The 72,089-nt window shown below is 38.2% G+C and overlaps 1 protein-coding gene across 1 annotated transcript; it reads left to right on the top strand.

The window, feature by feature from the left end:
- Positions 1 to 4,372: 4,372 nt before the first annotated feature.
- On the top strand, positions 4,373 to 14,083 carry PSMD4 (proteasome 26S subunit ubiquitin receptor, non-ATPase 4). The gene is made up of 10 exons (XM_053703759.1): positions 4,373 to 4,522; positions 5,591 to 5,731; positions 6,361 to 6,475; positions 6,613 to 6,699; positions 9,557 to 9,625; positions 9,981 to 10,196; positions 11,723 to 11,831; positions 11,914 to 12,045; positions 13,580 to 13,647; positions 13,789 to 14,083. The coding sequence occupies exons 1-10, from the start codon at positions 4,497 to 4,499 to the stop codon at positions 13,957 to 13,959; spliced, it is 1,134 nt and encodes a 377-aa protein (XP_053559734.1). The 5' UTR covers positions 4,373 to 4,496; the 3' UTR covers positions 13,960 to 14,083.
- The last annotated feature ends 58,006 nt before the right edge of the window (positions 14,084 to 72,089 follow it).

Here is a 72,089-nt window from a genome sequence, read left to right on the forward strand (position 1 = left end):
TATGTAGTGTCTGTGTATCTGCCTGTATAAGTGTATGCTATGTAGTGTGTGTATCTGCATGTGTAAGTGTATGCTATGTAGTGTGTGTGTATCTGCATGTATAAGTGTATGCTATGTAGTGTGTGTGTATCTGCATGTGTAAGTGTATGCTATGTAGTGTCTGTGTATCTGCATGTATAAGTGTATGCTATGTAGTGTGTGTGTGTATCTGCATGTATAAGTGTATGATATGTAGCGTGTGTATCTGCATGTATAAGTGTATGCTATGCAGTGTGTGTGTATCTGCATGTATAAGTGTATGCTATGTAGTGTGTGTGTATCTGCATGTATAAGTGTATGCTATGTAGTGTGTGTGTGTATCTGCATGTATAAGTGTATGTTATATAGCGTGTGTATCTGCATGTATAAGTGTATGCTATGTAGTGTGTGTGTATCTGCATGTGTAAAGTGTATGCTATGTAGCGTGCTACTGTGCATTTTTGCTGACTTTAAAGGCCAGAATCTAGAATATTAATGGGGAATGCAGAGAGCAGTTTTAAAGAATGTATTATTAAATGTCCAATTAAGATAAAAAATATTTAGCAATGTCTTTGCAAAGGCTAATTAAATACATAGCTCACATAGCCATACCAGAGGTTTGAGCTTGTGTTTGATTTGCTGCCTAAGTGTATTAAAATATATAACTTTATTTAGAATTTTATTTATATTACTTTGGTCTTATGATTTTTTTAAGCCCCACCCACCACATTTAAATTTTTTTGCCGCAGGGAGCTTGAAGGGTTCATTTTAGCTTTAGTGTAGAGATAAGCCTCCCACCTGACACATCCCACCCCTTGATCCCTCCCAAAAAGCTCTCATCCCTCCCCCACCCCAAAATTGCCCCCGCCATCTTAAGTACTGGCAGAAAGTCTGCCAGTACTAAAAGACTTTTTTAAAAAATGTTTTTAATAAAATATATATTGTGTAGGATTCCCCTTTAGCCCCAACCTCATTGATCCTCACCCCACTAACTATTTTCCACCATTTTGGGTACTGGCAGCTCTCTGCCAGTACCCACTTTGCATTTAAATGTGTTTTTTTCTAAAATTAACCACTATTTTTCTGTAGTGTAGCTGCCCCCCCCTCCAAACCCTACTCCCTCCCCCTCCCAGACCTTTTTTAAAAAATGATTTTCCCACTACACTCCCACCCACCACTTCAGAATTGAAAAATGGTAAGATCGCGGGTGCGCTCACTCCCCCCGCCCGCGCTCTTGCACGCATCCGACAATCATTTCCGACTGCTGGCCGGAAGATTGGCAGCGATGGGCCGCCCACCCGCCTCCCTACAGCTGCTCCCACCCACCAACGATCTGCACCATCGCTGGCCGATGCAGAGAGGGCCACAGAGTGGCTCTCTTTGTATTGGTGTGCCAAAAAAAGGTATTGTAGTGATGCCTCTATATCGAGGCATCACAGCAATACCTTAAAAGCTGCTGGAAGCACGTCCTTGGTCGTTAAGTGACCTTCTATGGAGGACGTGCCTGGCACGCCCTTGATCGTTAAGAGGTTACATTTGGCTGATAGATACTCCTCCCAAGAGGCAGATAACAATGCGTAAATATTGAATGGTGACATTCTTGTAGCCACTGGGCAGTAGTTGGGATGGCAGTGCTCTTCTAATTCTTAGCAATGAGGATTTTAAAACTGTTGCTTGTGATAGTAATAAGTTTGTGTTGTGTAAGAGAGAGTTTTTTTTGGCGTCTTATTAAATAGCCATAAACAGGATTCCAATGGGAGTGGGATCCCTATCAGTTTGGAAGTTTCCATTGAGATTGACCACATTGTTACAATTTTAGGACATTGCCACCATATGTGAGCCATGTGGGCTACCGGACCATTACATCTCTAGCAATTTACAGAGGGGAGCTTATATATTTTGCCGTATCTAGCTGGGGTCAGATACCATCCGTGAAGAATCTTCAGATTTAATTCTAAGTATTTACTAGAGATGGAGGATTTCTTCACAGATTGGAAAATCCAAGAGGCATCAACATGGGAAATGTTTACATTTAATTCATCATTCCATCTATCTATGTAATATGGTACTGAGCCGAGTGTGGGCTGTTTCAACAACGAGTAGATAAGGGAGAGAGTATGTCTTGAGGGTGTGGTTTTGTGGCATAAAGATTCATAGGGGGTCAATGGTCTAAGAATATTACGTTTCTGAGGGTGCGAGGATAGGTAAGTATAGCATTGGTGTTAAAAGAACCAGTTATTAAACATCAGAAAACCATCCTCCACCAGTGTGAGTCTTGCCCGTAACAAATTATCATTTCCTAGGTGGCAAATCATCAGTGTTCTATCTAACGCTTTTATCATTCTCTGTGATATGTGAAGTCCCGGTAGAAACTCTATGTTATTTATTAGTGATGTCAAAGGGGAGTATTTTGAGGAAATATTGGGATATTCAACCAGAACTTTTCCCCAAATTGAAAAGGTCTCCTGTATAGTGCGTGAGGTATGAATTGGTGGATTGGGCAGGGCCCTCGGTGTCCAACATTGGGCTCCTAGATGTATAGAATGTGCTATGTCATGTTTGAGTTTTACCCATAGTTTAGTGTCGTAATTTGTAAACCAGTCCACCACTCTCTGAAGGTGTGTAGCCTTCCTGCATGCTTCCAAGTCTGGTACTCCAAGACCACCATTATTCAGGGTCTGGCACATAATTTTCTTATTAATTCTAGCATGTCGTTTGTGCCACAAGAATTCAAATATTTTATTTTGTAGGGAAGATATGAAAGGTAAAGGATTTTCGGTAGGATAGTCATTTTAAAGGCGTTTATTCTTCCTATCCATGTCATCTGTTTGCGTCTCCATGAAGACAGAGTGGCAATAATAAAGGTCTGTAGGGCTGTATAATTAGCTTTAAACGTCTCATCTATAGTGGGAGCTAGAAAAACACCCAGATATTTTAACAAGCGGTTTTGCCAGTGGAATAGACAGAGGTTCCGAATCATTTGTACATCTTCGTTGGACAGTGTAATATTCAAAATCTCTGACTTATGTTTGTTTATAAGAAAGTTAGAGGTTTGACCAAACTCTTCGAGATGTCCTAATAAAATAGGAATAGATTTCTTTGGATTAGTTAAGTAGAATAGGACGTTGTCCGTGTAGAGGGAAAGTTTATGGTGAAAGTTATTGACTTGCAGGCCTGGTATCTCCTTAAGTGATTGAATTTTTAGAGCTAGGGTCTCTATGGTACACGCAAATAATAATGGGGACAAAGGGCACCACCTGTTTTTTTAATTTTTTTAAGAAAACGTTATTATTTTTTGGATTTAATTTCTCAGCGGAAATAGCTGTTTTTATTTTATACCTAGTGACTCATGGACTTCCACGTCTTGGGTATTATATCCCATACGTCACTAGCTCATGGACTCTTGCAACCTATTATGATTTTTTTTTTATATATATATATCAAGCACTTTATTTATCCTGTTCCTCTTTTTTATGATTTTACTCCTTTTACACCTCACTAACTTGGCAATTTTTCTTAGTTCTCTTGCTATCTTTATGTGAAAAGCAGGAATGTAAAGCTTAGGAGCCAGCCCATTTTTGGTTCAGAACCTGGGTAGTGCTTCCTGATTGGTGGCTAAATGTAGCCACCAATCAGCAAAAATGGGATGGCTGCTAAGCTTATATTCCTGGTTTTTAAATAAAGATAGCAAGAGAAAGGATGAAAACCTAATAGGAGTAAATTAGAAAGTTGCTTAAAATTGCATGCTCTATCTGAATCATGAAAGAATTTTTTTTAGTTTAGAATCCCTTAAAATTTTAGGACGGAATAGAATGTCCTAGCCGTTTGGCTATCCTAAAGTCAACGACGCCCCACTGACCCTATCCCATCATTGAAATTGCGAGATAGCATGCACAATCGCAGGATTTCAATTTGTTTACATTGGAACGTTGTTCTGATGTAGACAAATTAACCCTGTCATGAAAAGGATAAAATACCAATTATTTGTTATATTTGTTTTGTTTGTTAAACTGTTTACATAATGCTGTAATACAAAAGCCTCAATAAAAACGATTTTTAAAAAAAACCATTACATGACCTTGTTTTTTCTAATCAGATTTACATAATTGTATTATACACTTTTGGTGAATGTTCCTTAGTACGTCCTTTCAAAGTCTTCTGGGAAAAATTAATTAGAAAACAGACTGATCTCTACATCCAAAAGCGATTATAAGAACATAAATACAAGTGATTTGAATAACCCGCCGTGACGTTCTCCTTTAGCGTAAGCGTTGTGAAAAAGCGCAGTAGTCACGTCACGTGACTGGAGTGACGTGACGTCGCAAAAATAACTAAAAGCTAGGAGACGAATACATTGAGACTACATTACCCAAGGAGCCTCTTCGCTAGACAGGACGTTCACTGTGATTGGAAACTGTAGTTAGCCAATGACAGTACAGTTTGTTGGTATGCTAGAGCTACAGTGACAATACAGCAAAATGGTGCTGGAAAGTACTATGGTCTGGTAAGTGCCGGGTGCAGCGTTCTGTAATAGTGGGAGACACGGAGACTGAAACTGGGCATGGAAGACGTTCAGGGAGTGATGGTGTTTCAGCTTTAACGCAAATTGCAGCATTAGACAGATTTGGGATGGTCGTATATGGAATCCCTGAGTCATCATAGAAAGGGAGGAGATTGGGAGAGCAATAGGGGACATTAACTGTAATGAGAACCACAGGGATGGTGATATTATTTATTTATGTCCAATCTGAAGTTTTTTTTATATATATATAACTGTCAGTTGTTTCATGACCCTTGCTCGTTTTTTTAAGGGTGCCACAATTTAGGTCTATACAAAAAGTTTAATAGTGCATACCTACTATAATTATACATACAACTCAAACCATCCTCGACTATTAATTGTAAGAAAAATATTCAAAAATTGAACAGAAGGTTACTGATTTCCTGATTAGGCTTCATATAATTGTCAACTTGCAGCCAAAGACTGAAATAGTGAAACTAATGGACAAGAGGAGTTAGTGAGAAGTGACAGGTGATGACTGGACGAATGGGGAAGAAACTACACTAGGAAATGAAAAGTTGGCAAAGTGATAAATTGATTAATTGCACAGTGGAAACAAGCAACTGAAGGGACAGAGGATAGAGATGGGGTTTGAGGGGAGACCAGAAGCATAGACTAAAAGAAAATGAGACAGTAGAAGCTATCAAGAAAGAGGGAAAGGATAATGATGGAATGGAAAAATAGGACTATTGGGTAGATGGGTGAGAGATGAGTGTAAAGAGAAAAATTATGTTGGAGAGAGAAATGGGGTGTATAGAGAGTATATGAAAGGTATCAAAGCACTGAATGGGAAAAGCTGAATTGGGGAACAAAACGTTTGTCTGAAATAGAAAATAGGTTAGATTTCTTACATTTCTGAGATTCATTTATTGTCACAGATTTCAATTTCTCTTAGTGTAGATCATAATACCTTTGACAGCTGTTGAGGGGTGAAGTAGATATGCAAGTTATAATATTCATATAGATTATTATATTATAGATCTCTCATTTGTGTTTTTAATGCCTCAACAGTGTGGACAACAGTGAGTACATGAGAAATGGGGACTTCTTGCCAACCCGTCTACAAGCCCAGCAGGATGCTGTCAACATAGTGTGCCATTCAAAAACTCGTAGTAACCCTGAAAATAATGTGGGCCTCATTACCCTTGCAAAGTATGTGCTATGTACCTTTTAAAGAATGTCATTATAATCACATATGTAATGCTTTTAAGATATCTTGGTTAGTACCATAAATGCCTAAAAACAGATTGGGAATTGTACCCGACAAGCTCCCTTGTGTTTTTACCTTTCTTATATCTTTGTTATTTAAAAAAAAAATCACATGTAGCAGTATATGATATAACAGATAAGCAAACTTAGAGCCTTACAAACAACCATAGTCAGTAATAAAAATAACAGAGCTTACAATTTAATGTATTTTTTAACACTAGATACGCAAATACATAAAACTCTTAAGAAGTATCACAAGTACCAGCCTTGCCTTAGACAGGTTGGGTATTGTTTGTGACAAGTTCCTCTGTCTTTGGTGTATTTACATTATAAGAACATGCAGCACAAAATAGGAATAACTTAAAACAAATGCATTCCAATAATAATATATAAAAGGTGATGCTTTTTATAACAGACCTAACAAAAATGAGGTATAGATGTGTTCAGTTTATGGCAGTGGTGTAGTCAGGTCTGGTCTGGGAAATATTGGTCTCGTTTGAAAGAGTTACAGAGATGAATTATGAATTCTTGTTATAAAGTCTAGCCTAATGCTGTAATGTCCTCTATTGCAGTAATTGCGAGGTATTAACAACATTGACCCCAGATACTGGAAGAATCCTATCTAAACTCCACTCTGTGCAGCCCATTGGGAAGATCAGCTTCTGTACAGGAATCCGCATAGCACATGTAAGTATGGAGATGGGTGAGCCAATTAAAGATCAGCAGATGATTATATGAATGATTCTTTTCTAGAACCCTAGTAATCTGATGTGATTCCCAATATATGACCTATGTTTGTTTGTATTTTTTTTTTTTATTTTTAGCTAGCTTTAAAGCATCGTCAAGGAAAAAATCATAAGATGCGGATTATTGCCTTTGTGGGAAGTCCTGTGGAAGATCTTGAAAAAGATGTAAGTAAATGATCATGTTTTTAAGAAAATATGCAGACTGTGCTGTGATATTGGTGATGCTGCATGTTTATTAAACTTCCAGAACAGGCATTGTACACTTGATGTTTTTACTTGATTTCTAAATACGTTATTTTTGATGTTTAATAATTGATACACATTTAAGAAACCTAAACTATTATAGAGACGAAGTGAGAAACGCAATAAGATGAAGACGACGTGTACAGCCTGCCCCTTCCTATTTGAATTGTTTGCTACAATTGGCGTGCAGCGTTGAGGGACACCACTGTGCATGCACAGGAGGCCTCTTGACAGTAAGCCAGCCAGACTGATTCTGGAGCGTGCATAAGAAAAAGTGAAAAATCATTCCTTTTTGAAATTTTCCTGGTACAGTGTTACTTTCTAGCTATAATATATTTTAACCCCTTAACGACAAACACAGTACAGGGTACGGCACTGGTCATTTAGCGCTTAGGTCCAACGCTGTGTCCTGAGCTGTTAGCGTGCCATTCTTAGTGTTCTTAACACAACTGTGCTATGTCTGCATGCCCTGGGAGTGAGATATTGTACAAATAATGTAATGGAGGACACTCCAGGCCAGCAATCGCAGTGATAGGGTGTTCCTGTTAGTAGGGTGCCTCTATCATTAGATACACACTGCGATCAGCGTACATCTCATGCTGCTGTGGGAAGCCTGCATGTGAGGCTAGCCAGCAGCAGTAATGACCGTTACTGTGTATACAATAAGCCACAGTGTGGCCAAATGTCAAAAATGGCAAGCTGTTGTTTAACAATGGCTTGTCTTGGACCCTCCCCTTCTGTTCCAGTGAACGCGTACAGTGAAAAAGTTAAAATTAACTTTAATTTATTCTTCTGTGTAGCGGTTTTGATTTTGGTGACAGCTATTTAGCTTACAGTCTAATCAAAGCAAATTTTAGCTTGAAACCAATAATTCTATCTTTGCAGTATTTGGTCGATATTTGCTATAAATTACTTTGAAACATAGATGTATGGGGAATTGCTTAGATTTAGAACAACATAACGATATTTTTGGAGGTATGGTTCCTTACCTACAATAGTTTTATAGAAATGGTTATAAAGAAAACTGCAAAAATGCTTTTTTTTTTTTTTTTTTTCTTCACTTTTTCAGTATTAAATACCTATTTATTGTTATTTTATATATACCCATATAAGGTATCACTAGATAGGCCTGTTTGTCTGTTAAAGAACTGTGTAATTTTTAATATAAAACACGAAAATGTATTTCTTGTGATTCAGACAGAACATACAATTTTAAAAAGTTTTCAATTTGCTTCTTTCCCATGATATTCTGCGTTGAAGAGATACCTAGGTATGCATCTGAAGCACTACGGAAAATAGTGCTGCCTTCTAATGCTCTTGCAAATGGATAGCGTTCTTGTGAAATGGGCCGGCTCCTAAGCACATGTCCCTGCTTTTCAAGAAAGGTTACCAAGAGAATGAGGGAAAAAATAATAATGGAAGTAAATTAAAAAGTTGTTTAAATCGCATGCTGTATCTGAATAATGAAATAAATAATTTGGGTTTAAAGGAAAGTTGTTCTTATCCATAAATTATGTTGGGTTAGTTGGACAGTGAGTGATTTAAAGGGAACAATCTGAAGGTCGGAAGAGACCGGGCAGATTCTCCACCTAAGAGTTTGCTTAGATACAAATTACAATGCCTTAGGGTGAGATGTAAAACCAAGGCTTTTGTTCTATGTTGTCAATAAATGTATTAGGCAGTTGCATATAAATGTATTTGGATGGCAGTTCCACACTATTAGAATCATTTATAGAATAAACCTTTTGAAAGTCTTATCAGAAAATCAAGATATTTAGAGAGGCACTCTTGTCTTTCATTGACTGCAGGGTACATAAAACATCTGCACATTACTGCAGTTTATTTCCCCAAAGTAAACAGTTTTCATGTAGACTATTTAATTCAGCAAGACATTTGACAGGGGGAGTGAAGCCTCAACATAAGTTTTTCAGTCATCTAGTGAGCCAAGAAAAACTAAATTAAAACATATCCATGATTTCTATATCCTGTACCCAGGCACTCGCCAAATTCCTCTGCAATTCCTTAGCTTTTTTTTAAACTGAGAGTGAATGTAGCAGGAAAGGGGGAGGACTTTTGATACCCACTTCAGAATCTGGGTTTCTCTTCAGCCCACTATAGGGGCCAATCTTCATTGGTGAGTGCCAGTTAGGGAGCTGCTCAAAATATGGAAATTTTGGTAAGTATGATTTAATTTCATGTTGTTTTCTACGATTATTTTGAATAAAAAAACACATATATGTCAACTGTAAACTTATTAGCGGTTAAGCAGTTTTACAATTTACTTTTCTGCCCATAAAATAGATAGAAAACAATTTATGATCGGCTGTGCTAGCAATTAACATTGTGTTGTTCACAATCTGATTATCAAATGAGGACAGTCTGTTTGAGCTTTGTCACTTGTCTTGGATGTTATTTGTTTTTATGGTTACCTTTATTGTGAATTATTGGGTATCATGAGGCAGCCTCTCTGGCACATTTCATAACAGGTTCTCCTGGGGGCTGGAGGGTGTTACAGTATAGGTGTAAGTACACCATCAGAAATAGGACATTTCAACACAAGCTGAAGCCATAAAGTACCTGCAGTTTATAGGTGATGTAACATTATAAAGTTTTATATGGCCATTTTCTTCTATGGTGACTTCCTGTTGGTCCAGAAAACTTTGATAGGATGCTAGTTTGTATAATTGTTCAGAAAAAGAGTAGTGCTGCATGGGCCTTTAGACTTAAAATTGGAGAACCCTAACAGTCAGATCATGGTTTCTTCTATTTGTTTTTACAGCTGGTAAAAATGGCAAAACGTCTGAAGAAAGAAAAAGTCAGCGTGGATATTATAAATTTCGGAGAGGAGGTCTGTAACTGTTTTGTTTGAGTATTCTGATTGCTGAAATATTATATTATTATTATTTTTTTTTTTTAATAAACATGTAAAAGAAATGAGTTACCTAACCTTACCATCCTTTCTCTTTTGAAGAAAAGAAAAACATAGTTTATATATCAAGGTTATCTATTTAATAGAATAACTTTTTTTTTTTTTTTTTTTTAATATAAAATAAATACATATGGCCAGTTGTGGTGGGTTAAGCTGGCTAACCTGCAGAACATGGTTGCCAATGTGCAGATATGAGATGTATACTGACAGTGCCAGAGCTTTATGGCCACATGTATTGAGCATTAGCAGCTAATGTCTGTATCTCCTCTCCCAGGAATCTAACACAGAGAAACTTACGGCTTTTATCAACACTCTGAATGGGAAGGATGGAACTGGCTCCCATTTGGTGACTGTGCCCCCTGGACCCAGTTTGGCAGATGCACTGATTAGCTCTCCAATTTTGGCTGGGGAGGGGGGAGCAATGCTGGGCCTGGGTGCCAGTGACTTTGAATTTGGGGTGGATCCTAGCGCTGATCCAGAGCTGGCTTTGGTGAGTGGGGACTTTTATGATTTGAAATTTCATCTAGTACTTTTTAAAAAAATAAAAAATGTTGCTTGTGACTGACATACAAAAGAGTGGTTTTAAAATATATAAGGCATATGTAAAGCATTATATTTGCACTCACCTGGAGCCCATCTTTGAGTTTATCATATATTTTGTTTTTGTGTACACTGCCCCTTTTTAAAGTATGTGTGTGTGTGTGTGTATGTGTATATATATATATATATATATATATATATATATATATATATATATATATATATATATATATATATATATATATATAATTTTTTTTTTTTTTTTTCCTTTCATTATTTAATTTGCATGTTTTTATGTTTCGCAATGAAGCACTCTGTTGCACATACTGAATGTGACATACATGGTTTTAACAACCCTGCAACCAGTTTGTCACAAAAAGGGTTATTAACCGACCCTTTCCACCTTAACCTGTCTGTGACTTAGTTCAGTGGGTGCAAGGGTTAACAAACACCCAGAAAAATGACATAACTTCCCCTTTAATGCCACTCACACTAAACTATCTCTGCTACCGCCATTAAGATTATTATATGGGAAATCCTAATGGCTAACACTTTAAAAATCCAAAAACACGATTTGACAAAAATCAATCTAAAAATGTTATATATTGCTAGTCTCTTTGGTAATTTATTTCACATATTAGACTAAGGCAAAAAACTTAATAAAGGAACATTTATTATGAACAAAAGAGTCACAGTGTGTGTGTGTATATGTATATATATATATATATATTGACAAACACAGAGAAGGAGTAAATAACAGAACCTAGTACTGTACTCGCTTTGATCTCTGTCTCAAGGAAGCTTGTCAAGAAAAGATGGTCACTTACGCTGTTGTATGCACCCTCCCATGTAGAATGACCATATTATTTTGCTAAGTTCACCATTAAATATATTTTTCGGAGGTCAGATTTCTGTCCAGGCCCCTTCCAGAGTATAGGAAGACAATAAATAATTTTACGAGCCCTGGTTGAAGTTACAGGATACCTTTTTTTTTTTTTTTTTATTATTTAGACATATACAGTACACATACATTTATTACCAACCCAATTGTGACATCATGGGGATCATTTTGATACCAAACATGACATGACTGTCATATTTGGTCATCCTGTAACAAAAGTGATTAAAACATGCTTTTCGTCATTCTAAAGTGTCACCTCTAATTGATCTAAGTTTTGTATCTTGAGGAGAGTAAATAGTTTCCAGAGAAGAGATCACCAGATGTAGGTAATAAAATCATTCTTCCCAAAGTTTGACTTTTTAGATGGTTCTGATAAGGGGTTGTAAATAGCAGACATAGAAATGCAGACACAAAAAGAATAGAACGTGATGTAAACGGTCAAGGTGTAGAATGTTGCTGGATCAAGTGAACTGCTGCATACTTATGTTTTATAAGGTTATTAAAGAAAGTGCTAATCAGATTCAGTATTGCTTGCGACATTATTATAATATTATATTTCACTGTTTTGATTTTAGGCTTTACGTGTCTCCATGGAGGAACAGAGGCAACGACAGGAAGAAGAAGCCAGAAGGGCAGCTGCAGCATCAGCCGCTGAGGCTGGTATCTCCTCCACAGCCCCTGATGGTAAGCTAGCTGGCTGTGGCTTTCAGTGTCAGGAACACAAAGTGCTCTTGTTCTTACATTTGTTTTAACAATTTTTGCACAGATTCTGATGAAGCTTTGTTGAAGATGACAATCGGCCAGCAGGAGGGAGGCCGGAGCGGCCTGCCAGACTTCAGCAGTATGACGGAGGATGAGCAGATTGCATACGCTATGCAGATGTCCTTACAAGGACCTGGTATGGCATCAGGCAGTGGGATGTATGCAGTGACTACTAGAATTATAAAACTGGCTATTGGCATTAGAATCTAAACCCAATGCATATTTTTAGAAACTTACACACTTCTTTCTATTATATATTTCCAGTATTTTAGACAACCACACAAAATGTCTGAGTTTATCTTGACATGATATACTTGAATAAGCCTAATTCTGTTTATAAGCCTGCAAGGCTATCAGTGATTTCCTCACTACTTACGTCAGAACTGCTTTAATAACTCTTTTACATGTGTTCTGCTTTTTAATATCTGTGGAAAGAATTTATTCTGGTACCTGTCTGAATTCTACTCCTATTACAACTGCTTCTTCTTTAAGTAGCAAATATCAAGGCGTTGTGGCAATGGCGATATTTTAAAAAGGGATCTGTCATGCAATTGAGATTGCCAGTGAAATGTTAAAAAGGGTTGTAATCAGTGTTTGAAGGCAGTCTCGCTGAGAGACGTTTACTATTACTATACATTTCTGATACTGGCAGAATTTTATAAGCAGCATCTACATTAAAGGTGTAATGTAAATGATCACTTTAGACAGTATTGTATGGAAATACAATTTGCATATGTCAACAGAAACGCAACCACTTTTGTTATAATACAGTAGTTAAACTAGGCCATCAATAATACACTTATAGGAACTGGGGGGATAGAGGATAAATTATACATGTGTGTACAATGTTTTATTTATTTGTATTGTATAATGCTATATGTATTCTAAGTCTTGTTTGGATTTAAAAAATCGTGTTTTTTGCTTTTGATGTGTTTTATTTGTTTGTTGTTTTTTTTTGGGGGGGGGGAGATTTGGTGTTTGTGGTATTAATATTTCGTAAATCACAGTAGCTGTGGCTTTCTAGTTTTACTGAAGTGTGTTTTGGTTTTTATTGTTTGTTTTTTTATAATTAACTTTGCACTGTGTATAAGGGTTTTGTTTTTAGTTCTGACGTTTTTAATTTTGCAACTGTTAGATCAGATCCATGGCCTTACAAACCATTCTGTTATCCTATTGCCATATCCGACCTTAAGTCTTGGTCACCTGTCCTTAAAGTTTCTCTGTCACCCCATAACCGTAATGTCCCCCAAGCTTCATTAGTTGCAGTCTGTAGCGTACAGTGTGTTGTTTGTCAAGTACTTTGTATGGTGTCTGTGTGGGGGGAGTGAAGAGCAGTGCCACACTTGGCATACGTTACATTCGTTGCTGACCCCTTTTCTAGTAGTTGCCAATACTTTTGAGCTCTACTCTGATGCCACCTGTGTTAGAAAAGTCTCATCTATCTTTGGTGTGCTATGGTGGGTGCCCCTGCTTACAAACATGCATCTGGTGCATTAATATTTTTTAACTTTTATGTCCTTTAAATTTTGGGTTAGCTGAGTAAGGTAATTACCTTTTTTAAACCAAAGTTTTGTTCCCTGGTAAAGGATTTGCTATAGCCTTTTGTGGCTTTAACCATCATACTCCATCCAATTCTGTCTTCCTCATGCAGATATTTTCTCTCCCTACAGAATTTGGGCAAGCGGAATCAGGTGACCTGGACTCAAGTGCTGTAATGGATACTTCAGAACCAACAAAGGTGAGGGCATCCCATTTTGACTGCAGTTTTAATTAAATAACTCCATTTATTTTACTACTTTTGATGCTAAAGGTGTATCATTAATCTCTTAGAACTGTTTGTGCTCCTCCTTATAACCCTTCTTCTCACCTCACCCCACAGGAGGAGGATGATTATGATGTTATGCAAGATCCTGAGTTCCTGCAGAGCGTTTTGGAAAATTTGCCTGGTGTGGATCCTAATAATGAGGCCATCCGGAATGCAATGGGGTCCCTGGCTTCCCAGACCTCTAAAGACAGCAAGAAAGACAAGAAGGAGGAGGAGAAAAAATGACAGAGGCTGCGCTGAGGCGCTGGCATAAACAAACTCACTATACATGGGTATTTGGGAGGGGGTAGCTTCTGGCATGTTTTGTTTTTGGTTGTAGTTGTTAATAAAACACACACATATACTTTCACCCGGCCTGAGTCTGATAAGTTTGTTGGTGTTGGATGCTTAGTCGTACCCATATTGGTAGGTTGAACGGTTTAACACTTAGTGGTATGTGCAGCCATGGGGATACTTGTGACATTGGTAAGAGGTACTTCAGTTATTATTCTTTATTTTTTGTATTAATTTCATTATTTCTTTTTCTGCTGATGTAGCTATGTTAACCATAACAGAAAGCAGCATTTCTTAGTTCTACCCTTGATCACTCCTAAAGTGCCAGATTGTATTTCCCTGCTTAGGTTGGTCTATTGCTTAATCCCCGATTTACTTAATATTAGGAAATCCATAATATCTGGTGTGTTAGCGACACTTGAATGCTGGAGTTGAGCTTCACTGATAATGAAGTGTACCACAAGGAATGTGTCATTTAAAGTGTATTTCTGTGAAAAATTGTCAAAAACAGGTGCCAGATTAATATACCATTGTGAAATGTGGTAGGTGAAGTCTATTAAACACAAGTGTGCTGCAATAAAATAAGCTAAATAAACGGTTTATTAAATGAAGGTTGTACCAAAAGTAATTCCCTAATCATACATAAAAAATATTTTTTTAGTGTAAGAGGTACAGTATTCATAGACTGCTGTGTGTTATTCATTGATGTTTTAATATTTATAAAGATTTCCTTATTATTGTAGAACTAATTTTACTGAATCTACATAAATTCCTAAAAACAGAAAAAAATATCTGATACAAATTTGTGAAAAAATGTGATATGCATTATTTCCTTTTTTGCTCAAGAAGAAAGCTGAGGTCTTATTGAATAATTGAATGTGCAGGTTTAACTATATCATTGTTATAGGATTCTTAAACAGAAATCCATCTTCTCCAAAGCGCAGTTTACAATTTTGGCTGATTTTACGCCTTAAGATGCTCTTCCAGGATTGACTAGGAGTCCATACCTGACTATGATGCTTGCCTGACCCTGTCAAATGCTACACTGATTGCTTTGATTTACATGTGTAATCTAGTGACATCAAAGTAGATTAGGCAAAAAAAAAATTGTGTCTGTATGTGGCTCTTTTTTTTAGCTGTGTGTTGTTACAGCAAGAAAGTGCCTTGAACAACACTGATTGTGTGCCTAATGCTCATTATGTAATAAAAAAAAAAGTATGCTTACTGATTCATTTTTTTTTTCTTCATGTTGGTTAAAGTTCACAAGCCATTACTCCTGGAATTAGCAGGAGGCAAAGATTCCCAAAACTCCAAGAGCATGTAATCTTTTCCACCTCTCTGGTATGCTAGCAAGGAAAATTAGAAAATATAGGAAAGGACAAAGCAGCAAAATGTAGGTGCAAATTAGAACTGACACCAGAAAAAAAATTATGGAAAATGGGCGGGTCTCGTCCAGGAGCCATTACTCCTTGTGACTAATACCCAAGCTATGGAGTCCGCAAGTAATTTCGGCAGGACTAAACATTTTTTTGAAAGGCATGCATCTAATTTCCAGATACTGCTTGGAGAACTTTCCAGCCAAAAGCTGCTTCAGAATAAGCAAAAACATCAAAGTGGAGGGGGGTGCTTCTAGGCAGCGACCAAGATGACCGCTTATCTGAGAGGCTGAGTTGGTATATCAGCTGTATATCACTCGCAACAAATACCATCCACAATCAATTCCTGTCAAATTTGACTATACTATACCTGCTGAACCTGCAGATGTGAATATTTTTGATCTCCTCAGCTCTAAGGTACTGGGACGGACATGGATACAGCTGCTGCCTTCTTGGGGACCGACCTCTACCGAACCCCCCTATCTCACACAACTCACTTGAGAAACCTTCCCACATCACTTAACCCTTGAGGATACTACTACTAGCAATATCATTGAGAAGTGGAACACAAAGATCTACTGAGCCTCTTGCATAGAGCCTAAAATGGTGGCCATATTGCAAAACTGGGAATTGTCAGTGTTAGAGATGCTCGATAACCACTTCAAGAAACTGAAACAGGAGCTGTCTCTAATTTGGTCCGCTGCCTTTAACTGTCCTTCCCATGAGCCAGACCGACAGCGCGACCCAACCCGAGACCCTACTAATGAAACCTACCTCATTGCCAAGCCTGAGAAAACGGAGGAGACTTCCATGAAGATCGAGTCATCAAGCTGTGAGCCCCAGCTGGCTGCATGATTTGGGGATGCTGCGACTTTTATTGGAGCCCTCTCTGAGACAGATGCAACTCCGGAATGACTGAGCTATGCCACTAAAACTGGTTTATTTCGGCTGAGCGAGCCGGTGGGTCGAGAGCTAAGAAGGCGCCCTTCTGTGAAACCCACAGGTTCATAACTCTCTTCAATAGACCGGAGTGTGGTATAACTGATCTTAGCAGCACCATTTAGCTCGATCTACAGCTCTATAATGTAATTTTGCCATTAGCCTTGACCTCCTGCTTGCTGACAGGCATAAACAATGTCCTGGATGACAGACTGGTATCAACGGAACACTTTCATTTGAATAACTGATCTGGTATGGGCTAACTTCCATAGAGACGGATATGTTTTCTAATACTACCGTGGTCATTGACATGGCTCAGGACCCAAACAGGTTTTATTTTTTAAGATGTTAAGTGTCTTCACTCATATTTTAACTGCTGCAAATGTTCTTCTTTAAATTGAACCGCTTTTGAAATTGCTCACTGCTTTGTCTCTCTACACATGACGACTTACTCTGAATTTCTAGAGACAATCCCTTATACATTTTTTGAGGTGCAGTTCACTGCTCGTATACCTCCCTTATCTACCTTCGCTCCTTGCACCTTGAAACTCAGGTCTATTTTTTGAAGAATTGTAGTGGGTTAGAATATACGTAGCTTATGGTAGGCAAGTTGTGGACTTTTTAAAATTCTATTATTGTATAATGTGCTTACACTTTCTAGTCTAAGATCTAATGCTGGTTCATCTTTATAGTTAAAAATTTATTTTGCAACTCTAGTTTCAGCGATGCTGTTCTTGTACTTGTGTTATACACAGGTTGGAATGTGTTTATATCTGTTTTATTGTCTGTTGCAGATGAGCAGTACCCTGCAGCAATGCTTTGTAAATAAGTAATCTTCCATCAGACTTAGTTGTTAGCTCTAAGAGTTGTGTATACACCTTCCATACATTTTCCGCAAAACCTATTCTTTTATACTTATGCTTTTAAAGCTTGTAATAGCTATTTGTTGTATCATATTTAGCTTCTAAGCCTTCTTATAAGGTTTATGGTGTTTAGCATTATCTGTTAAAAAGGCTGAGTCTATCATGATTGCTATCAACCAGTAACTGCTCCCTCTAGAGGTCACTTAAAAGCATCCCCAATCTGGTAGTCCAGCACAATTTTGGCTGACATCCCTCTTGATCTAACTGCTAATACATTTACCTGTTAGGAGCCCCTATTTGTATAGGATACCCTGAATTAGAGAGAGGAGCCTCCCTGGAAAACTTTGAAAGTTTACTATTAGGCTACAGCTGGCACTCGCCTTGATATAAGTTAATTGAACATGTTCTCTTTCTAAGCAGATCCTCCAGTCCACTCACTTTCTCAGTTTATTGCTTATCTCCAACGACAAATATATTCCCATAACATACAGTACTATAATTCTTTTTCTGTATTTAATGTTATGATATCTGATGTTGTGTCTAAGTGTTTATTGTTTGACTTTAAGGCAGAATAGTTCAGCACCAGTGTCAAAGAATGTGCTTGCTGCAGTGGCCACACAAACCCATAAAACCTTTAGTAAGTCCAGGAGGCAGCTGCACTATTCAATATTATACTTTATTTTGTACAAAAGCATAATAAAAATGCAACGTTTTGGACCACACAGGTCCTTAATCATTTATATACTGGTGCCTATACAGCTTACTCGTATACCCTTATTCACAACTCCACCCCCATGACATCACAAAATCAACACAGGTGATTCACTAAATATACTATAGCAATTGTTAATTATGTCAACAACACACAACCTTGTTTTTCCTTTACACACAAGTTATATACTAGACAAATTATTTGATATATTTGTTATATTTATAACCATATCACTACATATATATAGATTGTCTATAAGAATATAGAGAGATCACAATCTTTATTCATACCTTGAGGCATCCTGGTCTCGAAATGGTAGATCCAGAATGCCTCTCTCTGCTTTAGTTTTTTAACCCTATCACCCCCTCGCCTGTCAATTGGTACATGAACATTAATCTAAAATCTAAGGTGGCAAACTGTATGCCCAGCCTCCTTGAAATGGAATGCAACAGAAGATTTTACGTATGCAGTTCTAATATTTGATGTATGTTCTGTGATCCTGTCACGGACTCGCCTGGTCGTCTCACCTACATAAGGTCTGGCACACGGACATTTCAAAATATAAACTGCATACTCTGTGTTACAAGTGAAAAAAACATTAATCATACATTTCTTGCCTGTACGAGGATGGCAAAAGTTAGAACCTTTGATGAGATTATTGCAATTACTACATCCAAGGCAGTGGAAGCAGCCATTTCTATTGGGGCCTAGGTATGTTTGTCTGATTCTTTTCTTTGAACCCAAGTCAGATTTCATTAGTTGGTCTCTGATGTACTTTCTAGGCCTCTTAAATGCTGTCATTGGGGGATTTTGGAATTCAACTATCTCAGGGTTACTGTGTTTAAAAATATTCCAATGCTTTTGTATTGTCTGTCCAATCTTCCTGCTCTGTCTTGATTAGCTTTTTTCTTCACATTAGTTAAATTTTCATCAGACATTTGTAGTATTGATTCCTTTTCTTTCTCAATCAAATCATTAGGGTACCCCCTCTCTCTAAATAATTTGGACATCTCCACTAGTCTATTGTTTATCATTTCTTTGTTTGTTACAATTCTCTTCACCTTCAATACAGGGAGTGCAGAATTATTAGGCAAATGAGTATTTTGACCACATCATCCTCTTTATGCATGTTGTCTTACTCCAAGCTGTATAGGCTCGAAAGCCTACTACCAATTAAGCATATTAGGTGATGTGCATCTCTGTAATGAGAAGGGGTGTGGTCTAATGACATCAACACCCTATATCAGGTGTGCATAATTATTAGGCAACTTCCTTTCCTTTGGCAAAATGGGTCAAAAGAAGGACTTGACAGGCTCAGAAAAGTCAAAAATAGTGAGATATCTTGCAGAGGGATGCAGCACTCTTAAAATTGCAAAGCTTCTGAAGCGTGATCATCGAACAATCAAGCGTTTCATTCAAAATAGTCAACAGGGTCGCAAGAAGCGTGTGGAAAAAACAAGGCGCAAAATAACTGCCCATGAACTGAGAAAAGTCAAGCGTGCAGCTGCCAAGATGCCACTTGCCACCAGTTTGGCCATATTTCAGAGCTGCAACATCACTGGAGTGCCCAAAAGCACAAGGTGTGCAATACTCAGAGACATGGCCAAGGTAAGAAAGGCTGAAAGACGACCACCACTGAACAAGAGACACAAGCTGAAACGTCAAGACTGGGCCAAGAAATATCTCAAGACTGATTTTTCTAAGGTTTTATGGACTGATGAAATGAGAGTGAGTCTTGATGGGCCAGATGGATGGGCCCGTGGCTGGATTGGTAAAGGGCAGAGAGCTCCAGTCCGACTCAGACGCCAGCAAGGTGGAGGTGGAGTACTGGTTTGGGCTGGTATCATCAAAGATGAGCTTGTTGGGCCTTTTCTGGTTGAGGATGGAGTCAAGCTCAACTCCCAGTCCTACTGCCAGTTTCTGGAAGACACCTTCTTCAAGCAGTGGTACAGGAAGAAGTCTGCATCCTTCAAGAAAAACATGATTTTCATGCAGGACAATGCTCCATCACACGCGTCCAAGTACTCCACAGCGTGGCTGGCAAGAAAGGGTATAAAAGAAGAAAATCTAATGACATGGCCTCCTTGTTCACCTGATCTGAACCCCATCATCAAATGTGAGATTTACAAGGAGGGAAAACAGTACACCTCTCTGAACAGTGTCTGGGAGGCTGTGGTTGCTGCTGCACACAATGTTGATGGTGAACAGATCAAAACACTGACAGAATCCATGGATGGAAGGCTTTTGAGTGTCCTTGCAAAGAAAGGTGGCTATATTGGTCACTGATTTGTTTTTGTTTTGTTTTTGAATGTCAGAAATGTATATTTGTGAATGTTGAGATGTTATATTGGTTTCACTGGTAAAAATAAATAATTGAAATGGGTATATATTTGTTTTTTGTTAAGTTGCCTAATAATTATGCACAGTAATAGTCACCTGCACACACAGATATCCCCCTAAAATAGCTATAACTAAAAACAAACTAAAAACTACTTCCAAAACTATTCAGCTTTGATATTAATGAGTTTTTTGGGTTCATTGAGAACATGGTTGTTGTTCAATAATAAAATTAATCCTCAAAAATACAACTTGCCTAATAATTCTGCACTCCCTGTAGTTGACTTCTAGGCAGTGAGTTTTTCAAAGAACTTGGATGAGCACTATCATAGTACAGCAGGTTATTGTGATGAATTAATATTGAATAGACATATAACACTGGTATGTGAACTATGTCAAAAAAGTATGCTTCTATGCACTGTTTACAATTATCAATTGGACTTTAGTGCTAGTAGTAGAAAAAATAATAATAAAATCTAACTTTTATTGTATATTTATTAAAAGAGACAGCTTCAATTTTTGATGATCTGCTGCCCTCACCTAGTTAAAAACACATCTCCTTAGTGTTTATTATATCGGTAATTCATTAGGTGGTGTGAAAATAAGATCTATGAGGTTTCGATCTTGTTATTAAATTTAAGGTGTTTGTTGATACACTTAGCCTTATTTCTGGCTTGTTGGTAAATTCAACCTTTTATTTCATTATTATAGATTTAAACCCAATAAAGCTTACTTCAAAAACAATCTTTTGTGTGCTCATATAATGTTCAATTGGTAATCTAGACTAGATTATTATCAATAGATAGAGCAGTTTTATTATTTAATAGAGGTTTTCTATTGTGCTTCTGTGATAGTTATTAGAATTTGCGGTTAAAGACAAAAAAATGCAACAACCTTATCATTTTATTTATGTTCAGTCTGTCTCTTTAATTAATCCTGTTAGTATATAGCTTGGTTGTCTTTTTAAACATGCAGGATATGTTTGCCTAAAAATTCAGATGCTATGCATCTGAAATCAAGTTGTAGAAGTGAAACACTTTTATTTATTGTGCCGTTAGTGTACTGTGATGATGTCTCACTTTATTGTAACTATGTTGCTCTTTGCCAGTTTGATACTGTTACCCTGTAAGTCACAACACTGTTAATCACAGCGCAATCTGCTGTTAATAAGGATAAGTTATCTTCACTTTGCAGATGTAATTAAAGTTACTTATAGGCAATCATTTATTATTTTTATCACAAAATGCACATAGCTATAGTTGTAATACCTATGTATAGAGACTAAGACGTTTAGTATCGTAATATTCCGTGTTTTGTCTTTGCTTATCACCTGTTATTGGTGCTATTATATTTTAGTATGAAAAAACTTGAGCATGTGTATGGTTTGTACTTATTGTCACTAAATAGTTAAGCTAAGTAGCCGTTAGTAACAAAAATATCGCTTCTATAACCTTGTTTGCTCGTTTTTTTTATATACTATCAGTAATATAGCACACAAGTCTGGTGAGACTGTCATCCGGTGATTACTTTTTACCTTTTATTACCGCCATTGAATAGTTCAATGTTTTAAGTAACCGTTAGTACAAAGAATGTGTACGGTTTGTACTTGTTGTCGCTAGATAGTTAAGCTAAGTAGCCGTAACAAAAATATTGCTTCTACAGTATAAGGTTGTTTGCTCGTTTTTTATATACTATCAGTAATATAGCACACAAGTCTGGTGAGACTGTCATCCGGTGATTACTTTTTACCTTTTATTACCGCCATTGAATAGTTCAATGTTTAATGTAACCGTTAGTACAAAGAATACCACTTCTATAACTTTGATTGCTCGTTTTTATATACTCTTAGTGATATAGCACACAAATCAGGTGAGACTGTCACCCGGTAATTAGTTTATACCTTTTATTACCGCCATTGAATAGTTCAATGTTTTTAATATTATCAACTTTAAGGAGAGCTGGTTTAAAAATAGAGAACTTCTGACGCAGCGTTTCTTATACGCTTCCTCAGAGGGGGTTAAGTGAGGCAGCAGAAGATCCTGTCTTTATTGGTTCAAAATTCACGCCTCCTTTTTACCCTATTGGATAGAAGGGTGTGTTATTTGTTGGTTTGACCGGTTGTCAATAACTCGGCTAATCCTTAGCCTTATTCAACAATGGTATTTTTGTTCATATTGGAATGTTGATTACCAAGAAAAAAATATAGCTGTGTGGATGTCATATGTGTTAATATAAATATTACTAAATGTTGCTGAATTTATCAGTTTACGGTAATGTGTTTTAAATGTAATGACTTTTTAATTATAAACAAATATTTTATGAATTTAAATTATGGAGTTCTCTTTATTTTATTTTAAATAGGATTTTAAATGTAAAACATATACTTATTACTAAACTAAAAAATATTTCTTTGGAAGCCGAATGGTCGCACAACACTCGAGCTCCGGCTAATGCTCTCTATAATGGGCACTCCATAACGAATTACTGACTATCACTGGGTCACTAATCACAAATACAGACTAACTGAGGCTGAATGTGAACTTTTTATTAAGAGCCGGTGTTTTCACGGAGCTCTGCGGTGGAAGATACAGTGTGAGGCCTACTGACAGTCCCTGAGGACAGAAGGGTACAGAAGAGGGATCCGGCATAGTGTGGCGAGATCCGGGATGAATCAGGCTACAACTAGATATGAGGAGACCGGAATGATCGCTACCCACAAACACATAGATTGGCAGCCATAAACAGTTATTAGAACGATGTGGGTTCACGGAGGTGGCGCGCCCTGGGCCTGTTAGCCGAAGTGACGCAGGTGGATATTCAGAACCGGGCGTTCAGCATTCCTGAGGAGGTGAGCTAAAACCTTACAGTATAGCCCTATCACCGTGACCAACTCGGTTACCACATCATATACCAGCTCACGGGTACCAGCTGCCCTATAACCCGGTCTCCTATAAACACAATTCATATGATCCGGGACTCGCTACCATTAGCCTTCATTATCAAATAAGAGGTCCGCGGGCCTCATAAGCCTGTTCTTTTTCTATCTTCGATACAGAGATATGCAACACTGCTTGAATAGGCTGCACTACCGCAATGCTTGATATAAACCTCCCATAAATAAAGTACAAAGGGAGAGCCTGGACATTAATAACTAAGAGAAACCACACACTAACACAGAAGGACACTAGGCCTCACAGGCTTGTTAATAGTTTGTGGCGTACAGACATCCAGAGTGTTTGCAAAACTTTTTAGTTAATGCTGCATTGGCACAGTTCCTGATATAAACCTTCTGAAACAAAACGGAAAAGAGAACACCTAAACATTTATAATCAAGAGAGGTGAAAATATATAAGACACTCTAACAAAATGACCTCTAAAAGTAAAAACAAGACTGACAAGACACTGAAGGGGAATATAACTGCAGGAGGCAAACTGAACTCTTATTTCAAAAGTCAAGACACGTGTGCCATAGGTGACATGAGACTACAGGCTCCTGATTCACCAGAATCCATTTCCCAGACAGCCACCGCAGTAATAGATGACACAACCCCTATCACACGTGCTGATCTCCAAACCCTGTCTACCAAAGCGGATCTATCAGCTATTGTTCTGCAAGTCATTAAAGCCATAAAAGACGGCCTAGCAGAAGTGAAGAAGGACATCAATGAACTAGGGGATAGGGTTCTGGAACTAGAGGAGCAAGTAGAAGAAGTTAATAAAGCTGCAGATAACACCACCCAAGCCTTCCAGTATCAGCATGAGGCTATAGAACGTTTACAGATCCAAATGGAAGACCTTGACAACAGGGGACGGAGACAGAACCTCAGGATAAGAGGTATCCCCGAAAAGATACTCCCACAACAGCTTTCCTCTTACCTCCAGAACCTCTTCAAATTTCTGCTCGACCCGGAGAAGGAAGCCATCCCTATAGACAGAGCCCACAGGGCCCTGAAACCAAAACCTTCTGACAACTTGCCCCCTAGAGACGTCATTCTATGCTGCCACAGATTCGCAGACAAGGAAAAACTCCTGCAAGCGGCCAGGAGGAAGTCACCAATTTACTTTGGAGAAGATGCCCTACAAGTCTACTCTGACCTTAGCCCAATCACTTTGGCTAAGCGCAAGGAAGCCAGGTACTTAACCCTGCACCTGCAGGATCTAGGCATTGCTTACAGATGGGGATTCCCTTTCGCTGTCAAGGTGCTGAAGGATGAAAAAACCTATGTATATCGTTGCCCAGAGGATCTAGAGTTATTCTGCAAACAGCTAGACATCTCGCTCCCATCTCTGCCTAAGATTTCAGAAGCTGCAAAAAGCGACTCCCAGAGGAGATCATCTTCACCTAAACCACAAAGAAGGAGCTTGTCAACTAGACCAACCAAGAGAAGGAACACCACAATGACTGACCCTCTTATCCACTCTAAAGATCCACAATGAGAAGATGTCTGATGATGGAGGTTTTTCTTTTTACTCATCTCATCCTCTCTCCCCTTTCCCTCTTTCTCACCTCCTTTATCCATAGATAATTACATAGTTTGGATACGGGACTTATTATTATGTCTTTACAGCCTTTTTGCTACGGACCCAGTTGATTGAAACAGACTTCATTTAATAACATGATTACACTAGCTCATTTATGCCCATTAGTGAGTTGAAGGCTAAGCCACCAGCCTTAGTCCCCCCCCCCCGCTCACCCATTATCTGTTTATTTTGTTAAATGAATAGTGATGGAAAAGTTTTTATTGTGTTTTACTTGTTCTACTTACATGTCTATTTTTGTTTGTTTGTTATACTGACCGATTGTATTGCTATGCTTACTCCTCCTAGATTTCCGCTTCCAGGTTTTTGTAGCTTTGTCGACCCTGACTATCCACACTTTTCTACAGCCATGCTGCTGTGTTCTGAATACAGAGGGTCCCTATATACTCCACACATCTCCCCTTTTCAGGTAAGACAGACTCAGCGGGTGCCCACTACCATTAAAAATCATGACGGTTCCTAATAAACAGATTATATCCCAAAACACTAAGGGCCTTAATTCACCTAATAAACGCTCTGTTGCCCTAAAACATTTCGCTAAAACCCCCCATTCTATCATATTTCTACAGGAAACTCACTTTGTAGCGGGTTCAGAACCCTCCCTGACATCAAGAGATTTCCCTGTTAGTTACCATAACGCATACCTCACTAAAAAGCAGGGGGTTAGCATACTACTCCATAAACACTTGCAATTTCAGTTGCACAATAAGGTCGTAGACACAGACGGCAGGATTATTATTCTAGTAGGGCTTTTGTTTAATAATCCAATTACTCTAGTTAATATTTATGCCCCCGTTAGTCGCAGAAATTTTTTTTTCCAAAAAATGCTATCCCTGGTTTTAGAACATAGGAGGGGCCCAATAGTTATGGGTGGAGATTTTAACACCACACTAGACCCAATCATGGACTCTTCCACAAAACATGGACAGTCTAGAACCAGGGCGCCGAACACACTTCTTACCTGTATGGAAGAATTGGGCCTTTTAGATGCATGGAGAATACAACACCCGACACAAAACAATTACACCTTTTACTCCCACCCTTGGGCAACTTACACCCGTATAGATTATCTGTTCATTGACCAGAATCACCTAACCCTGTTGAAAGATTCTGACATCCAACCTACGGCCTGGTCCGACCATTCCGCCATAAGCATGGTTCTGGAGTGGCCTGACACACCAAACACTACTTTTACCTGGAAAATAGATGACTCACTCCTTCACTACCCCCCAATCCAAGAAAAGTTACAAACGGCAATCTCTGAATACTTCCAATTTAATGATAACGGTGACTCACACCCTAGCTATGTATGGGAGGCACATAAGGCCTTTATTCGAGGGGAATGTATAAAACAAAAAACTAGATTGAAAACACAGTATCAGTCCACCATAGCTTCGTTAACTGCACAATTACATGGTCTAGAAACACAACACAAACATGATCCTTCTAACAGAACACTTCTATCACAGGTTACGAAGACTAGACTAGAAATTAATAACATACTATCCAAAGAAGCACAGAGAAAGGCACTAGCACTGAAGAAAATGTATTTCTTCGAAAACAACAGAGCAGGGCCCAGACTAGCTAGGTTATTGAACCAACAGCATACAAAGTCCCACATTAACAAACTAGTGACGCCGTTAGGCCAACAACTGATAGATAGTGGAGAAATAGCGAATCAGTTTAGAAGTTATTACTTAGAGTTATATAATTTACAGATACCCAGTTCCCCGAACAGGCTGACCACTCTCCAAGCCTACATCACAGAGGCTAACCTCCCTAAAATACAAACAGCTGCAAGACGACTTTGAAACACCCATTTCCCTCCAAGAAATTATTTCGGTGATTGCGAAATTGCCTTCCAAAAAAAGCTCAGGCCCCGATGGATTTACCGGTACTTATTATAAAATATATAGATCCTCCCTCGCCCCACACCTTTTAAAATTATTTCACACCATAGATGACGGCCACGCGCTCCCCACAGAGATGCAACAAGCCCACATCTCAGTTATCTTAAAATCTGGCAAAACTCCCACAGACCCTAGAAGTTACAGGCCCATCTCACTGCTAAATGTAGATCTCAAGATCTTGGGTAAGATCCTAGCTAAGAGACTGGACAAATTACTTGAAAATGTCATACACACCGATCAGGTCGGATTTATCCCCCACAGAGAGGCCAGGGATAATACAATAAGAGCCCTGACCCTTATGTCCTACTCCAAATGTCATAATATCCCGATGGTATTTTTGGCAACAGATGCCGAGAAGGCCTTTGACAGGCTCGATTGGCAGTTCCTTAGAGAAACCCTACTGGAGATTGGACTGGGACCCCAGATGCTCAGTAGAATTTTTAGTTTGTATGCACACCCCACTGCGAGAGTACGGGCAAATGGTGTCCTCTCTCCCCCGTTCCAAATCAGGAATGGGACGAGACAGGGTTGCCCGTTGTCCCCCCTCTTGTTCGTACTTACCATGGAAGTACTAGCAGCGCATGTCCGCAATAATCACTCTATAAAGGGTGTGGAAATTGGCCCCCATAATTTCAAGGTCGCCTTATATGCGGATGACGTTCTTTTCACTATCACAGACCCAACACAGTCCCTATCAGCAATCATGCATGAATTACACAGATTTGGAATCCACTCTAATTTTGTGGTAAACACAACAAAATCAGAGTTACTGAACATTTCTCTTTGGCGAGAAGATTTTATGAAACTTGCAGAAATCTGCCCACTAACGCTTAGAACAGACTCCATAAAATACCTAGGTATTCATCTATCTCCCAACCCCACCACCCTTTTTAAAAAAAACTTTGAGGATCTCTTATCACTAACACAAAAAGACTTAAATTCCTGGGCGACGAAACCCCTGTCTTGGTGGGGGAAAATACAGTGCATAAAAATGACAACCTTACCAAGAATCGTATATATACTTCAAGCTCTCCCTGTAGCGTTGCCTGGTTGGTTCCCACTGAGGCTCCAAGGTCATATAAACAGGTTTATCTGGGGCTCTAGCAAACCCCGAGTAAACAAAGCTACGATGTACAGAACTACTCTGGCAGGTGGGCTAGGTCTACCGAATCTTCAGGTGTATCTAGATGCCATTGTACTTCAGAGAGTGTACGATTGGCACGCATCCTCAGAGCACAAGGCGTGGATAGCAATAGACTCTCAGATCTTAAAGGTTCCCTCAGTGGGGGCTTTATGCTGGGTCCCTAGGTCCTTGAGACCTCCAAGTTGCATGACGCTTCCTATACACAAACACTTTTTTGAGACATGGGACACAATTAAACATAAAAGAAGAGACATCACAGGACCTAGATCCCCCCTCTTTCCCGTTCCCCTCAATGCTGAACTTACAGGAGGACTAGATAAGAACTTCCAAAGGAGGGTTGAATGGGGATACACCACCCCTTTAGCGGAGTTTATAAGAGAAGGTAAACTTAAGAACAGAGAAGAATTAAAAGAGGTTGCACATGGTGCGTACCATCCGTGGCTAAAATATAGGCAGCTCACACATTTTCTCCTTACTACACCATATAAGACAGACTTTTTGAGGCCTTTGACCACATTCGAGAAGCTTTGCTCAACCAATATTCCAATGCCCCACAAGCTTTCTAAAATGCGCGGCATACTACAGACGTACATGAGATAGGAACTCCCTTCATACACTACTAACTGGCACAGGGAATTGGGCGACACCTTTAACACAGAGGACTGGGGATCAATATTTCTTCATACTAAAAAATCCTTAACCTCACCAAAGATCCTAGAATTAAACTTCAGAGTACTAACACGCTGGTACCTAACCCCGACAAGACTACGATCTATTTACCCAAACTCTAGTGACTTATGCTAGAGGGGCTGTGGGAAAAGAGGAGGTTACCTTCATATGTGGTGGGAATGCGACTTTGTTAAACAACTCTGGCTCTACATTGAGGAACATTTTAGAAACAGCTTAATCACAGACCTCCGCCTCACACCTCAGGTAGCACTACTAAACAAACCCCCCCAAGTTCCCTGCAAGCTTAGGAGACAATTATTGCAGATCGGAATTAATAGCGCCAAGGCCCTGATAGCTTTGAGATGGAAATCACCTATTCTTCTGACTGGACAAATGTGGTTAGTCAAAACTGAAGAGCTGCTGAGCCTTGAGGAATTTGGCTATCTTAAAAGACTTAGGCTAGAATTTTTCCATAATGTGAGATTCCTATGGGAAGAATCACTGACAATGACTAGACCCCAGCCCAATTTGACTGTGCCTCGCCAAGACCTTGACACAAATGTGGTGCGTGGAGATAGGGACCCTTCTCCCCCCTTACTCGAAGGAGTTAACACATAGGCTTCTCTATAAACCTGGTGGGGGCTTTAACTAATGATATAATTGAAAGGAGCCTAAACCCTTAATCCATCACCCAATTACGGAACCAAGATAGAGGGGATAAGACTTGGTCACCAGCTCAATCTCAATCAGCATATGCAATTCTCTCTAATAGCTGTGAATGTAACATTGGTCAGTAACGTTTTGTTCTTGTTTTGTTTCCGTTCATTGTTCTTTTTCTTTTCTTTACTTTTGTTTGTGATGCGTCATATTTAGTCTAAAAAACACCATCTGGGACTACCTTGCTACTGAAAGTACACCTATTATATTGTATCGCTTTTACCGTAAGTGTACCGTTGTTTGTAACCTTTTCTTATTTCGTACTTGCAATCAATAAAGATGGTAATTTAAAAAAAATAAATAAAAATATTTCTTTGAACTTAAAAAATATTTTAAAATATTAAAACACGTTATCGTAAATTGATACTATACCTTCCAAGACAGAAGCTGAATGTCTAAGCTATGTATAGCCTCAAAAGGAGAGACCTAGGTTCCAAGGAGAAGATATTGGTTTAATCACTAGTCTTATCCTGAACAAAGCTTGACCAAAGCTCTGAATGTCAGGAAGTTTAACCTGTCAGGGTATCTGTGATTAGCATTAAACTACAGATGTATCATAAAATCTAATATTTCGTTTTTAGCTAAAACCTAATTTGATGTGAATTGGTCTCATAACAGACCAGCCCCAACCCCCATTTTTCCTGATTACAATACTTCAGCTAGGAACAAAAGATTTAGCTTTGAAGCTCATCACTCCACATGAGGTCATAACAGGGACGTGATAATCAACCAAGCCAGCATACATCATGGGATGTTTGGAGACGACATTCTGTACATAAAGTCAGATAAGCAAACAGAAATTCTAGAATACAGTAATTAGCACAGACCTGTTAATTGCCCCTAAACCTCAGATAAACATCTGTGCTGGCTAAAAGAGACACATGTTTTGCATTGTAACTGAAATACATTTTTAAAAGTACAACTTGTATGGGTTTCAATCTTGTATAAAAATGTATAATTCCATGGATCTGAGAAATGCATTTCAGGTTTGTAATAAATTTAATGGATAACATATTCTTATATTTTTCAGGCATCTAATAAGTACATATATAATTGGTGTTTTAAATAATATCATATGTGTTATACACTCAGCAAGAGATATACAGATATGAAATATTTATATGGGATAGTAATAAATATGAAACCACATCTGATTGCTGATCTCAAGGTATATATGTTATATTAAGATAACAGATATTAATTAGATCCATGCTAAAAGTATTACAATCATTTTAAATACCCATATATTTTAAATGTATAAGAATTACTTTGTATTATGAGAAATATATCATATCTAGTCTTGAAATGCTCAGGATGAGTGGTATGACGTGGTCCAATACACATGGAACATGTGACTTATTAAAACTAGAAAATATAATACATTGTAAAAATATATATGAATCCATATTAAACTGTAGCAGCATTGATGGTAAAACTGCATTTCTGGATATCTGCTGCCACCTATGGTTCAAAATGGTATTGCAGCCAAAAGGCATTTGGCTGCTCAGGGAGGCGTTTCACAAAATAACCTGTTAGATGTTCAGATACGAGGGCGAATCAGAGACAAGCGTCAAAGAGCCTATCATCCCAGTTTCACCAATGATTAGAATAAAAAGGTGTGGTGTTATATCATGTGATATAACCTCATGCAAGAGGATAGGAGAGGGCTAGCTGTTTGCTAATTTTTTGACTGATAATTTTGCTGCCATTTTGGGACACAGTCACTATAAGCAAACTTGGGCTACCTTTTATTATCTATATTGCAATACCTTTATTCATATGAGGTGAAACAAGAAATTCTGGAAACTGAAACATCGATTTGGTTATTTGAGGTAAAGTATACGCGATTGCTAAATATATATATATATATATATATATATATAATATTTAAATCAAAGGTATTTGGTAACTATAACTAGATTGCAGTTAGTAATTTTAAAAGGGCACAATTTGTATTTTAAGTTATCTCCATAGTCCTGTGTAGTCTTAATTAGTCATTATTGCTAAATAATTTATTTACTAGACAGGGTTTTATACTCCAGATTTATAAGTCAGTCATTATAGTGAACTCTTTCAGAACTGTACATAAACTGGTTATTGTGATTACATCTCTGGTAGTTATTAATTAAGCATAGTAAGTTGGTAATCCATATTGAGCATTGAACTAGAGTTATTGGTTAATAACAGAAGATTCTGGTATTTTAATGCATTCATTGTGAATAAGGTAAATTGTAAAGGTATATTGTTATGATCTTTGTATAGAATATTGTAACAGCAGTAATGGTGTATCATTTGATTCATAATCTGGTTTCTATAAATATAATTCAATGTGTTTATAACTTTAACTTATCGTAAAGAATTTTGTAATAAATATTGATTTTGTTTCGTATATTCATTTTAATTGGGGGTTATTTTAAAGAATAATTATTAAATAAATTGTATTATAACCCGGCCATATACTGACATTATCTGGAGGCCCTGCAGTAGATGATTATTACATGTATCACATTAATATAATATATTTTTAGTAAATAGAAATTATTTTTTTTTAAAAAAGGAAACTTTTTATAAAAAAAAATTAATCTAAAAGGGGCGGAGCTTGGCCGCAGCTAAGATGGCTGTGTAATCCCATAGCTCCGGAGCACCAGTACCCTACATTCAGCCACAAACCTAAGTTATACAACTCAACACTGTACTGATGGCGGCATAAATGACAGCCTAAGAGACACAGAATAATTTGAGAGCCTTGTTCGCTAAAGAATGGCAGTACATCAGATGAATGCGGAGGTATCCGACACGGAACATATCGGAATGGTGACAGTGGAGATGGCTGTCTAACAGAGAGGGAGGATAGACAAGAGGTATAACTACAGCTCAAGCCTCTAATAGACCGCACAAGCCTATCATACAGCCGAGAAATGGGGAACACAGAGGTGCGCAGAGTACAAACCCCATGCTGGAAACTTCAGGTAGGCCACAAAATGGCGACCGCGTGAATCATACACAGTATAAGCATACACACCGAAAAGGTTAAGTGGGCAGTCATAACATAAAAACAGGATAGAGAGGCAGGCAAATTGAACTGTGAACCCTTAGAGGGTAGAATTAACGGACATATACTGCAGCCCTCTACTATAGATCACGTCTCAATGCAGGATTATGGCAACAAAAAAAAAACACCAGAATACAGAAACTTACCAAAGTGCAGACAAGAGAACACCCTGTGAGCTCTTTTTTTTCATCAACAGAGAAACGCAGGTCCCCCCCACCACCACAAGATACGAGAGGGCACAGCACTCCTACATATACAATGGAGGAGGAATCCTCACAAGATGTAGAACCCACCATTCAAGTGCCTTTGGCCTTACTATCTTCCTTACCATCAAAGCAAGATATTGCTGATATAGTGAGGGTCTGCATGAGAGAGGAGATGGCAGAAATAAAGCAAGATATTCATGCATTAGGCTTCAGGGTAGTGGCCCTGGAGGACCAGTCAGGCACAGTCATAGAAGAAGTCACGGATATCCAGGAACAAATGACCACACAAATGTCCACTATAGAGGACCTTACTGATAAGATAGAAGACCTTGAAAACAGGGGCCGTCGTAAGAATACATATTATCCCTGAGTCGGTCCTTCCCAAGGACTTCTACACAGATCTGGCTGCATTATTTGCACACCTGAAAGGGGCGCCACAATCAGTGGATATTCCATGGGATAGAGCTCATAGAGCATTAAGACCAAAGCCTCCGGACACTGCACCTCCCAGGGATGTTATCATGAAGTTTAAAAGGTTTTTAGATAAAGAAGAGATCTTACGTTGTCAAGGAAACATCAACCAGTACGGTTCAGAGGGACAGTACTGCAGTTCTTTTCAGACCTTGCACCAAGGACTCTGCAGAGACGAAGAGAACTTGCACCCCTGACTAAACTACTACGTGATAAAAAAATATTGTACAGATGGGGTTTTCCGTTCCAATTGTATGTTTTGCAGGATCATAAACGGCTAATTTGCAAGAAGCCTGCAGATGTGCCAGGCTTCTGCAGCTCCATAAATTTGGAACCTCCAGAAATCACAGCAGTGGACAGCTGACATCTAATTTCGGTACGAAATGAAAAGAGACCACAAGCAGATTAATGGAGGCAAGTTCCCACGGGACAATCCAAGAAGCCATCACAACATACATCCCCACCAGAGAAAAGAAAATATGTCTGAACTGCTGACTTGATTTGTGTCTGGATGGAGAAATGGAAAGTTAAAGAAGCTGAGAAGTTATCACCAAGAAGAATCTGATAGTCAATTTGAGTTATTGTGGATCAGATAATAATATACTACAACGAACTGTTCAGGTTATACAGACGGTAAATGTTAGTTAAATATTTATAAATTTACTAAAGTTGTAGAATACTTACTGTTTTATTAGAAATAAGGAGTGGCAACATAAAGTTATATAACGCAATTTAAATGTTTTACTATTTTTAAAAAAGGGTCTGGTTCCCCTGTTGAGTGTGGACCCGTGAATGTACACGGATCCAATGTCTTACTCCAAGGAATGGAGAGACATTATCTTGTCATTTTTTGTTTGTTTGTTATATTATTTGTTTGGTTATGTTGTTTTGCTAAAATGTTTGTTGAACAAAGAAGTAAGGGAGAGGAAATATGGTACTGGACAGAATGCAAGTAGATCTGAAGTTTATTAACTTGTTGTTTGTATATGGATAATACAGGAAAGGTACTTAAGTTCATCACACAGAATGTTAAGGGGTTGAACACTCCTATTAAGAGGTCCATGGCAATGCCAGATTTAAATAAAAAGAAAGGTGATATTCTCTTTTTACAAGAGACACATTTCAAGAAGTCTCGTGAACCCAAATATATGGGTCCCCACTATACACAACATTTCCACAGTTTTTATACCTCAAAGAAGTGTGGGGTGAGTATCCTCTTGAATAAATCAATCCCCTTCCAACACATCCAAACACATACAGACTTAGATGGAAGGTTTCTGGGAGTCTTTGGATTGCTGTATTGCAGGCCCACTACGCTGATTAATGTATATGCTCCAAATACTCAGCAGCTTCCATTTTTCAAGAAAACACTAAGGCGAATTATAGATATTTCTAAGGGTCTAATTTTTTTTTTTTTGGGGGGGGATTTTAACATACCGTTACACCCTGAGATAGACAGCTCAAACCCCAACCCACATACATCTAAACGAACACTCAGACATCTATGGAAATTGCTGAGAGATTATAATCTATATGATATATGGAGATTCATTAATCCAAACGCTATAGATTATACCTTTTTCTCATCTCCAAACCGAACATATAGCCGATTGGATTATCTATTTACAAACCAATCGGGCTTGTCATACATTAAAGATGCAACAATTTTGCATACAGTATTGTCGGATCACTGAGCGGTCTCCTTCACAATTAACTGGCCCAATACACCAGTAGCCCCATATATTTGGAAATTAGATGACTCATTATTGATGGGGGAAGCAAGACTTACAAAATTCCAGACTTCCTTACAGGAATACTTTGTTTTCAACTCAACCCCAGATAGTAACCCTATAACAGTCTGGGAAGCTCATAAATGTTTTATGAGAGGAGAATTTTTAAAAGTGAGGGCCCAACTTAGAAAGATTGAAATACACAAATCTCACCTCTAAATTATCTGATCTAGAATATAAATATAAACAAAATCAAAGCGATCAAAACATACATAAAGACCTACAGGAGGTTAGGGCAGCTTTACATGACTTACTATTACAAGAGTATAAGGCTAAAACGACTAAGTTTAAACAAAAAATATTTTATGAAGGGAATAGGGCAGTTAAGATGTTGGCGATAGCCCTTAAAACTAAAAAACTTAAAACTTTTGTTCATGAAATAAAGACCCCCAAAAATAAAAAACTATACTCTGCTAAAGATATCCTATCCCAGTTTGAAGAATATTACACCCAATTATATAGTATCTCAGAATCGGGAAAGGCTAACTTTTCAGTTAATGAAATACAGGACTACCTAAATAATATTCCTCTTCCTACACTAGATAGAGAGCAAGTATCAGAATTAGAGACCCCCATCACACACAAAGAAATCCAGCTAGCAATACATGACCTTAATACAGGTAAAAGCCCAGGGCCAGACGGCTTCACCTCACAATATTATAGGAAATTTGCTCCACTTATAACCCCATATCTCTTACAAATTTTTAACAAAGTAGATAGAAATAGTCCATTCCCCCCAGGTATGCTGGAAGTGCATATCACAGTGCTCCCAAAACCCGGTAAAACCCCAGACATACCCCAAAATTTCAGACCAATCTCACTTCTGAATGTAGACGTGAAAATATTTGCAAAAATATTAGCTGCAAGGATAAATATATTTTTACCACAGCTAATCCATGTAAACCAGGTAGGCTTTACGCCACATAGAGAGGCTAGAGATAACACAATTAAAATATTAAATTTATTAGAATATACACAATTGTATAAAGTACCTTCCATTTTCCTAGCAATGGACGCCAAAATACTAAGCTGGGTCTTCCTGCAAAACACCTTGAAACGTTTCGGATTGGGAGATAATATAATTAGCAAGATATTCACATTATACAATATACCTACTGCAAAGATTAAACTCAATGATACACTTTCAAGCAGTTTCTTGATACAAAATGGTACCAGGCAGGACTGCCCCCTGTCGCCCCTGCTATTCTTGCTGATTATGGAAGTCATGGCTGCAGCTATTAGACATAATCCAGATATAAAAGACATAACCATACAAGATACCCAATACAAACAAGCCCTATATGCTGATGATGTGTTGTTGACCCTCACATCGCCATTACAGTCCCTAGAAGCTTTAAACATTGAAATTGACAGTTACAGTAAGTACTCCAATTTTAAAATTAACCTATCCAAGTCAGAGGTAATGGGCATATACTGTACATCTCTAAGCCAGAACTACAGGAGATAGCGAACAAATACAAAATACAAGCCTTATCTATAAAATACTTAGGCATTCAGATTTCGCATAACCTGCAAACACTTTTTCAACAAAATTATCAAACCCTACTTAAAGAGATCCAATTGGAGTTAATCAGCTGGGAACACAAGCATATATCATGGCTGGGTAGAATGGACGAATTTAAACTGTCTATCTTACCAAAAATCCTATACATACTCCAGACGATACCTATACATACTCCAGACGATACCTATACCCCTTCCACAATCATACCTCACTAATATGCAAAATTTGGTCAACACATATATTTGGCAAAAGAAAATGCCCAGAATCTCGAAAAAAATTATGTATCGGCCAAGAAATAATGGAGGACTTGGTGTACCTTGTTTATTATACTATAGACAAGTAACTATTCTAAATAGGGTGATAGACTGGAGTAAACATGGAAAAAACAAGGAGTGGGTTAAACTAGAAAAACAACTAACGGGATGCCCCAATTTGGGAGGAATATGCTGGACAAATAAGATACATAGAAATTTAAACAAGAATATACCTCAGTTAGTTCAGGTAACTCTGGAAACATGGGACAAGCTCTCAAACAAAACGAAAGGTATCTCCTAAACGCCTCCCCATTAACCCCAATCTTATGTAACCCAGAGATCCCGATAAGGGGATTTTTAACCCCAAAAGAAAATGATCACATTTCGTCTTTGATTCCTTTTTACAGTGTTTTATCTGATGGTAAACTAAAAAGTAAAGACAAATTGGCTGAGACTGCTCTGCAAATAACCAGGGATTAGTTCACACACCAACAACTATAACACTTTTTACACAGCAAACACTATAAACCTAATTTAAGTAGCCCGACTACATTGTTTGAAAATTTGTGCTACTCCCATACTCCCACCAGGGGGGGGGGGCTGTCGATGGCATATAAATTATTGCTAGAACATCATTCTAGATCATTACCAGCATACTGTAAAACATGGGAAAAAGAATTAAATAGAGAGATTTCTCAAAAAGAATGGAAGGTAATTTTCATTAATATGGGCAAGTCACCGTCTTCAATAAACATTACTGAAACTAATCTAAAGCTCCTGTACCGGTGGTACCTTACACCGCATAGACTCTCAAAGATATATCCCAATACAGATAACAAATGCTGGAGGGGATCTGGTGAGGTGGGGACAATGACACATATATGGTGGGAGTGTTCCATGCTTAGGCGATATTGGGAAGGGATCAAGGAAGAGATAGAAAAAGTCATATCTATCAAAATCTCATTAGACCCAATGATTTTACTCTTTAACTACACCCTCAGACTCAAATGATTGTTAAAATTGAAGTTGTTATATATAATGATCAATGGGGCTAAGCAACTGATTCGGCGTTTGTGGAAAACATCCTCTATTCCGAATATGACAAACTGGAGAGATCATGTTAAACAATTACTCAATTGAATCCATACATAGTGTTGAAATATGTTCCCCAAAATCGCCCGTTAGGCAGAAACGCTTAAAACAGAAGCCATTTCTCACCTTAAAAATAAATTAAATATTAAGGGAGAATTAGGCGCTTACATTAAGATGCTGAAGACTAAGGCCAAAAATATTGCAAATAATATATAGTGTGGCAAAAGCTAAATATTTCAATGGCTGTTAAAATTGGGCCTACCTCAAAAGCGGGGAAACGCAACAAAATATTTTTCAAACCAGAAAATTACTCCATTGTGCAACCCTATGGGAGCTATTCTATAAGATTACGGTTAGATGGCATCTTGTACCTTATACTCTTCATAAAATACATGCCAATCACCCCCCTACTTGTTGGAGAGGATGTGGTATGCTAGGTACGCAGAGTCATATCTGGTGGTTCTGCCCCAAAATTACACAAGTTTGGACGCAATTGTTCCAGATCTGCAAGTCATTCAACTTTGCTTACACACTTAGCCCTCAGACCTGTCTCCTACATATAGGATTTCCAACAATGCCCCAAGCCCATAAATCTCTCATTATTTATTTACTCATGTCCGCTAAATTAGAGATAGCCAGAGCATGGAAACAGAAATCACCCCCTGCTTTTTCACAAATTATGACCACTATACATTTTATACAGAAAATGGAGTCCTACTCTTACTCTGTACTTGATAAGATGGACACGTACATTGATATCTGGGCTCCATGGATGGAGAAGTTTCCAAAGTAAAGACCTGATATTCTGCCTATTTCTCGTTTTATCTTATATCTCTTCATTTCTACCTATATTGTTTTCACTGCTCCCTCCTCTTCCCCCCCCTTTTTTTTTTTTTTTTTTTTTCCCCTCTCCCCCATCCCTTCCCACATACCTATAAGATGTGACTTTTGAGACACCTAATGAGATGGGATATTATTTGCTGTGTGACATAAAATGTAAAATGAGAACTGTTATATTCCTTCCACCAACTCTTAGACCCCGATCATCTATCTATCAACTATGGTTGACTTTACACATCTTTTATGTTATACTCTATTTCATGTTGGTTGACCTTTGTAACCTTTTGGTCATATGAACAGTAGCTGATCCCTGTGTGGATACACTCAATGATTGTATACTTTGTAATGGATTGTTATTCTTTTGTTCTCACAATAAAAAGATTTAAAACAAAAAAAAAATATTTTTCAAAACTTGGGGTCTGCTACTCTATGTGAACGATGAAATGTACAATACAATTGAAGTACAATATTCACAATTGGAGCAACTGAGGGGTGAAAACTATTCCTTAAGGTTAGATGAGGAAGAGGCAGAACGAGTCCAGAATAAAATTGATGAGTTTGCCCAAAACATGGCCACCTTACAAAATTATAACTTGAGTTTAGTAGCTCAGATTGAAGATGTGCATAAGCAGCTTGCCCAAAGTCAAAGAAAGTTAAATGGTTTAAAAAGGCTGTATCATCATAATGAAAACCCCTCTATTAGCAATGAGGATAATGCAGATAATTCTAACTCCCTTAAGGAATACACCAGAAATGAACTGCAGAAATTTAGGGAAGAATTTAAACAAAGGACCCCTATTGGGTCAAAAATACATTTCCCAAATAGACAGTCATCTCATGTTATAAATTCAGGGAACTGCTATATCTCAGATGAGGAGGGGAGGGCAGAGCTAGCTACCCAAATAGCCCATGTAGTACTAATGTACGTAGGGGTTCTCCACATAGTAAATATAGGGCAGATAGGGGGCACTCCAGCCCCCAAAAAAAGGTCCCTAGGAAAGCCCAAGATAAGTCTAATAAGGTATATGACACTCCTAAAATAATTACTTATGACCACTTTAAAAAAGGCTTTATCTATAATGAATGTTACTAGTGAGCGGTCAAAAATTGAATTTCTGCCCTGGGTATTTGAAGGTAAACATCACAAATTCTTTGCTTCACTAAAGGATATGAATATTCATTCCTGGAATGAAACGCAAAATCAGTGCAAAAAGGAATTTGGGAAATATTGTACCAAAACCGCAGCAAAAATAGCTGTATACGGTTTAAAATATGGTGCAAATCAAATCCCTATAGAATTCCTTTCTGTACTGAAAAGTGCGTACAGTATGGCCGAAGACTACCCCATATTTGAAAGTTTAGAATTTGTAAATTAATTTTTTTAAGCGTTACCCGCGCACATCAAAATGAATTTGGCTAGAGATTTTGATGAGCACTGTTCATTGGACTGGCTGATCAAAGAGAGTACAAAGTTATACTCTATTCAGCACGCCGGTGAACGGGATTTAAAGGGAACCAAAACCCAGTCCCAAAATTATGGCAGAAACTAGGGTGTCACCTAGCCCCCTCAATTTGTAGTCTCACAAGAAAACTTATGCGGAAGTGGCCTGAAAAAACAGGCCTTCCCCTCAAAGTTTTAACTCTGCCCCTCCCCCATCATGGGTCGAGGTGCAGAGAGAATATACTCAAAATGGGGGGCATACCCAGGTAAATAATTAACCCCAAAGAGATGAATATTAGGTACAAGGTAATCGGTATCCCCGTAAAAATAAATACCAAAAGTGGCGAAAATACTCTCAGGATAACCAAACACCCCAAGTAAGTAGTGTTCCCCAAGATATTAATGCGGAACAAGTTGAACCCCAAAGACAACCACATAAAAATAGGAACAATAGCTATAATTCTGAGGGATCCCAAGGATCCAGGAATCAATACCCTGGGACATCAAAAAATCGGTCCATGGGTAAAGATAGCTTGTCCATTCAAGTGGGCCAACCCAGTACGCAAGTTAGTAAATTATGTACACTATTTACTAATATGAGTCAAGCTTTGATGGCTCAGAACCCTAATAATCCTTTTTTAGGGGTACAGCCAGTGGTCAGCAGCGGACCACAGGCACAGTCATAGATACTGCAGTATTACCTGAAAGAGAGGGGAGAGATATACCAAATAAAATGATAAATATCAATAATGGTACTAATCATATTCTCTCCCTACGGACCAGGAACGGTCGATTTAGCTGTGATGATGAGCAACCTCAGCCTGGAAGCTCTAACAAATCTCTTCCTTTGCAGTATTCTCTTAATCTTATTTCCACAGATGTAGTACACAGGAACCTTGTTAGACCTATTATAGAGGAGAGGACCAGTAAGAATGAAAATTCTTCTGCATCAGGTAACATGGCGTATTCAGGTAACTTGTGATGAAGCCCACAGATGTGTAATCATGCCAATTTTATGTGTGAAATGGTAGAAACTGCAGGGAGATATTATGTATTAGCTGAACTCCAGGACTCAGTCACTAACCCTATCATGGGATGAATTTATACTGGATCTCAGGCAACTATTTTATCCCACAGGTACTACACACAGCTTAATGAGCTAACACCCCACAAACCTAAAATAAAAGAATTTGATGGTTCACTAATAGGGGTTGGGGGGGGGACTCTCTAAAAGTCTATGGTACTGCATGGTTAAAATTTAAACTGGGGAACAGGGTAATAAGACACCCTGTCATTATAGTGGATCTGCCAACTGATCGTTTAATTATTGGTAGTGATCTCCTGAAGCGATTAAGCACCATAATTGATTGCATAAATAAAGTAATTTGATCACAAGTAAAAAAGCCTATTAATTATGAGCGATCCCGTATATCTCGCACCTGACATAACTGTCACATGGTGGAAGAGAAGCCAGATGCTGTGGAGATTAATTTCAGGAATGACTCTATGCCTGAAATCATTATCCTACAAATAGATGATCAGACTTCTTTAAGTTGCTCTGATGGTAATACTTTTAAAATTTCGCCTGGAAAGATAGCAAATATTTCCTTAGACGGCGATTTATTAACCATATCTCTCCACATGGGAGATTATAAAATCCCCAAAGGGGGAGGCCACACTCGCAGGAATTGAGAGAGTTAAGGATGATCTATTTATCCCTATGCAAGTGCATGACCTTGGTAAAACCAAATATGCTAAATTCAACTTAAAACAGGAAGCTAGCTACATAAGCAAAAGCTTATTAGCGCAGATAGCTGAACCTAAAGTGATTAAATATCTTTCTCCCCAAGACCACTGTGTCCACGGCCTGAATGACAGGTCTGAAAGCTATAATGTCACAGCTAAATGTTTATTATGTATCTATATAGGTAATAAATCAGCGAAGCACCTGTTTTTAGTTTTAAATACTCCCTAAAATCAAATATATATTGGCAACGATCTCTTACATAGATATGCCATACAAATAGATTTAATTAACCTTTGCCTCTGGAGCAGATTAAAAGGGGACCCTTAAGTATGCCTCCCTGAAATCAAACCAGAAATTGCTATATGCTGTAAATATGCAGGTGTCTAACGATGTTGTAATCACTGCTGGGGCTGATAAATTCCTCTTATCCTTACAGGTAAAGAGAGGTCAGAAATTAAAAACTTCTAAAACACTAATATGCCTCTCCCATAAAAATCTGGGTATAACAATGACCCATACTCCTATGGTAAATATTGGAACTATTCCAATACATGTTATTGTGCATAACATGACCCCACAGGATATAACCTTATCCAAGGGAACTACCATAGGATATGCACTGGAATCAAGTTATTACACTTTTGGATTCCAGAATAATGTAATTAGGCTAATACCTGAAGGATACTTAACTGAAGAACAATTAATAGAACAATCCTTTGCATCTATGCCAGAGGGACTATTTACAATTCAGTCTATTTATCCCTTCAGCTCAGAGGAAGGCATCTGTAAAATTGAAGAAGCCTCTCTAGTATTTGATCAGTCAATCAAACAGCAAGAATACCCCAATACCCAGAATCATGGGGGCAATGTAAATTATAATCAAGGGGATCTCACCTCTAGGTTGGAAGAAGCCTATGAGATAGGACAGCCTGAAATCTTTCCAGGATTTCAGCAAATAGTCGAAGAGCAAATCTCCTTAGCTAATGGCTGTTTGAATGCCGACAGCTATGAGAACTCCTGATGGAGTACAAGGATAGTTTTGCTAGGGATTCTTATGATTGTGGGACTACAGACTTGCACATTGCAAGAATCTAAACAGATCCCAATGCACCACCTGTCTTTGTTAAACAATACAGACTTCCTTTAGCCTCATATGATTCTCTTGCAGAAATAATAAGGAACCTGGAAGAAAGAGGTATTATCAGACAGGTGCATAGCTCGTATAACAATCCTATTCTAGGTATTCTTAAGCCCAATGGACAATGGCGTTTGTGTGCTGACTTTTTTAGACAGCTAAACAAACAAGTGTACATGTCTGGCTGGCCTGTGCCATATATCGACCAATGCCTAGCATAGATGCAGGGATCTAAAATATTCACTGCCATTGATTGTGCACAGGGATTTTGGACCATAAAGGTACATGAAGAGGACCAGTGTAAGCTTGCATTCTCGTTCCAAAAGGTCCAGTATGCATTCCAGAGACTTCCATTTGGATACATAAATTCAGAACATGAATTTGCTGTATTCATGCATAAGGCTATGCCTGATGCACTGGAAAGGGGGACCTTATCTTATGTTGATGATGTTTTAATCAAAAGCACAGACTTTGAAAAACACATCACAGAACTTAAACACGTCCTCAGCCAACTTAAAAGGGTAGGTGTCAAATTATCACTAAAAAAACTCAATGGTGCCGCACTTGTATAAACTTCTTGGGACGTGAAGTTACTTCTGAAGGGTTAAATCCTCAGAAGAAAAAGGTGGAAGCTATAATAAATTCTAAGAACCCAACTAACTTAAAGGAATTGAGATCATTCCTGGGTATGACACATTATTTGCACAAATTTATTGATAATTATGCAGAATTAGCTAAACCACTACTACTTCTTCTAAAGAAGGATGTGAAATGGCACTGGAGTGATACTCAAGAGACAGCCATCAAGGAGCTGAAGAGAAAACTCACTCAAGCACCATGCTTAGTGTACCCCGAAGGGGGCAAACCTTTCTTCTTAGAGACAGGTTACACAGATACAGGTGAAACTCGAAAAATTAGAATATCGTGCAAAAGTTCATTTATTTCACTAATGCAACTTAAAAGGTGAAACTAATATATGAGATAGACTCATTACATGCAAAGCAAGATAGTTCAAGCCATGATTTGTCATAATTGTGATGATTATGGCTTACAACTCATGAAAACCCCAAATCCACAATCTCAGAAAATTGGAATATTACATGCAATCAATAAAACAAGGATTGTACATACCTGTAGAACAATATCGGACCTCTGAAATGTATAAGCATGCATACTGTATGTAAAATATATTAAGTAAAAAATTAACACTTTATTGAACATATATACTCAAACAAACAAATTATCTAATTTGGATCAAATGAAGAAATGGGTATCGTCTTCCAATTCTAAATAATCATGCAAAATATGATCCAACTAATATTTAAAAACAATCTAAAAATAGGGCTGTGTGACCCGGTGTTAGGTCCCAAAATACTATAAGAGAGAGTGAAAAACAACCAGAGAAAAGAATGTGTGTGGGATACAGATGATCACACGCTGCAAACAGACTATGCGCTCAAAGGCATCCTCCTGCCTGCGTACTGCTGGGATTGAACCCAGTCAGACGATTTCTTGCTAATCCCTGTATATTAACACAACATTCACTCATAGTATTCAGCATATCAATCAACTTCTCTTAATAGCTTACAGAGTGTTGCTATGTTCTCTTGTAACACTTGTTACACTCTGACAGCTTGTCAATTAAATGTTAGATACATATAGGCACACTTTCAACTTAGGTTACTGAGTAACAAACATACAGACATTCACTCTGTTAGTTGCAATTGGTCCTCAATTTGGGGTTGCCTATTTGGTAATTATGTATCACAACATAAGGTTACAAAGTATGTCTAAATAGCGTAAGCAGTGCTATAAACATTCTAAATCAAACTCTGTCCGACTATCAAATCTCCACAGAGTGAGTACTTGTCTCAAAGTAAAAGCCTCACACACGGTGTATTTTACGCTATACTTAGAACTGTATTGTAACTGCAAGGAAAGCCGTAACTCCTACAGTATGGGATTACACATGCGGGTCACGCCCACCGACGCGTTTCGTCACTGGTACGTGATTTCGTCAGGGCATAGGGCCGGCCCAGCTGTTCAGTCCGTTTGTTATACTCAACGGTTGCCATAGAAACAGCAAATGTTTGCAAAAAGTGTTCCCTGCATTTGTATTAAGACTATCCTGTTTAATGGACTTGCTTAGGTATCCGATGTGTTTATGACTGATAGGTATATGTCCACAAATTTAATCATACATATTTTAAAGGCATATTGTTTGGTTACTATGTTAGTATTTAGATTTAAATAAATCTTTATTTGTTTGCAAATCATAAAGATATTAAATAATATTAAATAGGGCAACTAAACATTGCGGCACTTCTCAGCAGATTTTAAAAAGGCTAGTTTAGATGTTGATTACTGTTCCACATTTATGACACTTATACTACGATGTTTAAGGTCTCCATACTGGAATTGTCAATTTGTTATCATTATTAAACAAGTATATATTAATTTAGAGAAAACACTTGTAGGAGATTGCTTCATTCAAGCCTTTTGGGGATGTAGACTGCAGTTCATGTATCCATCTGCATTCGTTTTGCAGAAGCATTTTGTTAATATCTCCCCTTCTGCCTCTCATTTTAAGTTGTTCAATTGCAAAAAAGTGCACTTGGTATTTGTTATCTTTATGTACTGAATTCATATGTTTGGCCACTGGTACGTTACGTTCCCATTTTATGTCTCCCATGTGTTCCAGAACTCTTGTGCGTAACTCTCTAGACGTCTCTCCAACGTAAATTAGGGGACATTTGCACATGGCAACATAGATAACTCTCTTTGTTCTACAGTTCATAAAGTAATTTATTGGATAACATTTTTCTGTCTTGGGATGTACAAAATGTTTTAGAGGGAACATATTTTTACATGCCTGACAACGACCACATTTAAAGAAACCTTTTGTTTCTTGTAGCCAGGTTCTCTGTGTAGTTCGGGAAAAGTGACTTTTGGTCAGGATTTCTTTTAGATTCTGAGATCTCCTGCTAGTTATGTTAGGTTTATCAGTGATGACTTCTGACAGATCAGGGTCATCTTGTAGAACATGCCAATGTTTCAGAAAAATATTGTGAATTCTACTGTTTTTCTCATCAAAGGTGCCTATAATCCTAATTTTATTAGGAATAGTTTGTTCTTCAACTTGTTTCCTTCCTTGTAATAAGGTTGGTCTATCTAGTGATTTAGCTAGTTGGTAGGCCCTTTTAAGACTACTTTAAGATCTACTCGGATATCCTCTTTCCTTGAATCTCTTCCTCAATTCCTTCGCTTCTGTCTCAAAATCATCCAATGTGCTGCAATTTCGTCTTGCCCTTAAGTATTGTCCAAAGGGAATGCCCAACCGTTGGCTTTTAGGATGGTAACTATTCCAATTCAGGAGACTGTTTGTGGATGTCTTTTTGCTTAGAAACTTATCTGCCTCTTTTCTGATCTCTAGATCCAAGAAAGGGATACTTGTTTCTTCAATTGTAGAGGTATAGTGCATACCATGGGTGTTATCATTGAGCCAACCCATGAAATTAGTGAAGTCTTCTTTAGAGCCTATCCATAATATCAAGACATTGTCGATGTAGCGAATGTACAAGTCCATAAATCTCATAAATGGATTCATATCTTGATTTAGGATGTATGTATGTTCAATCCACCCTAAGAACAAGTTGGCATATATTGGTGCACAGCATGTGCCCATTGCTGTGCCCTTCTTTTGTAAATATACTTTATTGTCAAACAAAAAATAGTTGTGTTTTAACACAAAATCCAACAGGTCAATAACAAAATCATCCCCCTCACTTCCTCTAGGGTTAATCATTTTGAGAAAGTATTGTACAGCCTGTCTTCCTAGAGAGTGAGAGATGTTAGAGTACAGACTTTCAACATCTATGTTTGCCAATAGAGTATTCTCTTGTACATTCATATTTTCCAGGCATTTTAGAACATCTTTTGTATCCTGGACATATGATGTTAATGTATGTACAAACTCTCTGATTTTCTTATCAATATAAATACGGGTGTTTTCTTTCATGTAATTAGCAAGAGTCTATGACCTAGTGACGTATGGGATACACATTCCTACCAGGAGGGGCAAAGTTTCCCAAACCTTAAAATGCCTATAAATACACCCCTCACCACACCCAAAATTCAGTTTTACAAACTTTGCCTCCCATGGAGGTGGTGAAGTAAGTTTGTGCTAGATTCTACGTTGATATGCGCTTCGCAGCAGGCTGGAGCCCGGTTTTCCTCTCAGAGTGCAGTGAATGTCAGAGGGATGTGAAGAGAGTATTGCCTATTTGAATACAATGGTCTCCTTCTACGGGATCTATTTCATAGGTTCTCTGTTATCGGTCGTAGAGATTCATCTCTTACCTCCCTTTTCAGATCGACGATATACTCTTATATACCATTACCTCTACTGATTCTCGTTTCAGTACTGGTTTGGCTGTCTACTATATGTAGATGAGTGTCTTAGGGTAAGTAAGTAAGTCTTATTTTATTATGACACTCTAAGCTATGGTTGGGCACTTTATATGTAAAGTTCTAAATATATGTCTTTAAACTTATATTTGCCATGATTCAGGATAATCAGTATTCCTTCATTCAGACTCTCAGTTTCATTATTTTGGGATAATGCATATAAATATATATTTTTTCTTACCTTGAAAAATTTTCAATTGACTATTTTTCCCTGCGGGCGCGGGGGCAGAAAATGCTTCATTTTATTGCGTCATTTTTGGCGCAAACTTTTTTGGCGCAAAATTTTGTCATTTCCGGCGCCGTAGTTGACGCCGGAAGTTGTATTCAGTTAACGTCATTATTTTTTTTTCTTTGACGCATGTGTATTCAGACGATTTTTTTGCGCCAAAAAATGTGGGCGTCGGTTTCGGTGTCAGAGGATGTGGTGTCATACTTGGCGCCAAAAAATATGAGCGTTGTAATTAGAGCCAATAATGTGGGTGTCATTCTTGGCGCCAAAAATGTGGGCGTCTTTTTTGTTCCACTTTTTTCTCACATTATTTAAGTCTCTTTTTTTCATTGCTTCTGGTTCTAGAAGCTTGTTATTTTGCATTTTTTCCCATTCCTGAAACTGTCATTTAAGGAATTTGATAATTTTGCTTTATATGTTGTTTTTTTCTATTACATATTGCAAGATTTCTCGTACACTGTTCCTGTTTCAAAAGATACTGAGGGATTCCTGTTGACTGAGTTCAGTCCTACCAAAGCTAAGTTCATTTATTTTAAATGTTATGAATGTTTATCTTTAGCTATGGTTTGTTATAAGTTATCATGATAAACTTTTACATGCAGAATCCATTAGTATTTATGCTTTATGTATTGCTATTCTTTTTACATCTTATATACAAGATATACTTAGAAAATTTATAAGAATATTTTTCTGATTCTATTTTAAAGGCTTTGTCTGACGTCCCGCCTTCTAATAAAAAATGTAGGTCTTTTTCAAACTTCTTTTTTAATTGTTTAAGTTTCAAATGACCAACAACATACTGATTTATCCTTCTCTGATGATGTTTTTTTTCTCATTCAGAATTTTCTTCATCAGATATTGACACTAACAAATCTACTTTTTTATTTTTTATTAGAGTACCTTTGTTCTTTGTTGAAAAGGTGTTGATTATTTTGGATATTGAGGTAACTAGTACTTTTTTAAGACTAGCTAACATTTTATTTCTGCTTATTTTTTCTGTGTTTTCAGAGGTTTTTTTTCCAGTTCCTCATACTAGGGAATGAAATAGGCTGAGAATTTTCTTTTATTCCTTCTTCAAAGGTTTTAAATCATATTCTTTGCCGGCAGTTAAATTCAATTTTGAGGGTTCTCCAATTTAATGGGGCTATCTCTACTCCTGCTAAATATGCTATTGTTTCTATAGCAAAATAGTATTTATTTTCCTTTTAGATGGTTGTATCTTATTTAAGGAAAATTATTTATTTTCAGGTACTTTTCTTGGACCTGTGATTTATTTGGATGATGTTGCAATTGCTTCATTTTTCTGTTTACTTTAAGATCAAGTATCAGATTATGATTTATTTAGCATTGTTAAAGGGATAAAATCTACTGCTCATTTGAGGTTCAGACTAGGTGCTGTTGCATTTGTTGTTGTCTTGCATTTGTTGATTATGCAAGTCCAGAGTGTTGACTGGTCCTTTAACTGGATTAACATGCTAATAATTTCATTTGTGTCTTCATTTTATTGAATATTTTCGCAAATGAGGTTTAATCTATGTCTTTAGCTGTTTTAGCTAGAAGAATTTTGTGATTTCTAAAAAAATCCATATTTCTTTTTTTCGAAGATAATCAATTATTTGGTTCATAATTGGATTCAATTCTTAACTGTTACTCTGGGCTTCAAGATTGAGTTCTAAGACTAAAACTTTAAGCTTATATTAGTTTGGTTGTTCTTACTAAGGAACGAAATCCTAAATTCTTATCCAAGTAACATGTTTTTAATTGGAAGTTTTTTAGTTCAAAATCAGCTCCCTAAATTTGCGTGTATGTGCCGTATTCCAGCTTGGCTGGTAAGGGGCAGGTTAAGATTTTTTTGAAATTTGTTTGGTTCTATTCGGTCCAAAATCTTAGATTTTGGGTACAGAATAAAATTCAGAGTAAAACCGTCTGTGAGAAGTCTTTTTTCCTCTATTATATTCCAGCTATTCCAGTAAGGCTAACACTTTCCTTAAGTGTGTTTCAGTCCTATATATTTTGGGTAATGTTGAAGCGCAGCTGATCACCCGTTGGGGCTCAAGCGCTGCTCAGACCTGGAATCTTCTGGGGTATTTATTCCAGTTTCATTTTTAGGAACTGGGTTTTGGGGTTTTATTCAAAACTATTCATTGTTCCAAAGATAGAAAATCTTTTTTATATAAATGTACCATCTTTTAGATTGGTATTTATATGTTCTATTCTGCCTTTTTTTGGGTCAGTGATAGCATTATTTGTTATCATTTGATACAATAGATGCATATCTTCATTTTCTGTTTTCATTCAGATTATTTTTATTTTCTGAGACTGCGGAATCTCATATGATTCAACCTTGTTTTTTTCAAGACATGGTTAGAGGATCTTTTTATCAAAAACTCTTGATTCCTCACACATGGGTCACCTTTCCAGATAGTTTGTGTCACTGTCTTTGTCTCTAACAGACAAGTGACAATTTTATTGGGTTCCGTCTGTCGGTACCTTCAGTCTCTATTATTTCCTTCAGTTGCTATATATGCATGGAAGTTTTAGGTCTTATGGCTGCAGCATTGGATTCAATTCCCTTTGCTCATTTTTCATAGAAAACCTTTCCAGTTTTTTATGCTGAATAATGGTGCAGGGATTCTAGGTTTTCACTTTTTAAATCTTCGAATCCTAATGTTTATCTATCTTTGATTCAGTGATTAAGATCACCATCATTTAGTACTACAGGTCTCTTCGATTCTTTCAACCTGGACCATGATCTCTACAGATTCGAGTCTTTTAGGTTGGGAGGCTGTCTGAGGATCTCTGTCAGCACAAGGGGTTTGGAAATCTCAGGAGGTGAGATTACCATTTGATATTTTGGAACTCCGTGCATTCTCAGAGTTCTTCAGTTGGTTTCTTTTTGAAGAAGAGACGTTTATTGTTTTTTTTCAGACAATGTCACAACTGTGGTGTATGTCAATCATCAGGGTGGGACTATCAGTCCTTAGGCTGTGACAGAAGTATCTCGGATATTTGCTTGGGCTAAATCCAGCTCCTATCTAAATTCTGTGTTTTTTTTCCCAGGTATAGACATTTGGGAAGCGGATTATCTCTGATAATCAAGCTTTACATCCGGGAGAATGGTCTCTTTACCCAGATATGTTTTTCAATTTTTCAGATATGAGGGTTTCCAGAAATAGATCTGTTGGCATCTCATCTAAACAAGGAACTTCCCAGGGGCCTATTCAGGTCCGGGGATCCTCAGGCGGAAGTAGCGTATGCATTGACACTTCCTTGGAATTATCATTCTGCCTATATCTTTCCGCCTCTAGTTCTTCTTCCAAAAGTGATTTCTAAAATTCTAATGGAGCGTTCGTTTGTACTGCTGGTGGCTCCAGCATGGCCTCACAGTTTTTGGTATGCGGATCTCATTCGGATGGCCAGTTGCCAACCTTGGACACTTCCGTTAAGACCAGACCTTCTATCTCAAGGCCCATTTTTCCATCAGGATCTCAAATCATTAAATTTGAAGGTATGGAAATTGAACGCTTGATTCTTAGTCATAGAGGTTTCTCTGACTCAGTGATTAATGCTATGTTACAGGCTCGTAAATCTGTCTCTAGAAAGATTTATTATCGAGTTTGGAAGACTTACATTTCTTGGTGTTCTTCTCATAAATTCTCTTGGCATTCTTTTAGAATTCCTAGAATTTTACAATTTCCTCAGGATGGTTTGGATAAGGGTTTGTCTGCAAGTTCTTTGAAAGGACAAATCTCTATTCTTTCTGTTCTTTTTCACAGAAAGATTGCTAATCATCCTGATATTCATTGTTTTGTACAGGCTTTGGTTCGTATCAAGCCTGTCATTAAGTCAATCTCTCCTCCTTGGAGTCTCAATTTGGTACTGAGGGCTTTACAGGCTCCTCCGTTTGAACCTATGCATTCTCTGGACATTAAATTACTTTCTTGGAAAGTATTGTTCCTTTTGGCTATCTCTTCTGCTAGAAGAGTTTCTGAGTTATCTGCTCTTTCTTGTGGATCTCCTTTTCTGATTTTTCATCAGGATAAGGCAGTGTTACTTCCTGATATTCATTATTTTGTTCAGGCTTAGGGAGGAATTATTGTCTTTTCCTCAGACTTCTTTGGTAAGATTCTTACATTCTTGGCATCTTGGTTAAACTTTTAATTCATCATGCTTATTTGGAGTCGGGTTGATTCCCGCCTCAGAGGATTACGGCTCATTCTACTAGGTAAGTGTCTACTTCCTAGGCTTTTTAAGAATGAAGCTTCTGTTGATCAGATTTGCAAAGCAATGACTTGGTCTTCTTTACATACCTTTACTAAATTCTACCATTTTGATGTTTTTCTCTTCTTCAGAAGCAGTTTTGGTAGAATGGTACTTCAGGCAGCTGTTTCATTTTGATTCTTCTGCTTATAATTTCAGTTTTTTTCATTATAAAAATTGAAACTTTTGCTTTGGGTAGTGGATTAATTTTTCAGCGGAATTGGCTGTCTTTATTTTATCCCTCCCTCTCTAGTGACTCTTGCGTGGAAGTTCCACATCTTGGGTATCTGCTATCCCATACATCACTAGCTCATGGACTCTTGCTAATTACATGAAAGAAAACATAATTTATGTAAGAACTTACCTGATAAATTCATTTCTTTCATATTAGCAAGAGTCCATGAGGCCCACCCTTTTTGTGGTGGTTATGATTTTTTTGTATAAAGCACAATTATTCCAATTCCTTATTTTTGATGCTTTCGCTCCTTTCTTATCACCCCACTTCTTGGCTATTCGTTAAACTGAATTGTGGGTGTGGTGAGGGGTGTATTTATAGGCATTTTAAGGTTTGGGAAACTTTGCCCCTCCTGGTAGGAATGTATATCCCATACGTCACTGGCTCATGGACTCTTGCTAATATGAAAGAAATGAATTTATCAGGTAAGTTCTTACATAAATTATGTTTTCCGTCAAACAGCCATTGCCAGACACAACTGGTCTGCCTGGAGGTACACTTGTGTCTTTATGAATTTTTGGCAAGCTATAAAAAGTCGCTATTCTTGGTGTCATGTTACACATGAACTGGTATTCGGATTTTGTGATTATTCTTTCACCATAACCTCTATCCAATAATGATTTTATTTCTTTAGTGAATGTTATTGTAGGGTCTTGTGTTAGTATTTGATAATTTTCTGTATTTGTTAAAATATCAAGACACATCTTTTTATATTGTTTATTGTTCATAATTACAATATTCCCATCCTTATCCGCATTCTTAATTGTTAAGTCTGGATTGTTTTTTAACTCAACCAGGGCTTGTCTTTCTTTAAAACTCAAGTTCTTCCACGTTTTATTCTTACAATTAAGTGCTTCAAGTTTGGTGGTTACCAGAGAAACAAACTTATCAATGGTTGGATATTTGGAGATACTGGGCATAAACGTACTTTTTGATTTTACAACATTATGTGTTTGAACATTACCAGTATCGTCATTTTCATCTAGTAATGTTATCATTAGATTTACTATCTCCTGATCTGCTTCCTCAACTCCCATATCAGTAAGGCGGATTTTGTTGGCATCTTTGTGATATTTATGTAGTGCCAATTTTCTCGCAAAGAGATCTTTTACCCAATTAAAAGTATCATATTTAGGCGTGGGGATAAAAGAAATGCCCTTTGATAACAAGGTATAGTGTTCTGATCTTAAATTTATCCCTGCCAGACTCATGATTTGTAACCCATCGGGTGTCATTTTTGTTTGTTTGTTTTCACTTTGTTTTGTTGCCTTTTTCTTATAGTTCTTTTTGGTGGAAACAGATTCTTCTCTAAAAAAATCCTCGTTATTGAGGGTTCAGTTGTGGGTGTTATCACATTCGTAGCAACTATTTGTGTTTGTTCCTTATTAGTGATGTCGCGAATAGTTCGCCGGCAAATAGTTCCCGGCGAACATAGCATGTTCGCATTTGCCTCGGCGGGCGAACATATGCGATGTTCGATCCGCCCCCTATTCTTCATCATTGAGTAAACTTTGACCCTGTACCTCACAGTCAGAAGCCACATTACAGCCAATCAGCAGCAGACCCTCCCTCCCAGACCCTCCCACCTCCTGGACAGCATCCATTTTAGATTAATTTGGAAGCTGCATTCTTAGTGAGAGGAGGGACAGTGTAGCTGCTGCTGATTTAATAGAGAAATCGATAGCTAGGCTAGTGTATTCAGTGTCCACTACAGTCCTGAAGGACTCATCTGATCTCTGCTGTAAGGACAGCACCCCAAAAAGCCCTTTTTAGGGCTAGAACATCAGTCTGCTTTTTCTTTTTTTTTCCTGTGTAATCTAATTGCAGTTGCCTGCCTGCCAGCGTGTGTGTCAGGCTCACAGCGTATACTGTGCCCACTTGCCCAGTGCCACCACTCATATCTGGTGTAACAGTAGTGTACATTTAAAAAAAGCAACACTTTTTTGACTGTGAAATAATAGCAGACAGCTGCCAGTACCCAAGATGGCCGCCAATAAGGCAGATGGGGAGGATTAGAGAGCTGTTTTGGGGGAAGGTCAGGGAGGTTGGGGGCTAAGGGGGGATGCTACACCACAGCATATGTAAATATGCTAAAAAAAATTAAAAAATTTAAAAACCTTTTATTTTAGTACTGGCAGACTTTCTGCCAGTACTTAAGATGGTGGGGACAATTGTGGGGAGGGAAGGGAGCTGTTTGGGAGGGATCAAGGGGTCTGATGTGTCAGGTGGGAGGCTGATCTCTACACTAAAGCTAAAATTAACCCTGCAAGCTCTCTACAAACTACCTAATTAACCCCTTCACTGCTAGCCATAATACACGTGTGATGCGCAGCAGCATTTAGCGGCCTTCTAATTACCAGAAAGCAACGCCAAAGTCATATATGTCTGCTATTTCTGAACAAAGGGGATCCCAGAGAAGCATTTACAACCATTTGTACCATAATTGCACAAGCTGTTTGTAAATAATTTCAGTGAGAAACCTAAAATTGCGAAAAATTTTAAGTTTTTTTTAAATTTGATCGCATTTGGCGGTGAAATGGTGGCATGAAATATACCAAAATGGGCCTAGATCAATACTTTGGGTTGTCTACTACACTACACTTAAGCTAAAATTAACTCTACAAGCTGCCTACATGCTCCCTAATTAACTCCTTCACTGCTGGGCATAAAACACGTGTGGTGCGCAGTGGCATTTAGCAGCCTTCTAATTACCAAAAAGCAACGCCAAAGCCATATAAGTCTGCTATAATGGCATGTCTGGCACACAGTGTTGGGGCAAGGGTCCATCTCACCACTGATACCTGGTCTGCAAAGCATGGTCAGGGCAGGTATATCACCTACACTGCGCACTGTGAAGCGGGCGAAACCCTTACACTACCTGATCGATACAACATCATACCTGATGTTTTAAAGCATGTTATTCCAAACAATTTAGGAATGTTAGGTGATTTATGCCCTTTATGGATTAAAACCAGACTCTGCATCAACTATGTAATTTTCCATGGGAGTTTTGCCATGGATCCCCCTCCGGCATGCCACAGTCCAGGTGTTAGTGCCCTTGAAACAACTTTTCCATCACTATTGTGGCCAGAAAGAGTCCCTGTGGGTTTTAAAATTCACCTACCTATTGAAGTCTATGGCGTTTCGCCCGTTCGCAAACTTTTTCGGAAGTTCGCGTCCGCCGTTCGCGAACCCAAATTTTTAGGTTCGCAACATCACTATTCCTTATCTGAGGGTTCAGATTCTGATGATGAGCTCTCTACTATATTCGTTTTACCTCTAGCTTCTTGTGTGTATCTCGTGTTTTTTACGTTTATAGTTTGCTTTATATATATTTCCCTTTTGGTGATCTGACCAGTCTCTCTGTAATTCCCTATTTTTTGTCTCACTTAATTTCTCTTTCAGCTTATCAATGTGGAATTTAAATTTTTGATCCAGAGCCTCAAAGTCTTTATGCGAAGTAAACTTATTAGTTTGTACTTTTGCTTCCTCTACTAGTTTTTTAATTGTTCGTACTGATTTCTTTCATAGTCTAGTGTAAGTTTCATTAAGTCAAGGGAGCACTGGGTCAAAATATCTTGTCATCGTAAGACAAAATTTTCATCAGGAATATGAAATGATTCGTAATCCCCTTGGAATAAGTTTGTTTTTAACATAGTTTTCCAGACTAAAAATCTTCCAGAATGATTTTACTTGCTTTTTCATAATTTTAGTTATACTTTTAAAAGCTTCTTCAATGTTAGTAGCCTGTGGACATATATTACCTATGTTAAGTGTAAAGAGCCTTTCGGCCTCCTGCTTCCATTTATCAAAATCAATGTTTGAGGACAAATAGCCCGCCATAGCTATCTGTTCCTTTTACCTTTAATACCCCAAATTCTAAAATGTGAATTAAATCACTGTAGGTAATACAAAAAGTTTAGAGGAAATTAAGGGATTTGTGGCGTTGAAGCCAAGTGCTGAATTAGACATTATTGTATTCAAAATATATTAAGTAAAAAATTAACACTTTATTGAACATATATACTCAAACGAACAAATTATCTAATTTGGATCAAATGAAGAAATGGGTATCGTCTTCCAATTCTAAATAATCATGCAAAATATGATCTTATACTTATGCATACTGTATGTACTCAGTACTTGGTTTGGGCCCCTTTTGCAGCAATTGCTGCCTCAATGCGGTGTGGCATGGAAACTATCAGCCTGTGACACTGCTGATGTGCTATGGAACACCACAATGCTTCAATAGCGGCCTTCAGCTCTTCTGCATTGTTCGGTCTCATGTCTCTCATCTTTCTCTTGGCAATGCCCCATAGATTCTCTATGTGGTTCAGGTCAGGCGAGTTTGCTGACCAATCAAGCACAGTAATCCCACGGTCATTGAACCAGGTTTTGGTGCTTTTGGCAGTGTGGGCAGGTGCCAAGTCCTGCTGGAAAATGAAGTCAGCATCCCCATAGAGCTCGTCTGCGGAAGGAAGCATGAAGTGCTCCAAAATCTCCTGGTAGACGGCTGCGTTGACCCTGGACTTAATGAAGCACAGTGGACCAACGCCAGCAGATGACATGGCTCCCCAAATCAACACAGACTGTGGAAACTTCACACTGGACTTCAAGCATCTTGCAGTGTGTGCCTCTCCATTCTTCCTCCATACTCTGGGTCCTTGGTTTCCAAATGAGATGCAAAATTTGCTCTCATCAGAAAAGAGGACTTTGGACCACTGAGCAACAGGCCAGGTCTGTTTTTCTTTAGCCCAGGTAAAACGCTTCTGACGTTGTTTGTTGTTCAGGAGTGGCTTGACAAGAGGATTATGACATTTGAAGTCCATGTCCAGGATCCGTCTGTGTGTGGTGGCTCTTGTGAAAGTCCCCAACACTTTTGAATGGCCTTTTCCTGACAATCATCTCCAGGCTGCAGTCATCCCTGCTGCTTGTGCACCTTTTTCTTCCACAATTTTCCCTTCCACATAACTTTCTATTAATGTGCTTTGATACAGCACTTTGGTAACATCCAACTTCTTTTGCAATTACCTTTTGAGGCTTTCCCTCCTTATGGAGGGTGTCAATGATGGTTTTCTGCACAACTGTCAGGTCAGCAGTCTTTCCCATGATTGTGATTCCTACTGAACCAGACTGAGAGACCATTTAAAGGCTCAGGAACCCTTTGCAGGTGTTATGGCTTAAAGGGACACTGAACCCAAATTTTTCTTTTGTGATTCAGATAGAGCATGACATTTTAAGCAACTTTCTAATTTACTCCTATTATCAAATTTTATTCATTCTCTTGGTATCTTTATTTGAAATGCAAGAATGTAAGTTTAGATGCCGGCCCATTTTTGGTGTACAACCTGGGTTGTCCTTGCTGATTGGTGGATAAATTTATCCACCAATAAAAAAGTGCTATCCAGATTTCTGAACCAAAAAAAAAACCTTAGATGCCTTCTTTTTTAAATAAATATACCAAGAGAATGAAGAAAAAATGATAATAGGAGTAAATTAAAACGTTGCTTAAAATTGCATGCTCTATCTGAATCACGAAAGAAAAAAATTTGGGTTCAGTGTCCCTTTAATTAGCTGATTAGAGTGGGACACTTTGAGCCTAGAATATTGCACCTTTTCACAATATTCTAATTTTCTGAGATTGTGGATTTGGGGTTATCATGAGCTGTAAGCCATAATCATCACCATTATGACAAATCACGGCTTGAACTTTCTTGCTTTGCATGTAATGAGTCCATCTCATATATTAGTTTCACCTTTTAACCCCTTAATGACCACAGCACTTTTCCATTTTCTGTCCGTTTGGGACCAAGGCTATTTTTACATTTCTGCGGTTTTTGTGTTTAGCTGTAATTTTCCTCATACTCATTTACTGTACCCACACATATTATATACCGTTTTTCTCGCCATTAAATGGGCTTTCTAAAGATACCATTATTTTCATCATATCTTATAATTTACTGTAAAAAAAATGATAAAATATGAGGAAAAAATGGAAGAAAACGCAGTTTTTCTAACTTTGACCCCCAAAATCTGTTACACATCTACAACCACTAAAAAACACCCATGCTAAATAGTTTCTAAATTTTGTCCTGAGTTTAGAAATACCCAATGTTTACATGTTCTTTGCTTTTTTTGCAAGTTATAGGGCAATAAATACAAGTAGCACTTTGCTATTTCCAAACCACTTTTTTTTCCAAATTAGCGCTAGTTACATTGGGACACTGATATCTGTCTGGAATCCCTGAATATCCCTTGACATGTATATATATTTTTTTAGAAGACATCCCAAAGTATTGATCTAGGCCCATTTTGGTATATTTCATGCCACCATTTCACTACAAAATGCGATCAAATGAAAAAAAAGGTTCACTTTTTCACAAATGTTTTCACAAACTTTAGGTTTCTCATTGAAATTATTTACAAACAACTTGTGCAATTATGGCATACATGGTTGTAAATGTTTCTCTGGGATCCCCTTTGTTCAAAAATAGCAGACATATATGGCTTTGGCATCGCCTTTTGGTATTTAGAAGGACGCTAAATGACGCTGCGCACCACACGTGTATTATGCCCAGCAGTGAAGGGGCTTGTAGTTTTAATTTTAGCTTTAGTGTAGTGAGGTAGACAACCCAAAGTATTGATCTAGGCCCATTTTGGTATATTTCATGCTACCATTTCACTGCCAAATGCGAACAAATAAAAATAAAACGTAAAATTTTCCCAATTTTAGGTTTCTCACTAAAATTATTTACAAACAGCTTGTGCAATTATGGCATAAATGGTTGTAAAAGCTTCTCTGGGATCCCCTTTGTTCAGAAATAGCAGACATATATGGCTTTGGCTTTGCTTTTTGGTAATTAGAAGGCAGCTAAATGCCGCTGCGCACCATACGTTTATAATGCCCAGCAGTGAAGGGGTTAATTAGGGAGCTTGCAGGGAGCTTGCAGGGTTAATTTTAGCTTTAGTGTAGGTATCAACCTCCCACATGACACATCACACCCCCAGATCCCTCCCAAACAGCTCTCTTCCCTCCCCCACCCCACAATTGTCCCCGCCATCTTAAGTACTGGCAGTAAGTCTGCCAGTACTAAAATAAGAGTTTTTCTGGTTTTTTTTTTTTTAAATAATAATTCTGTTCTGTAGTATCCTCTCTTAGCCCCCAACCTCCCTGATCCCCCCCCAAACAGCTCTCTAACCCCCCTCTCTCTGCCTTATTGCACCATATTGGGTACTGGCAGCTGTCTGCCAGTGCCCAGTTTGAAATGAAATATGTTTTTTTTTTATTTATTTTTTTAAAAATACTATTTTCTGTAGTGTAACTGCCCTCCCTCAACCCCCAACCCCCAACCCCCCAACCCCTACCAGATCGCTAAACATTTGAGCTGCTAAAGTTTTGAGCTGCCCACCCTCACTCCCACCGAGTACCATCATTGTTTCATAGTGTAGGGTTCCCACCCGCCCGCGCGCGCGCCCGCTCCCGTGCACGCGCGCACCCGCAATCGATCCCGCCCCCCTTCCCACCGATGGCCGCCCACCCGCCTCCCTTGGTAAGCTCCCACCCACCAACGAACATGGCCATCAATGGCCGATGCAGAGAGGGCCACAGGGTGGCTCTCTCTGCATCGGACGGCTAAAAAATGTTATAGCAGGATGCCTCAATATCGAGGCATCACTGCTATAACATGAAAGCAGTTGGAAGTGATCAGGATCGCTTCCACTGCTTTCAAAGACCAACGACGTACAGGGTACGTCCTTGGTCGTTAACTGCATTTTTTTGCAGGACGTACCCCATACGTCGTTGGTCGTTAAGGGGTTAAGTTGCACTAGTGAAATAAATTAACTTTTGCACAATAATCTAATTTTTCAAGTTTCACCTGTATAAGCATGAGTGCTGTTTTATACCAAAAGCATGATAACTTAAGCAAAGTGTTATGCGAGCAAAACTCTATCCCCAGTAGAAATAAATTTTAGCGATTGCGAAAAAGCCCTGTTATCTACTGTATGGGTTCTACAAAATTTCCGCAGCTATATATAGGGCGAGAAAATTATTGTAGAAACGGCCCACCAGCCTTTGCTATATCTGCAAAGGGAGAGAATAAGAGATGGAAATTTGTCTAATAGCTGTATAACTGCTTGGACCCTTTCCTTATAAGGCTGGCCTTTGGAAATTCTCACATGGGCTTTCTGAGCTCCACGACTATACAGTTAAGGATCATGGGGAAGAGTTAGAAGATGATTTCCTGGAGGAACAATTGCTTTCCCCATATAAAATATACAATGAGGGAAGTGGAGTGCTGAAAAGTGCTGAATAGGTGGGGGTGGAGCCGGCCGAGAGTGAACATGGCTGCAGGTACTAGGAGCTCCGGCTGAGCATTACCCCCTATGAGCAGCAAAAAATAACATCCCACAATTCGGGAGAGAAAGGAGGGGAGTTAAAGCAGAAAGATGGCAACCTGGACCCCTCTACAGTAACCCACAAGTTTCCCCTTCTATAAGCATAGGCTTGAAGCAGGCTGAGACATACCTCTAACACGGAGCACAACACAGAGGGCAGGAGGAGCACCGGCCCGCTATGCTAAGGCGCGCTGACAGAGAGAGAGCGTGACAGAGGCATCCGGCTGGAGTTCGGCAGCCAGAGCTAACAACCCAGCAGAGCAGGAAGAGGAGTGATCGGAACCGCAAGATTGGTGTGCGGGGAGACACTTCACTAACGCTGCTAAACCTCCAGGCGCGACAGGTTCACAGGTGTAGCTCTACCTACAGGTCTCACCCGAAGCACATGCCGCCTACTCAGCCCGCAATATTTCTCAAAGCGGGTAACCATTAGATGACACACGTTGCTGGGAGAATTCCGACCTCTTTTACTGGAACCCTGGAAAATAAACTGGGCTGCAAGTTAAAATCCCCAGTGGTCTTCAAACAGCAAGTATTACCGCCTACACCTGCATTTGACTAAACAGTAAGCAGTATTTCCCCATATTAAAGGTAACAAAGTAAAGGAATGCTTTATGTTGATACACTTTAGCAATATTGTATATCGTGACTTTGATGTTAATGGGGTATCCACTGCTAAATGTTTAATTCTCCTGCCTCTAAATGTGCAAGTGAAATGCCAGTTACACTGAATTTACTAGCAATTATATGCTCCATATATATTGTCTATATTACACAGTAAGGATTAAGGACTGTTGATTGCCTTGAACGACTTACTTAATCAAAATCACATATTTAAAGATAAGGCAAGATAAGGGGATACTAAAAGTAGAGGATTAAGATCTGTTGCATGCTTTAAACGATTTATTTAGCTAAGTCCTATATTTAAAGATAAGCTAATCTAAGGGGGCATATTGTTTACATAATTATTGAAAGTGATACAAACAAACAGCCAAAAGGCGAGAAATAAGGGACAAGGGACAAAGGTGGCGGTGGTGGGGGGGGGGGGGGGGTGGAACCCAGCAAAAAGGTACATACAGCTCCTTGGACATATCTCATATTAGAGAAATAAAGAAATAAAAGAAGAAATCAAAACATCTATCTCATCCCCCTCTTAACAAATAATTAACCCTGTATAACCTGGACAGGGGTGAGCTCATAAAATAGAAAATCAATAGAGATTTTCAGGCCTTTAATGTGAAAGATAGTAATTCCCAAACTCACAACATAGAAATTGCTACAATAGCAAAAATAATTAAACTAAAAATATCAATTGAAAGATAAGGGAGGTGAAGGAGAGGAGAGAGAGAGGGAAAGAGGGGAGAGAGGAAGGGAAAAGAAAGGAAGAAAGAGGGGAAAGAAGGGGGGAAAGGGAAAAACAAGATTCAGCTAAAGCTGTGTAAAAACTAAAACTACTAACATGGCCTCTAAAAAAGGAAATAAACAAGATAAAGTAAATAAACTAAATGAAGATTGAGTGGATGGAAAAAATAGCAGGTTAACCAAGTGTTGAAGTGAAGAGAGTACTCATACACTTCTATTTCGTATTACAATAAATACTGTTGGTGCAGACCCATTACTTAATTATAAACAACAATACTAGAGAGAGAAAAAAAATGGCACATAATAGTGACATTGAACTAAGACTGGGAATTCAGCACTCTTTTATAAAGAACAGACAAAAAACACTTGGAATTTAGTAATCAAAACAGATTTTTATTGTGCAGCCAGCAGGTCCGGACCAGTCCAGATCCACTTAGGCAGTGGCATAAATGGTATAAACCATAACAAAAATATACTAACAAATGATTAGACTTTTAATCTTAACAAAAAGTTTCACCAAAGGGCCGGCCCAAATGTTACCCATGCAAGATGTAACTATAGTAAGTATGTTTCACATGTGGAGCAATTAGTAAACAGCTGGACGTAGTGCTGTAAATGGAAAAAGAGCTTAATGGTATGCGTCAGACCAAATAAAGGTTTTAGTGAAAACTGAGGCAGCCATAAAGTAAGCAACTCTTATTCCAAAGTGCAGTACTTGTCACACAAGAAATGGCAATAATATGCATAACAAACTTTAAGCATGACAAAACAGCATTAAACAGCACAACATAAAGCATATGACATATAGTACTGGTCAATTGGGCAAATAGATGTATGAAATAGTGTTTTCCTTGTAGAGACCATATAAGTTATACAGTCCTCCAGACTTGAAACAATGTAATAAGTACAAAAGTCCCCAGGATGATATTAGCACTATTAAGTCAAGCGCCCAGTAACAGAAATTGGAGCAGGTCGTAGTAGTAACAGCAAATACAAACGGTATGCGGTTGTAAGCTGATTTCAAGTAAAGCGGATGCACATAAGCCAAGTTACGCAAACAAATATTGGAGCATGTAGCAAGAGGTTAGGTTAGTATAGCGTTAATGAGCAGGCAAAGCAAAGGCAAATAAAGCAAGCTGGAAATGTGGAAGGGTACAGGAGGATACTAGCTAATTAGAGAAGTACCCCTCTGTCAACTGCACCCTTTCAAAATCGCCTCAGTTTACCCACAGCCTTGTTAAAACGCCTTCAGAACCTCTCTCCAGACACCTGTCTTCCTCCGCCGTGAGCGATCATCAAGCTTCAATTGGCATCCAAATAATGTCTGCTTGGCCTCAGCAGCGTGCTCACAAGCTTTCCAAAGATACGCTGAAATTCCGCATAATCGTCCGCTCCAAATCACTGTACCGCGACCACACTTAAAAGCAGGCTCCACCAAACAGCATGGGTAACACGTGGGACAGCTGACAAGATACCGACACGTGTTTCACCCCTACGTCATCAGAAGAGATTCCCAGTCTTTGTTCAATGTCACTATTATGTGCCATTTTTTCTCTCTCTCTAGTATTGTTGTTTATAAAGTAAATAAAACTACCACACCACAAGGATCAAAAGTGGATAAGTACTTTAAAACAACAGATATATCCCTAATAAGTACCTCAGAAGATCAATCTCCCTCTAGGTCTTCACAGAGCCTATCTGAATCAAATAGTCTCCTGTAACAAAGGCAGATTTACAGAATCTACCTAGTAAAAAAGACATCCAGACTCTCCTTGACGAAATCACCCAGGTTAAACAATGCATTAAAACGGAACTTATAGCTGTCAAAAAAGATGTTTCTGAGATCGGTAACAGGGTGGCACAGTTGGAGGAAGAAAACATAACAATTACCAACACTATTGACAGCCTAACAACTCAAATACGCCAACAAGGGGAAGCACTCTTAACGCAACAGAATCAAATAGAAGACATGGAAAACAGACACAGAAGGCTCAATCTCCGAATCAGGGGGATCACAGAGAATGTGACAAAGGAAGAACTAGAAGAATATCTCCTCCAATTCTTTAATAACCTTACAGATACCAATAACTATGCATTAAGGACCCTCGAAAGAAGCCACAGAGCCCTCAGGTCCAAACCCAGACTGGGGGAACCACCGAGGGACATAATAATTAAATTTGCACACTTCAAGGATAAAGATCTTATATTGCAAATGGCAAGGAAACAGCAAAACATAACTTATGATGGACAGATCATACAGATTTTCACAGATCTCAGTCCAAGGACGCTACAGAGGAGAAGAGAAGTGAGACATCTGACTATACATCTGCGTCAACTGAATATCGCCTACAGATGGGGGTTCCCATTTGATTTAAGAGCAACAATAAATGGGAAAACCGCGATTTTAAGAACGACAGATGATATAAATACATTTTGTACCACTCTGGGAATAGACCCCCCACCCCACCCCACTCAGATGGAAAACCAAGAACCCCATAATACCGCCTCAGCCCAGCATGTAAAACAATCAAAAGCTCCCTTACATTTGCAGGGCTCACAATGGTCTAAAGTGACATATAAGTAATAAAAGGGGGAGAAGAGAGAGGAGTAGGAAGGGTAGGGGAAGAAAGAGGAAGTAAGGAGGGGAAAGGGGAAAAGAAGAAGGGATTAGAAAGAAGATAGATAGATAAGATCCCATCTCTAAAGAGAAGAAAAGGGAATGGGAAGAGAAGGGGTTTTTATTTTATTTTATTTTTTTTTGCACACACATTAGGTAGGAGATATAAGTATGAGATAAATCAAAAGGAATAGTTTCCTTTTAAGATAATCACAAATAGGAGAACTAAGAGCTATAGTATAGGTTGAAAAACATACTGCTATATACATAAATGGAAGGATTAATAGCTACATAGCAGGCGTAGACAAACCTATAAAGCTGTTGGTATAAAGTAATACTTAACATCACATAGGGTTGGTAATATACACGAGAGGAAGGCACATAAGGTGAAAGTTTATTTTAAATATTGGAAGATAATCAATAGCAAATAGGGCATTTTATGGAATATCACTTAATCACGTTAGAATAAAAGGTATTTCTACATACATTTAGAATAACTATATTTAGGACTGAAGAGCAATAGCAAATCTATGGGGTGGGTTTTTTTTTTTTTTTTTTTTGTAAGAGATAAAACCAAGAGAAATAGTGTTTAAAATAAGCACCAAAGTAGGATTAATAGTATAATAACAAATAGAAGATTTATTAGTCACACCACAGCTAGAGATATATTTTGCAAGATGCTGGTATGAAGCAACATTGAACACTATATAAGGTTGGTAATAGACACGGATTGTAGGCACATAATAAGAGAGTTTAATTTTGGAATAATAGAAGTCAATTAAGCGTAGAGAAGACATTTTATAGAACACTTTTAAATACTTAAGAATAAAAAGGTTTGTAATACACATTTATTAAAGGCAAAAAGTATTAATTCATATTTTTAAAAAAGGTAAAGGAGCGATCCTCCCCTCCCTTCCCCCCCCCCCTTTTTTTTTTTTTCTCTTCCCTCTCTCTCCTATTTCTCCCACGGAGGAGCAGGGCGACAGAATATTTTTTCTACTCAGTTTTCTAATTGCAGAGCTGCTCAGGAGGTACATGGACGTTTTTTCTTGTTGGTCTGTGTACGACTCCCATGTGTTGCGTGTGCTTTTTTGTTTTATTTCTTCTCTCTCCCCCCATTTCCCCCTGTCACCTGGGCACTCTCACTCTGTCGGGGAAAATGACAACCCAAAGAACGGTCTACCTACCCATAGGCATTACCTTTTAATTATAATAAAATGGACATAAAACAAATAAAAATTTTATCTCAAAACGCCAAGGGTCTCAATGCACCCCACAAAAGACATATAGCATTGCATAGCTTTCATAAAGCGAAAGGAGATATTGTCTTTGTTCAAGAATCTCATTTCTTACATAATAACGAACCCAGATTTACAAATACATTTTACCCAACCATTTATCATAGCTCGAACATACAGAAACGAAATGGAGTATGTATAATAATCCAGAAAGACATCCCTTTTCAACTTTTACATATGGAAAAAGATCTAGAGGGTAGGTTCCTGTTCCTGGTTGGCCTATTATATAACAGACCCGCTACAATAGTCAACATATATGCGCCCAATACAGGACAAAAAGCATTCTTTAAGAGAATCACTAACCTGATAATGGAAAATATGAAAGGCACACTAATACTGGGTGGAGATTTTAATCTGGCATTTGAGCCAATGTTAGACTGCTCAAAAAAAAGAGTAACTTAGCCAAACATGTAATCAAATCTGTCAAATCTAATTTGCTCTCCTTATCCCTTATAGATAGTTGGAGAACACTACACCCCACAACAAAGGATTACACATTTTATTCGGCACCCCAACAATCATATTCACTCTTTGGTTCAGGAAACAAAAATACATAATATATCTTGGTCAGATCACTCATTAATTTCAGTCAGCATTAAGTGGCCAGAGACACCAGTGGCTCCATATCAATGGAGACTAGAGGATTATTTGCTGAGTGATTTACAAATTAAGACATCTATTCAGGAAACAATAGATACGTATTTTTATTGTAATCATTGGGGAGATACTTCCCCTACGATTTGGTGGGAGGCACATAAACAGGTGATAAGAGGAGAATTCATCAAACACAAGGCTAGAGTAAAAAAAAATCTAAACAAAATCTCCTCCTTAATAATACGTTGCAAAAGATGGAGCAATTATATAAAAAAGACCCATATAACACGAGCGTAGCGACACAGCTTAATGAAGCTCGCAACAACCTCAATGCCTTCCTGAACAAAGGTGCCCAACAAAGGGCGCTAGCACTTAAAAAATGCTTTTTCAATGGAGGCAATAAAGCCGGAAAATTGCTGGCAAGAGCCCTAAAGAAAAAAATATTGCAATCATATGTTCCAAAACTACAGAATGCACAAGGGAACTACATAGTAGGGAGTCAAGAGATAGCTAGAGAATTTAAAAACTATTACCAGCAATTATATAACACGTCTCAAAACGCTGAGCTAGAAAAACTGGCATATATAAAAGAAACGGAAGTACCCACCCTTACGGAAGCACAACAAAGGTCACTAGATGAACCATTTACACTACAAGAGTTTATTCAGACTATTAGGGACCTTCCAGCCGGCAAGAGCCCGGGCCCAGACGGCCTTAATGCAACGTACTATACAACTTTTACAGAATTATTAGCACCGAAGCTACTTAGATTATTTAATTCACTCAATGAAAACTCATCTTTTTTTAAAAGAAACGTTAGAAGCGAGAATAGTTGTATTACCCAAACCGGGTAAAGAACCTAATAACACGAAACATTTCAGACCAATTTCATTACTTAATAATGATATCAAAATTTATTCCAAAATTATTTCTAATAGAATAAACAGGATCCTGCCTTACATCATTAATACCAACCAGGTGGGATTTGTCCCAGGCAGAGAAGCACGGGACAATACCATTAAAACATTACATTTAATTAAATATGCTAAGTTAAATAAGATTCCTTTAGTAACAATATCAATGGACGCCGAAAAAGCGTTTGACCGGCTTAACTGGTCATTCCTCCAGCAAACGCTTAAAAGATTTGGATTTGGGGAAAAAATCATTCAGCAAATATTCTATCTATACACTTGTCCATCGGCAAGGGTGAGAGTGAATGGCATGATTTATGATTCATTTAATATAACTAATGGCACCAGACAGGGTTGCCCCCTGTCGCCCATACTCTTTGTAATTTCTATGGAAATGTTAGCTGCTAGAATACGGACAAATAATAAATAAAGGGGCTGAACATCGGGAAGAAAGAATACAAAATATCGTTATACGCTGATGACGTTTTATTGACCTTGACCAACCCAGAGGACTCAATTAATGCCCTAGAAGAGGCCTTCCAAGAGTTCGGTAAACATTCAAATTTCTTGATAAACAATAATAAATCGGAGGCCATATTTATCTCAACACCTGCACCTATCCTCCAGATCTGTAAACAACAAAATTCATACTCCTGGAAAGAGTCCTCGCTTAAATATCTGGGTGTCTGTCTAACGCCAGATATGGCAAGCCTGTATTCAGAAAACTATGTGAAACTAGCAGAAAACATCCAGCAAGATCTTAATCAATGGGGAAAAAAACACTCTCCTGGTTTGGGCGGATACATACAATAAAAATGAATGTTCTTCCTTGTATTTTATACATCCTACAGACAGTCCCCATAGCTCTCCCAAAAAATGATTGTATTGACTTCCAGAGGATGATTAATGCCTTCATCTGGAATCGGAAAAAACCCCGGATAAACATAACCACAGTATATATGTCTAAAAAAAAAGGAGGGATGGGAGTACCAAATATCAAGAACTACTCTAGAGCAATAGCACTACAGAGAGTAATAGATTGGCATACAAACAAAGACAATAAAGCATGGGTAGCATTAGAAATGGATCTAATCCAATATCAAACAATTATCAATTTATGCTGGATAACGGCAGAAAGCAGTCCCCCAGGCATAGGAGACTACCCTCTGATCCAACATATAATAACACAGTGGGATAAGATAGTAGCTACATACCCCAACATATCGACGTTTCCATCGCCATTACTACCAATAGATAATAATGGAGAATTCCAGGGAGGTATAATCCCTAGATGCTATAACACAAAACAGATACAAGGCACAACCCCGCTAGTAAATTTTCTTGAACAAGGCAAATTGAAGCCTAAGGAAAATCTTATAAATATAGCAGGGGGATCATATTCAAAATGGCTAAAATATCTTCAATTAAAAAACTTTATCTTTATTCATAGGCTAAAGGATAATCTAGTAAGAAAGCTAACTACTTTTGAAAAAATATGTTATAAAGGAACTCCAATAAAAGGGACAATCTCTTATAGTTATACATTTTTAACAGATACGGATAAGCCCAAAAATCACGTATATATATACATAAATGAGAAAAAGAGATTGGCACCCAGCTTGAAAACGCAGAATGGAATCATATTTTTATAAAGACAGCTGAGACTTCAGTATCCTCAAACATTCAAGAACTTAATTATAAAGTATTAACCAGATGGTATCTTACACCAGCCAGATTGCATAGCATCTATCCGAATGCGTCAAAATATTGCTGGAGGAGGTGCGGTATGACCGCGACAATGAAACATATATGGTGGGAGTGCCCATCGATTCAGAGGCTGTGGTCAGGCACCTCCTCTTGTATTCAGTTTATTCTAAATAAAACAGTTCAATTGGACATATATAATGCTCTTATGAATAAACCTATTAAAGGTATCTGTAAAATCAAAGCTAAACTTATAATATACATATTAAACAGTACTAAATCTATCATAGCACGGAATTGGAAGAAAAAGGATATACTAAATGAAGACATGTTAATACCCAGAGTAAATGAACTACTGGAGCTAGAAGAGTTCTCATATAAAAAATCTAAGAGGGAGGACTATTTTCTAAAGATACGTTTCTATTGGGAAGCATTTTTAAATAAAGATAGAGTATAGAGAGAGCACGGGAGGGAGGGGGCATGGGGTGGAGGGGGGAGAGTCTCTTTCTTTCTTTCTTTTTTTTTTTCTTTTTAATGTCTTTATTTTTTTCAAGATATTAATAAATATAATAAAGTAAAGTGCTGCGGTCTCAACCCCAATACTTGTTTTATTTCATACCCTTTCCGCAAGTAAACATATAGTATATTGAAGAGAGACAACAGCTACAAAAAAAAGAAAAAATATACAATGAGGACCAGTGTCAAACATTACCTTGGGTATATGTTGATGGTTGTTCTTACCATGCCACTATTGATAATGAGCGCAGACTAGTCGCTGGCATTGGTATAACTTGGGCAGGCAGATTCCCAAAGTGTAGGTTTCAACATTGGACCAAGATCCAGTCAAGTTGCAGAACTCACTGCTGTTCTAAAAAACTATTGAAATGGCTATTGGACAGGATATTCATGAATTTGTGATCATTACTGACTCAAATTATGTGCGTGACAGTTTTGTTGAATACCTGCCAACTTGGAAAAGAAATGTCATGCAGAAAACTAACAACAAGCCAGTCAAACATGGCAAGTTGTTCTGCGAGATTGATAATCTGGTGGTATCCAATTATTTAACTATACACTGGAAAAAGACCAAAGGTCATTCCAGGATTCTAGGTCCTGATAAGGCAACGATCTTGCAGATTCATTAGCCAAACAAGGAGCCATAACTTGAGAACTCCTTAATATCGACCACTTAATGGGTGCAATTCTGGTACAAGCCATTACCAGAAACCAGGCTAAACAACAAAGTGACCTAACCTGGTACAATGGAGTCAGGATTCTCCTAGTGAGGACCTGATCACTAGACAAAAAGAAGACCCCATTGTAGGCATCTTCTATAAACACATAGAAGATCCTGAAAGCAACCCCATCTCAAAAGAGGACGGTATTAGCAAGGAAGATCTTAGAATCTTAATGAAATCCAAATCACAATTCCAGTTGAAGGATGTTTTGTTAATTAGAACCTCCAAAACTGGCATCCAGCAATGGGTGGTACCCACCAAGTTCAGAGGTCTCAGTCTTCAACATGCACATGATGCTCCCACATCTGGCCATTGTGGTGCCAAATTAACATATGAAATATTGCGTGACTACACCTTCTGGCGGCATATGTTGAAGATGTTCAAACCTACGGTCAAGGTTGTTTAATCTGTCCACAGTTCCAACCTACTGCGCCAACGCATAGAGCACCATTGCAGAAAAGGGGGATGGTAATGCCATGGTCAAATATACAAATTAATTTTATTGGTCCAGTAACAAGGTCATCAAAAGGTAACAAATACATGTTGACAGTAACGTGCCTATTCTTAAATGGGTAGAGTGCATCAGTGCACCTTACAATAGTGCTGAAACATGCGCAGCTTTGGTTATCAACCACGTGTTTTCCAGATTTGGTTTTCCCCAAAGAATGTGATGAAAAGTGATGACCAAAATGTGGAAAATACTACGGGTCAAAAGAGAACTCCATATTGCATATAGAGATGCCTCAAGTGGTGGTGTAGAGTGTTACAACCAGTCCATTGTGAAAATCCTCAAAAAGTTTGTGAGTGAAACGGGTAAAGACTGGGATGTAAAATTACCTCTAGTCCTAATGGCATTAAGAGCAACTCCAAGTAATGCTACCAAGATGCCACCTTTTGAGTTGATGACTGGTAGAAGAATGGTTCTACCTCAGCATCTACTGTACCATACATCAGACCAGAACTTGATAAATGCTGCCAATACGAATCAATATGTGGAGAACTTAAGGAAGCACCTGCAATATGCCTTTGCATTTGCTCAAAGGAACATAGAAAAGTCCGCAACTGCCACTAAAACCTATTATGATCTCAAATGATCCAAAAAGGAATATGAAATAAATGAAAAAGTTTATCTTTATAATTTTGGAAGAGATCAGGTTAAGGAGAAGAAATTTCTTCCATCATGGAAGGGTCCTTTTGTCGTTACTGACAAAATATCTCCAGTTGCCTATAAAATTAGGATACCTAAAAATTATACTTTTATGGATAAATGGGTCCATATAAATCAGTTGCGAGCGTGCCATCCTAGATCCCAACTACAAGTCATAGAGGGAGAATGAAGTGTCATTTACCCAGATGCACTAAAGAAATATTCTAGTTTAAAGATGCCTAACTAACGAGCATGAGGACTCAAAAATAACGGACTCTCTTCATAGATGTAATAACGCTGTTAATGATGCACCTGCAATGTGTGCTATAGCAAATATCCTGCCAATCCTAATGTACTTGTAAAGTCAGTAATTAGAGAAATGGCCTACACAAACGTTAAGGTAACTTTATGATAGAAAGTTGTAGTTTGTGTCACAGAGGTAACCAGGATTAAAGCTTTGGGGTTACCGCTGTGACTTAATGTAGCCTTAAGCAGACAAGGTGTTTAACACAGAATTTATATACCCGGAGTGAGAAAAGGCGAGTGTACCTGTTATACAGATAAAATGAAGGAAGGTGATTCACTCTCATAAAGAGGAGGCTGACACTGGAGCTGCAGGCTGAAACGACTGCTCTCGGGGTGTTGTAGAGAGTGAGCAGCGAGATGTAGCAAGACCTGGTAAAATTTGGGGCAGGCAAGTGGAGGATACTCTCTGAAGAAGTGCAGGTTGGAAGTGTGCTCAGCGGTGCGAGGGAGAGAAACAGCGGGTCCGTAGCTGATGACGTCCTGTCAGCTAGCGACGTTCAGCCATGAAGCTGTGCTGTAAAATGAAGGCAAGTTCTGATTTGGAAAGATCTGGTTCAC

Source organism: Bombina bombina, chromosome 1 (assembly GCF_027579735.1).
Source record: "Bombina bombina isolate aBomBom1 chromosome 1, aBomBom1.pri, whole genome shotgun sequence".
In the NCBI taxonomy this organism is placed as follows: domain Eukaryota; kingdom Metazoa; phylum Chordata; class Amphibia; order Anura; family Bombinatoridae; genus Bombina; species Bombina bombina.

Bases quoted from the DNA above. Each gene is read 5' to 3' on its own strand.
- PSMD4 (XM_053703759.1), top strand. From the start codon at position 4,497: ATGGTGCTGGAAAGTACTATGGTCTG. The intron at 5,732-6,360 runs GTATGTGCTATG...CCTCTATTGCAG, and splicing joins GGCCTCATTACCCTTGCAAA to TAATTGCGAGGTATTAACAA. The intron at 6,700-9,556 runs GTAAGTAAATGA...TTGTTTTTACAG, and splicing joins TGGAAGATCTTGAAAAAGAT to CTGGTAAAAATGGCAAAACG.